This window comes from Eulemur rufifrons, chromosome 2, assembly GCF_041146395.1.
Source record: "Eulemur rufifrons isolate Redbay chromosome 2, OSU_ERuf_1, whole genome shotgun sequence".
Classification (NCBI taxonomy): domain Eukaryota; kingdom Metazoa; phylum Chordata; class Mammalia; order Primates; family Lemuridae; genus Eulemur; species Eulemur rufifrons.
Window position 1 is genome coordinate 611,106 of NC_090984.1, and position 72,089 is coordinate 683,194.

Here is a 72,089-nt window from a genome sequence, read left to right on the forward strand (position 1 = left end):
TTCACCATAATTGTGATAACGTGTGTTTGTGCCTCCTGAAACCCAAGAAGGCTGCGACGGACATAACTATGCTGAGGCGTAGCTGACTTGGTGTTGCCTATTTTTGTTAGTGGAGACTGACAAGAAGCCATTCTTCTAAGTATCATCCCACCACCATTTTTCCATTGTTTTATAATGCAGGGAAATTTTGCAAGTTAGCATTATAATTAGTAGCTGGAGGGTACGGTTTTTTTGTTTTTGCGGTCGTTGTGGATGGTGGGGATCAGGCCCTCTGTCAGTTCGCTGGTTAGTTTTAATTATCCCCAGAGAGGAGAAGTGGGCATGTGTTTGGCAGGTGAAAAGGGCGGATTCTGTTTCAGAGAATTAACGATGATCCCCGTGGTCATCCTGTTCCTTTAATAATCCTTTACTTCATCAGCTGGAAATCCAGCATGGTTCTATATACTCCTCTTTTCGTGGGAACAGGTAACTGGCTTGTTCCAAGAAGTATGCCGCAGAGCTTTTCAATTAACCAGTACGTTGAATATTATTTGCAGGTGTTCAGCATTTCACCATAATTGTGATAACGTTTGTTTGTGCCTCCTGAAACCCAAGAAGGCTGCGACGGACATAACTATGCTAAGGCGTAGCTGACTTGGTGTTGCCTATTTTTGTTACTGGAGACTGACAAGAATCCATTTTTCTAAGTATCATCTCACCATCATTTTTCCATTGTTTAAAAATGCAGGAAAGTTTTGCAAGTTAGCATTATAATTAGTAGCTGGAGGCTACGGTGTTTTTTTTTTTCTTTTCCTGTGGGATCGGTGTGGATGTGTTGATAAGGCCCTCTGTCAGTTCGCTGGTTTGTTTTTATTATCCCCAGAGAGGAGAAGTGGGTATTAGTATGGCAGGTGAAAACTGCGGATCTGTTTCAGAGAATTAAACAGGATCCGCATGGTAATCCCGTTCCTTTAAGAATCCTTTGCTTCATGAGCTGGGAATCCACCATGGTTCTATATACTTCTCTATGCGTGGGCACAGGAAACTGGCTTGTTCCAAGAAGTATGCCTCAGAGCTTTTCAATTAACCAGTATGTTGAAAATCCTTTGCAGGTTTTCAGCGGTTCAGAATAATTGTGATAACGTGTGTATGTGCCTACTGAAACCAAATATGGCTGCTACGGACATAACTATGCTGAGGCGCAGCTGACTTGGTGTTGTCTATTTTTGTCAGTGGAGACTGACAAGAAGCCATTCTTCTAAGTATCATCCCACCATCATTTCTCCATTGTTTAAAAATGCAGGGAAATTTTGCAAATTGGCATTATAATTAGTAGCTGGAGGGTACTTTTTTGTTTTGTGGGGTCGGTCAGGATGGGTGTTCAGGCCCTCTGTCAGATCGCTGGTTTGTTTTTATTATCCCCAGAGAAGAGTAGTGGGCATGTGTTTGGCAGGTGAAAAGTGCGGATTCTGTTTCAGAGAATTAAACAGGATCCGCATGGTCATCTCATTCCTTTAAGAATCCTTTGCTTCATCAGCTGGGATTCCACCATGTTTCTATATACTCCTCTATGCGTGGGCACAGGTACCTGGCTTGTTCCAAGAAGTATGCTGGAGAGATTACAAATTAACCAGTACGTTGAAAATTATTTGCAGGTGTTCAGCGTTTCACCATAATTTTGATAACGTTTGTATGTCCCTCCTGAAACCCAAGAAGGCTGCGACGGACATAACTATGCTGAGGCGTAGCTGACTTGGTGTTGCCTATTTTTGTTAGTGGAGACTGTCAAGAAGCCATTCTTCTAAGTATCATCCCACCACTATTTTTCCATTGTTTTAAAATTCAGGGAAATTTTGCAAGTTAGCATTATAATTAGTAGCTGGAGGGTACGGTTTTTTTTTGTGTGTGTGGTCGATGTGGATGGGGGGGGGGTCAGGCCCTCTGTCAGTTCGCTGGTTAGTTTTTATTATCTCCAGAGAGGAGAAGTGGGCATGTGTTTGGCAGGTGAAAAGGGCGGATTCTGTTTCAGAGAATTAACGATGATCCCCATGGTCATCCCGTTCCTTTAATAATCCTTTACTTCATCAGCTGGAAATCCACCATGGTTCTATATACTCCTCTTTGCGTGGGAACAGGTAACTGGCTTGTTCCAAGAAGTATTCCGCAGAGCTTTTCAATTAACCACTACGTTGAAAATTATTTGCAGGTGTTCAGCGTTTCACCATAATTGTGATAACGTGTGTTTGTGCCTCCTGAAACCCAAGAAGGCTGCGACGGACATAACTATGGGGAGGAGTAGCTGACTTGGTGTTGCATATTTTTGTTAGTGGAGACTGACAAGAAGCCATTCTTCTAAGTATCATCCCACCACCATTTTTCCATTGTTTTAAAATGCAGGAAAGTTTTGCAAGTTAGCATTATAATTAGTAGCTGGAGGGTACGGTTTTTTTTTTTTTTTGTGTGTGGTCGATGTGGATTGGGGGGGGTCAGGCCCTCTGTCAGTTCGCCGGTTAGTTTTTATTATCCCCAGAGAGGAGAAGTGGGCATGTGTTTGGCAGGTGAAAAGGGCGGATTCTGTTTCAGAGAATTAACGATGATCCCTATGGTCATCCCGTTCCTTTAATAATCCTTTACTTCATCAGCTGGAAATCCACCATGGTTCTCTATACTCCTCTTTGCGTGGGAACAGGTAACTGGCTTGTTCCAAGAAGTATGCCGCAGAGCTTTTCAATTAACCACCTCGTTGATAATTATTTGCAGGTGTTCAGCGTTTTACCATAATTGTGAGAACCTTTGTTTGTGCCTCCTGAAACCCTAGAAGGCTGCGACGGACATAACTATGCTGAGGAGTAGCTGACTTGGTGTTGCCTATTTTTGTTAGTGGAGACTGACAAGAAGCCATTCTTCTAAGTATCATCCCACCACCATTTTTCCATTGTTTTAAAATGCAGGGAAATTTTGCAAGTTAGCATTATAATTAGTAGCTGGAGGGTACGTTTTTTTTTTGTGTGTGGTCGATGTGGATGGTGGGGTTCAGGCCCTCCGTCAGTTGGCTGGTTAGTTTTTATTATCCCCAGAGAGGAGAAGTGGGCATGTGTTTGGCAGGTGAAAAGGGCGGATTCTGTTTCAGAGAATTAACGATGATCCCCATGGTCATCCCGTTCCTTTAATAATCCTTTACTTCATCAGCTGGAAATCCACCATGGTTCTATATACTCCTCTTTGCGTGGGAACAGGTAACTGCCTTGTTCCAAGAAGTATGCCACAGAGCTTTTCAATTAACCAGTACGTTGAAAATTATTTGCAGGTGTTCAGCGTTTCACCATAATTGTGATAATGTTTGTTTGTGCCTCCTGAAACCCAAGAAGGCTGCGATGGACATAACTATGCCGAGGCGTAGCTCACTTGGTGTTGCCTATTTTTGTTAGTGGAGACTGACAAGAATCCATTCTTCTAAGTATCATCTCACCATCATTTTTCCATTGTTTAAAAATGCAGGAAAGTTTTGCAAGTTAGCATTATAATTAGTAGCTGGAGGCTACGGTGTTTTTTTTTTTTTTTTTCCTGTGGGGTCGGTGTGGATGTGTTGGTCAGGCCCTCTGTCAGTTCGCTGGTTGGTTTTTATTATCCCCAGAGAGGAGAAGTGGGTCTTAGTATAGCAGGTGAAAACTGCGGATCTGTTTCAGAGAATTAAACAGGATCCGCATGGTAATCCCGTTCCTTTAAGAATCCTTTGCTTCATGACCTGGGAATCCACCATGGTTCTACATACTTGTCTATGCGTGGGCACAGGAAACTGGCTTGTTCCAAGAAGTATGCCTCAGAGGTTTTCAATGAACCAGTATGTTGACAATCCTTTGCAGGTTTTCAGCGTTTCACCATAATTGTGATAACGTGTGTATGTGCCTACTGAAACCAAATATGGCTGCTATGGACATAACTATGCTGAGGCGTAGCTGACTTGGTGTTGCCTATTTTTGTCAGTGGAGACTGACAAGAAGCCGTTCTTCAAAGTATCATCCCACCATCATTTCTCCATTGTTTAAAAATGCAGGGAAATTTTGCAAATTGGCATTATAATTAGTAGCTGGAGGGTAGTTTTTTGTTTTGTGGGGTCGGTCAGGATGGGTGTTCAGGCCCTCTGTCAGATCGCTGGTTTGTTTTTATTATCCCCAGAGAAGAGTAGTGGGCATGTGTTTGGCAGGTGAAAAGTGCGGATTCTGTTTCAGAGAATTAAACAGGATCCGCATGGTCATCTCATTCCTTTAAGAATCCTTTGCTTCATCAGCTGGGATTCCACCATGTTTCTATATACTCCTCTATGCGTGGGCACAGGTACCTGGCTTGTTCCAAGAATTATGCTGGAGAGTTTTCAAATTAACCAGTACGTTGAAAATTATTTGCAGGTGTTCAGCGTTTCACCATAATTTTGATAACGTTTGTATGTCCCTCCTGAAACCCAAAAAGGCTGCGACGAACATAACTATGCTGAGGAGTAGCTGACTTGGTGTTGCCTATTTTTCTCAGTGTAGACAGACAAGAAGCCATTCTTCTAAGTATCATCCCACCACCATTTTTCCATTGTTTTAAAATGCAGGAAAGTTTTGCAAGTTAGCATTATAATTAGTAGCTGGAGGGTACGGCTTTTTTTTGTGTGTGTGGTCGATGTGGATTGGGGGGGGTCAGGCCCTCTGTCAGTTCGCCGGTTAGTTTTTATTATCCCAAGAGAGGAGAAGTGGGCATGTGTTTGGCAGGTGAAAAGGGCGGATTCTGTTTCACAGAATTAACGGTGATCCCCATGGTCATCCCGTTCCTTTAATAATCCTTTACTTCATCAGCTGGAAATCCAGCATGGTTCTATATACTCCTCTTTTCGTGGGAACAGGTAACTGGCTTGTTCCAAGAAGTATGCCGCAGAGATTTTCAATTAACCACTACGTTGAAAATTATTTGCAGGTGTTCAGCGTTTCACCATATTTGTGATAACGTTTGTTTGTGCCTCCTGAAACCCAAGAAGGCTGCGACGGACATAACTATGCTGAGGAGTAGCTGACTTGGTGTTGCCTATTTTTGATAGTGGAGACTGACAAGAAGCCATTCTTCTAAGTATCATCCCACCACCATTTTTCCATTGTATTAAAATGCAGGGAAATTTTGCAAGTTAGCATTATAATTAGTAGCTGGAGGGTACGGTTTATTTTTTGTGTGGTCGATGTGGATGGTGGGGGTCAGGCCCTCTGTCAGTTCGCTGGTTAGTTTTTATTATCCCCAGAGAGGAGAAGTGGGCATGTGTTTGGCAGGTGAAAAGTGCGGATTCTGTTTCAGAGAATTAACGATGATCCCTATGGTCATCCCGTTCCTTTAATAATCCTTTACTTCATCAGCTGGAAATCCACCATGGATCTATATACTCCTCTTTGCGTGGGAACAGGTAACTGGCTTGTTCCAAGAAGTATGCCGCAGAGCTTTTCAATTAACCAGTATGTTGAAAATTATTTGCAGGTGTTCAGCGTTTCACCATAATTGTGATAACGTTTGTTTGTGCCTCCTGAAACCCAAGAAGGCTGCGACGGACATAACTATGCTGAGGCGTAGCTGACTTGGTTTTGCCTATTTTTGCTAGTGGAAACTGACAAGAATCCATTCTTCTAAGTATCATCTCACCATCATTTTTCCATTGTTTAAAAATGCAGGAAAGTTTTGCAACTTAGCATTATAATTAGTAGCTGGAGGCTACGGTGTTTTTTTTTTTTTTTTTTCCTGTGGGGTCGGTGTGGATGTGTTGGTCAGGCCCTCTGTCAGTTCCCCGGTTGGTTTTTATTATCCCCAGAGAGGAGACGTGGGTATTAGTATGGCAGGTGAAAGCTGCGGATCTGTTTCAGAGAATTAAACAGGATCCGCATGGTAATCCCGTTCCTTTAAGGATCCTTTGCTTCATGAGCTGGGAATCCACCATGGTTCTATATACTTGTCTATGCGTGGGCACAGGAAACTGGCTAGTTCCAAGAAGTATGCCTCAGAGCTTTTCAATTAACCAGTATGTTGACAATCCTTTGCAGGTTTTCAGCGTTTCACCATAATTGTGATAACGTGTGTAGGTGCCTACTGAAAGCAAATATGGCTGCTACGGACATAACTATGCTGAGGCGTAGCTGACTTGGTGTTGCCTATTTTTGTCAGTGGAGACTGACAAGAAGCCATTCTTCTAAGTATCATCCAACCATCATTTCTCCATTGTTTAAAAATGCAGGGAAATTTTGCAAATTGGCATTATAATTAGTAGCTGGAGGGTACTTTTTTGTTTTGTGGGGTCGGTCAGGATGGGTGTTCAGGCCCTCTGTCAGATCGCTGGTTAGTTTTTATTATCCCCAGAGAGGAGAAGTGGGCATGTGTTTGGCAGGTGAAAAGGGCGGATTCTGTTTCAGAGAATTAACGATGATCCCCATGGTCATCCCGTTCCTTTAATAATCCTTTACTTCATCAGCTGGAAATCCACCATGGTTCTCTATACTCCTCTTTGCGTGGGAACAGGTAACTGCCTTGTTCCAAGAAGTATGCCGCAGAGCTTTTCAATTAACCACTACGTTGAAAATTATTTGCAGGTGTTCAGCGTTTCACCATAATTGTGATAACGTTTGTTTGTGACTCCTGAAACCCAAGAAGGCTGCGATGGACATAGCTATGCTGAGGAGTAGCTGACTTGGTGTTGCCTATTTTTGTTAGTGGAGACTGACAAGAAGCCATTCTTCTAAGTCTCATCCCACCACCATTTTTCCATTGTTTTAAAATGCAGGGAAATTTTGCAAGTTAGCATTATAATTAGTAGCTGGAGGGTACGGTTTTTTTTTTTGTGTGTGGTCGCTGTTGATAGTGGGGGTAAGGCCCTCTGTCAGTTCGCTGGTTAGTTTTTATTATCCCCAGAGAGGAGAAGTGGGCATGTGTTTGGCAGGTGAAAAGGGCGGTTTCTGTTTCAGAGAATTAACGATGATCCCCATGGTCATCCCTTTCCTTTAATAATCCTTTACTTCATCAGCTGGAAATCCACCATGGTTCTCTATACTCCTCTTTGCGTGGGAACAGGTAAGTGGCTTGTTCCAAGAAGTATGCCGCAGAGCTTTGCAATTAACCAGTACGTTCAAAATTATTTGCAGGTGTTCAGCGTTTCACCATAATTGTGAGAAACTTTGTTTGTGCCTCCTGAAACCCAAGAAGGCTGCGACGGACATAACTATGCTGAGGAGTAGCTGACTTGGTGTTGCCTATTTTTGTTAGTGGAGACTGACAAGAAGCCATTCTTCTAAGTATCATCCCACCACCATTTTTCCATTGTTTAAAAATGCAGGGAAATTTTGCAAGATAGCATTATAATTAGTAGCTGGAGGGTACGGTTTTTTTTTTGTGTGTGGTCGATGTGCATGGGGGGGGGGGTCAGGCCCTCTGTCAGTTCGCTGGTTAGTTTTTATTATCCCCAGAGAGGAGAAGTGGGCATGTGTTTGGCAGGTGAAAAGGGCGGATTCTGTTTCAGAGAATTAATGATGATCCCCATGGTCATCCCGTTCCTTTAATAATCCTTTACTTCATCAGCTGGAAATCCACCATGGTTCTCTATACTCCTCTTTGCGTGGGAACAAGTAACTGCCTTGCTCCAAGAAGTATGCCGCAGAGCTTTTCAATTAACCACTACGTTGAAAATTATTTGCAGGTGTTCAGCGTTTCACCATAATTGTGAGAACCTTTGTTTGTGCCTCCTGAAACCCAAGAAGGCTGCGACGGACATAACTATGCTGAGGAGTAGCTGACTTGGTGTTGACTATTTTTGTTAGTGGAGACTGACAAGAAGCCATTCTTCTAAGTATCATCCCACCACCATTTTTCCATTGTTTTAAAATGCAGGGAAATTTTGCAAGTTAGCATTATAATTAGTAGCTGGAGGGTACGGTTTTTTTTTTGTGTGTGGTCGATGTGGATGGTGGGGGTCAGGCCCTCTGTCAGTTCGCTGATTAGTTTTTATTATCCCCAGAGAGGAGAAGTGGGTATTAGTATGGCAGGTGAAAACTGCGGATCTGTTTCAGAGAATTAAACAGGATCCGCACCGTAATCCCGTTCCTTTAAGAATCCTTTGCTTCATGAGCTGGGAATCCACCATGGTTCTATATACTTGTCTACGCGTGGGCACAGGAAACTGGCTAGTTCCAAGAAATATGCCTCAGAGCTTTTCAATTAACCAGTATGTTGACAATCCTTTGCAGGTTTTCAGCGTTTCACCATAATTGTGATAACGTGTGTATGTGCCTACTGAAACCAAATATGACTGCTACGGACATAACTATGCTGAGGCGTAGCTGACTTGGTGTTGCCTATTTTTGTCAGTGGAGACTGACAAGAAGCCATTCTTCTAAGTATCATCCCACCATCATTTCTCCATTGTTTAAAAATGCAGGTAAATTTTGCAAATTGGCATTATAATTAGTAGCTGGAGGGTACTTTTTTGTTTTGTGGGGTCGGTCAAGGATGGGTGTTCAGGCCCTCTGTCAGATCGCTGGTTTGTTTTTATTATCCCCAGAGAAGAGTAGTGGGCATGTGTTTGGCAGGTGAAAAGTGCGGATTCTGTTTCAGAGAATTAAACAGGATCCACATGGTCATCTCATTCCTTTAAGAATCCTTTGCTTCATCAGCTGGGATTCCACCATGTTCCTATATACTCCTCTATGCGTGGGCTCAGGTACCTGGCTTGTTCCAAGAATTATGCTGGAGAGTTTTCAAATTAACCAGTACGTTGAAAATTATTTGCAGGTTTTCAGCGTTTCACCATAATTTTGATAACGTTTGTATGTCCCTCCTGAAACCCAAGAAGGCTGCGACGGACATAACTATGCTGAGGAGAAGCTGACTTGGTGTTGCCTATTTTTGTTAGTGGAGACAGACAAGAAGCCACTCTTCTAAGTATGATCCCACCACCATTTTTCCATTGTTTTAAAATGCAGGGAAATTTTGCAAGTTAGCATTATAATTAGTAGCTGGAGGGTACGTTTTTATTTTTGTGTGTGTGTGGTCGAGGTGGATGGGGGGGTCAGGCCCTCTGTCAGTTCGCTGGTTAGTTTTTATTATCCCCAGAGAGGAGAAGTGGGCATGTGTTTGGCAGGTGAAAAGGGCGGATTCAGTTTCAGAGAATTAACGATGATCCCCATGGTCATCCCGTTCCTTTAATAATCCTTTACTTCATCAGCTGGAAATCCGCCATGGTTCTATATACTCCTCTTTGCGTGGGTACAGGTAACTGCCTTGTTTCAAGAAGTATGCCGCAGAGCTTTTCAATTAACCACTACGTTGAAAATTATTTGCAGGTGTTCAGCGTTTCACCGTAATTGTGATAACGTTTGTTTGTGCCTTCTGAAACCCAAGATGGCTGCGATGGACATAGCTATGCTGAGGAGTAGCTGACTTGGTGTTGCCTATTTTGGTTAGTGGAGACGGACAAGAAGCCATTCTTCTAAGTATCATCCCACCACCATTTTTCCATTGTTTTAAAATGCTGGGAAATTTTGCAAGTTAGCATTATAATTAGTAGCGGGAGGGTACGGTTTTTTTTTTTTTTTGTGTGTGTGGTCGATGTGGATGGGGGGGTCATGCCCTCTGTCAGTTCGCTGGTTAGTTTTTATTATCCTCAGAGAGGAGAAGTGGGCATGTGTTTGGCAGGTGAAAAGGGCGGATTCTGTTTCAGAGAATTAACGATGATCCCCATGGTCATCCCGTTCCTTTAATAATCCTTTACTTCATCAGCTGGAAATCCACCATGGTTCTCTATACTCCTCTTTGCTTGGGAACAGGTAACTGCCTTGTTCCAAGAAGTATGCCGCAGAGCTTTTCAATTAACCAGTACGTTGAAAATTATTTGCAGGTGTTCAGCGTTTCACCATAATTGTGAGAACCTTTGTTTGTGCTTCCTGAAACCCAAGAAGGCTGCGACGGACATAAGTATGCTAAGGCGTATCTGAATTGGTGTTGCCTATTTTTGTTAGTGGAGACTGACAAGAAGCCCTTCTTCTAAGTATCTTCCCACCACCATTTTTCCATTGTTTTAAAATGCAGGGAAATTTTGCAAGTTAGCATTATAATTAGTAGCTGGAGGGTACGGTGTTTTTTTTTTTTTTTTTTCCTGTGGGGTCGGTGTGGATGTGTTGGTCAGGCCCTCTGTCAGTTCCCCGGTTGGTTTTTATTATCCGCAGAGAGGAGAAGTGGGTATTAGTATGGCAGGTGAAAACTGCGGATCTGTTTCAGAGAATTAAACAGGATCCGCATGGTAATCCCGTTCCTTTAAGAATCCTTTGCTTCATGAGCTGGGAATCCACCATCGTTCTATATACTTCTCTATGCGTGGGCACAGGAAACTCGCTTGTTCCAAGAAGTATGCCTCAGACCTTTTCAATTAACCAGTATGTTGAAAATCCTTTGCAGGTTTTCAGCGTTTCAGAATAATTGTGATAACGTGTGTATGTGCCTACTGAAACCAAATATGGCTGCTACGGACATAACTATGCTGAGGCGTAGCTGACTTGGTGTTGCCTATTTTTGTCAGTGGAGACTGACAAGAAGCCATTCTTCTAAGTATCATCCCACCATCATTTCTCCATTGTTTAAAAATGCAGGGAAATTTTGCAAATTGGCATTATAATTAGTAGCTGGAGGGTACTTTTTTGTTTTGTGGGGTCGGACAGGATGGGTGTTCAGGCCCTCTGTCAGATCGCTGGTTTGTTTTTATTATCCCCAGAGAAGAGTAGTGGGCATGTGTTTGGCAGGTGAAAAGTGCGGATTCTGTTTCAGAGAATTAAACAGGATCCGCATGGTCATCTCATTCCTTTAAGAATCCTTTGCTTCATCAGCTGGGATTCCACCATGTTTCTATATACTCTTCTATGCGTGGGCACAGGTACCTGGCTTGTTCCAAGAAGTATGCTGGAGAGATTACAAATTAACCAGTACGTTGAAAATTATTTGCAGGTGTTCAGCGTTTCACCATAATTTTGATAACGTTTGTATGTCCCTCCTGAAACCCAAGAAGGCTGCGACGGACATAACTATGCTAAGGCGTAGCTGACTTGGTGTTGCCTATTTTTGTTAGTGGAGACTGTCAAGAAGCCATTCTTCTAAGTATCATCCCACCACCATTTTTCCATTGTTTTAAAATGCAGGAAAGTTTTGCAAGTTAGCATTATAATTAGTAGCTGGAGGCTACGGTGTTTTTTTTTTTTTTTTTCCTGTGGGGTCGGTGTGGATGTGTTGGTCAGGCCCTCTGTCAGTTCGCTGGTTGGTTTTTATTATCCCCAGAGAGGAGAAGTGGGTCTTAGTATAGCAGGTGAAAACTGCGGATCTGTTTCAGAGAATTAAACAGGATCCGCATGGTAATCCCGTTCCTTTAAGAATCCTTTGCTTCATGACCTGGGAATCCACCATGGTTCTACATACTTGTCTATGCGTGGGCACAGGAAACTGGCTAGTTCCAAGAAGTATGCCTCAGAGGTTTTCAATGAACCAGTATGTTGACAATCCTTTGCAGGTTTTCAGCGTTTCACCATAATTGTGATAACGTGTGTATGTGCCTACTGAAACCAAATATGGCTGCTATGGACATAACTATGCTGAGGCGTAGCTGACTTGGTGTTGCCTATTTTTGTCAGTGGAGACTGACAAGAAGCCGTTCTTCAAAGTATCATCCCACCATCATTTCTCCATTGTTTAAAAATGCAGGGAAATTTTGCAAATTGGCATTATAATTAGTAGCTGGAGGGTAGTTTTTTGTTTTGTGGGGTCGGTCAGGATGGGTGTTCAGGCCCTCTGTCAGATCGCTGGTTTGTTTTTATTATCCCCAGAGAAGAGTAGTGGGCATGTGTTTGGCAGGTGAAAAGTGCGGATTCTGTTTCAGAGAATTAAACAGGATCCGCATGGTCATCTCATTCCTTTAAGAATCCTTTGCTTCATCAGCTGGGATTCCACCATGTTTCTATATACTCCTCTATGCGTGGGCACAGGTACCTGGCTTGTTCCAAGAATTATGCTGGAGAGTTTTCAAATTAACCAGTACGTTGAAAATTATTTGCAGGTGTTCAGCGTTTCACCATAATTTTGATAACGTTTGTATGTCCCTCCTGAAACCCAAAAAGGCTGCGACGAACATAACTATGCTGAGGAGTAGCTGACTTGGTGTTGCCTATTTTTCTCAGTGTAGACAGACAAGAAGCCATTCTTCTAAGTATCATCCCACCACCATTTTTCCATTGTTTTAAAATGCAGGAAAGTTTTGCAAGTTAGCATTATAATTAGTAGCTGGAGGGTACGGCTTTTTTTTGTGTGTGTGGTCGATGTGGATTGGGGGGGGTCAGGCCCTCTGTCAGTTCGCCGGTTAGTTTTTATTATCCCAAGAGAGGAGAAGTGGGCATGTGTTTGGCAGGTGAAAAGGGCGGATTCTGTTTCACAGAATTAACGGTGATCCCCATGGTCATCCCGTTCCTTTAATAATCCTTTACTTCATCAGCTGGAAATCCAGCATGGTTCTATATACTCCTCTTTTCGTGGGAACAGGTAACTGGCTTGTTCCAAGAAGTATGCCGCAGAGATTTTCAATTAACCACTACGTTGAAAATTATTTGCAGGTGTTCAGCGTTTCACCATATTTGTGATAACGTTTGTTTGTGCCTCCTGAAACCCAAGAAGGCTGCGACGGACATAACTATGCTGAGGAGTAGCTGACTTGGTGTTGCCTATTTTTGATAGTGGAGACTGACAAGAAGCCATTCTTCTAAGTATCATCCCACCACCATTTTTCCATTGTATTAAAATGCAGGGAAATTTTGCAAGTTAGCATTATAATTAGTAGCTGGAGGGTACGGTTTATTTTTTGTGTGGTCGATGTGGATGGTGGGGGTCAGGCCCTCTGTCAGTTCGCTGGTTAGTTTTTATTATCCCCAGAGAGGAGAAGTGGGCATGTGTTTGGCAGGTGAAAAGTGCGGATTCTGTTTCAGAGAATTAACGATGATCCCTATGGTCATCCCGTTCCTTTAATAATCCTTTACTTCATCAGCTGGAAATCCACCATGGATCTATATACTCCTCTTTGCGTGGGAACAGGTAACTGGCTTGTTCCAAGAAGTATGCCGCAGAGCTTTTCAATTAACCAGTATGTTGAAAATTATTTGCAGGTGTTCAGCGTTTCACCATAATTGTGATAACGTTTGTTTGTGCCTCCTGAAACCCAAGAAGGCTGCGACGGACATAACTATGCTGAGGCGTAGCTGACTTGGTTTTGCCTATTTTTGCTAGTGGAAACTGACAAGAATCCATTCTTCTAAGTATCATCTCACCATCATTTTTCCATTGTTTAAAAATGCAGGAAAGTTTTGCAACTTAGCATTATAATTAGTAGCTGGAGGCTACGGTGTTTTTTTTTTTTTTTTTTCCTGTGGGGTCGGTGTGGATGTGTTGGTCAGGCCCTCTGTCAGTTCCCCGGTTGGTTTTTATTATCCCCAGAGAGGAGACGTGGGTATTAGTATGGCAGGTGAAAGCTGCGGATCTGTTTCAGAGAATTAAACAGGATCCGCATGGTAATCCCGTTCCTTTAAGGATCCTTTGCTTCATGAGCTGGGAATCCACCATGGTTCTATATACTTGTCTATGCGTGGGCACAGGAAACTGGCTAGTTCCAAGAAGTATGCCTCAGAGCTTTTCAATTAACCAGTATGTTGACAATCCTTTGCAGGTTTTCAGCGTTTCACCATAATTGTGATAACGTGTGTAGGTGCCTACTGAAAGCAAATATGGCTGCTACGGACATAACTATGCTGAGGCGTAGCTGACTTGGTGTTGCCTATTTTTGTCAGTGGAGACTGACAAGAAGCCATTCTTCTAAGTATCATCCAACCATCATTTCTCCATTGTTTAAAAATGCAGGGAAATTTTGCAAATTGGCATTATAATTAGTAGCTGGAGGGTACTTTTTTGTTTTGTGGGGTCGGTCAGGATGGGTGTTCAGGCCCTCTGTCAGATCGCTGGTTAGTTTTTATTATCCCCAGAGAGGAGAAGTGGGCATGTGTTTGGCAGGTGAAAAGGGCGGATTCTGTTTCAGAGAATTAACGATGATCCCCATGGTCATCCCGTTCCTTTAATAATCCTTTACTTCATCAGCTGGAAATCCACCATGGTTCTCTATACTCCTCTTTGCGTGGGAACAGGTAACTGCCTTGTTCCAAGAAGTATGCCGCAGAGCTTTTCAATTAACCACTACGTTGAAAATTATTTGCAGGTGTTCAGCGTTTCACCATAATTGTGATAACGTTTGTTTGTGACTCCTGAAACCCAAGAAGGCTGCGATGGACATAGCTATGCTGAGGAGTAGCTGACTTGGTGTTGCCTATTTTTGTTAGTGGAGACTGACAAGAAGCCATTCTTCTAAGTCTCATCCCACCACCATTTTTCCATTGTTTTAAAATGCAGGGAAATTTTGCAAGTTAGCATTATAATTAGTAGCTGGAGGGTACGGTTTTTTTTTTTGTGTGTGGTCGCTGTTGATAGTGGGGGTAAGGCCCTCTGTCAGTTCGCTGGTTAGTTTTTATTATCCCCAGAGAGGAGAAGTGGGCATGTGTTTGGCAGGTGAAAAGGGCGGTTTCTGTTTCAGAGAATTAACGATGATCCCCATGGTCATCCCTTTCCTTTAATAATCCTTTACTTCATCAGCTGGAAATCCACCATGGTTCTCTATACTCCTCTTTGCGTGGGAACAGGTAAGTGGCTTGTTCCAAGAAGTATGCCGCAGAGCTTTGCAATTAACCAGTACGTTCAAAATTATTTGCAGGTGTTCAGCGTTTCACCATAATTGTGAGAAACTTTGTTTGTGCCTCCTGAAACCCAAGAAGGCTGCGACGGACATAACTATGCTGAGGAGTAGCTGACTTGGTGTTGCCTATTTTTGTTAGTGGAGACTGACAAGAAGCCATTCTTCTAAGTATCATCCCACCACCATTTTTCCATTGTTTAAAAATGCAGGGAAATTTTGCAAGATAGCATTATAATTAGTAGCTGGAGGGTACGGTTTTTTTTTTGTGTGTGGTCGATGTGGATGGGGGGGGGGGTCAGGCCCTCTGTCAGTTCGCTGGTTAGTTTTTATTATCCCCAGAGAGGAGAAGTGGGCATGTGTTTGGCAGGTGAAAAGGGCGGATTCTGTTTCAGAGAATTAATGATGATCCCCATGGTCATCCCGTTCCTTTAATAATCCTTTACTTCATCAGCTGGAAATCCACCATGGTTCTCTATACTCCTCTTTGCGTGGGAACAAGTAACTGCCTTGCTCCAAGAAGTATGCCGCAGAGCTTTTCAATTAACCACTACGTTGAAAATTATTTGCAGGTGTTCAGCGTTTCACCATAATTGTGAGAACCTTTGTTTGTGCCTCCTGAAACCCAAGAAGGCTGCGACGGACATAACTATGCTGAGGAGTAGCTGACTTGGTGTTGACTATTTTTGTTAGTGGAGACTGACAAGAAGCCATTCTTCTAAGTATCATCCCACCACCATTTTTCCATTGTTTTAAAATGCAGGGAAATTTTGCAAGTTAGCATTATAATTAGTAGCTGGAGGGTACGGTTTTTTTTTTGTGTGTGGTCGATGTGGATGGTGGGGGTCAGGCCCTCTGTCAGTTCGCTGATTAGTTTTTATTATCCCCAGAGAGGAGAAGTGGGTATTAGTATGGCAGGTGAAAACTGCGGATCTGTTTCAGAGAATTAAACAGGATCCGCACCGTAATCCCGTTCCTTTAAGAATCCTTTGCTTCATGAGCTGGGAATCCACCATGGTTCTATATACTTGTCTACGCGTGGGCACAGGAAACTGGCTAGTTCCAAGAAGTATGCCTCAGAGCTTTTCAATTAACCAGTATGTTGACAATCCTTTGCAGGTTTTCAGCGTTTCACCATAATTGTGATAACGTGTGTATGTGCCTACTGAAACCAAATATGACTGCTACGGACATAACTATGCTGAGGCGTAGCTGACTTGGTGTTGCCTATTTTTGTCAGTGGAGACTGACAAGAAGCCATTCTTCTAAGTATCATCCCACCATCATTTCTCCATTGTTTAAAAATGCAGGTAAATTTTGCAAATTGGCATTATAATTAGTAGCTGGAGGGTACTTTTTTGTTTTGTGGGGTCGGTCAAGGATGGGTGTTCAGGCCCTCTGTCAGATCGCTGGTTTGTTTTTATTATCCCCAGAGAAGAGTAGTGGGCATGTGTTTGGCAGGTGAAAAGTGCGGATTCTGTTTCAGAGAATTAAACAGGATCCACATGGTCATCTCATTCCTTTAAGAATCCTTTGCTTCATCAGCTGGGATTCCACCATGTTCCTATATACTCCTCTATGCGTGGGCTCAGGTACCTGGCTTGTTCCAAGAATTATGCTGGAGAGTTTTCAAATTAACCAGTACGTTGAAAATTATTTGCAGGTTTTCAGCGTTTCACCATAATTTTGATAACGTTTGTATGTCCCTCCTGAAACCCAAGAAGGCTGCGACGGACATAACTATGCTGAGGAGAAGCTGACTTGGTGTTGCCTATTTTTGTTAGTGGAGACAGACAAGAAGCCACTCTTCTAAGTATGATCCCACCACCATTTTTCCATTGTTTTAAAATGCAGGGAAATTTTGCAAGTTAGCATTATAATTAGTAGCTGGAGGGTACGTTTTTATTTTTGTGTGTGTGTGGTCGAGGTGGATGGGGGGGTCATGCCCTCTGTCAGTTCGCTGGTTAGTTTTTATTATCCTCAGAGAGGAGAAGTGGGCATGTGTTTGGCAGGTGAAAAGGGCGGATTCTGTTTCAGAGAATTAACGATGATCCCCATGGTCATCCCGTTCCTTTAATAATCCTTTACTTCATCAGCTGGAAATCCACCATGGTTCTCTATACTCCTCTTTGCTTGGGAACAGGTAACTGCCTTGTTCCAAGAAGTATGCCGCAGAGCTTTCAATTAACCAGTACGTTGAAAATTATTTGCAGGTGTTCAGCGTTTCACCATAATTGTGAGAACCTTTGTTTGTGCTTCCTGAAACCCAAGAAGGCTGCGACGGACATAAGTATGCTAAGGCGTATCTGAATTGGTGTTGCCTATTTTTGTTAGTGGAGACTGACAAGAAGCCCTTCTTCTAAGTATCTTCCCACCACCATTTTTCCATTGTTTTAAAATGCAGGGAAATTTTGCAAGTTAGCATTATAATTAGTAGCTGGAGGGTACGGTGTTTTTTTTTTTTTTTTTTCCTGTGGGGTCGGTGTGGATGTGTTGGTCAGGCCCTCTGTCAGTTCCCCGGTTGGTTTTTATTATCCGCAGAGAGGAGAAGTGGGTATTAGTATGGCAGGTGAAAACTGCGGATCTGTTTCAGAGAATTAAACAGGATCCGCATGGTAATCCCGTTCCTTTAAGAATCCTTTGCTTCATGAGCTGGGAATCCACCATCGTTCTATATACTTCTCTATGCGTGGGCACAGGAAACTCGCTTGTTCCAAGAAGTATGCCTCAGACCTTTTCAATTAACCAGTATGTTGAAAATCCTTTGCAGGTTTTCAGCGTTTCAGAATAATTGTGATAACGTGTGTATGTGCCTACTGAAACCAAATATGGCTGCTACGGACATAACTATGCTGAGGCGTAGCTGACTTGGTGTTGCCTATTTTTGTCAGTGGAGACTGACAAGAAGCCATTCTTCTAAGTATCATCCCACCATCATTTCTCCATTGTTTAAAAATGCAGGGAAATTTTGCAAATTGGCATTATAATTAGTAGCTGGAGGGTACTTTTTTGTTTTGTGGGGTCGGACAGGATGGGTGTTCAGGCCCTCTGTCAGATCGCTGGTTTGTTTTTATTATCCCCAGAGAAGAGTAGTGGGCATGTGTTTGGCAGGTGAAAAGTGCGGATTCTGTTTCAGAGAATTAAACAGGATCCGCATGGTCATCTCATTCCTTTAAGAATCCTTTGCTTCATCAGCTGGGATTCCACCATGTTTCTATATACTCTTCTATGCGTGGGCACAGGTACCTGGCTTGTTCCAAGAAGTATGCTGGAGAGATTACAAATTAACCAGTACGTTGAAAATTATTTGCAGGTGTTCAGCGTTTCACCATAATTTTGATAACGTTTGTATGTCCCTCCTGAAACCCAAGAAGGCTGCGACGGACATAACTATGCTAAGGCGTAGCTGACTTGGTGTTGCCTATTTTTGTTAGTGGAGACTGTCAAGAAGCCATTCTTCTAAGTATCATCCCACCACCATTTTTCCATTGTTTTAAAATGCAGGGAAATTTTGCAAGTTAGCATTATAATTAGTAGCTGGAGGGTACGGTTTTTTTTTGTGTGTGTGGTCGATGTGGATGGGGGGGGGTCAGGCCCTCTGTCAGTTCGCTGGATAGTTTTTATTATCCCCAGAGAGGAGAAGTGGGCATGTGTTTGGCAGGTGAAAAGGGCGGATTCTGTTTCAGAGAATTAACGATGATGCCCATGGTCATCCCGTTCCTTTAATAATCCTTTACTTCATCAGCTGGAAATCCACCATGGTTCTATATACTCCTCTTTGCGTGGGAACAGGTAACTGGCTTGTTCCAAGAAGTATGCCGCAGAGCTTTTCAGTTAACCACTACGTTGAAAATTATTTCAGGTGTTCAGCGTTTTACCATAATTGTGAGAACCTTTGTTTGTGCCTCCTGAAACCCTAGCAGGCTGCGACGGACATAACTACGCTGAGGAGCAGCTGACTTGGTGTGCCTATTTTTGTTAGTGGAGACTGACAAGAAGCCATTCTTCTAAGTATCATCCCACCACCATTTTTCCATTGTTTTAAAATGCAGGGAAATTTTGCAAGTTAGCATTATAATTAGTAGCTGGAGACTACGATGTTTTTTTTTTTTTTTTTCCTGTGGCGTCGGTGTGGATGTGTTGGTCAGGCCCTCTGTCAGTTCCCCGGTTGGCTTTTATTATCACCAGAGAGGAGAAGTGGGTATTAGTATGGCAGGTGAAAACTGCGGATCTGTTTCAGAGAATTAGACAGGATCCGCATGGTAATCCCGTTCCTTTAAGAATCCTTTGCTTCATGACCTGGGAATCCACCATGGTTCTATATACTTGTCTATGCGTGGGCACAGGAAACTGGCTAGTTCCAAGAAGTATGCCTCAGAGGTTTTCAATGAACCAGTATGTTGACAATCCTTTGCAGGTTTTCAGCGTTTCACCATAATTGTGATAAAGTGTGTATGTGCCTACTGAAACCAAATATGGCTGCTACGGACATAACTATGCTGAGGCGTAGCTGACTTGGTGTTGCCTATTTTTGTCAGTGGAGACTGACAAGAAGCCATTCTTCTAAGTATCATCCCACCATCATTTCTCCATTGTTTAAAAATGCAGGGAAATTTTGCAAATTGGCATTATAATTAGTAGCTGGAGGGTACTTTTTTGTTTTGTGGGGTCGGTCAGGATGGGTGTTCAGGCTCTCTGTCAGATCGCTGGTTTGTTTTTATTATCCCCAGAGAAGAGTAGTGGGCATGTGTTTGGCAGGTGAAAAGTGCGGATACTGTTTCAGAGAATTAAACAGGATCCGCATGGTCATCTCATTCCTTTAAGAATCCTTTGCTTCATCAGCTGGGATTCCACCATGTTTCTATATACTCCTCTATGCGTGGGCACAGGTACCTGGCTTGTTCCAAGAATTATGCTGGAGAGTTTTCAAATTAACCAGTACGTTGAAAACTATTTGCAGGTGTTCAGCGTTTCACCATAATTTTGATAACGTTTGTATGTCCCTCCTGAAACCCAAGACGGCTGCGACGGACATAACTATGCTGAGGAGTAGCTGACTTGGTGTTGCCTATTTTTGTTAGTGGAGACAGACAAGAAGCCATTCTTCTAAGTACGATCCCACCACCATTTTTCCATTGTTTTAAAATGCAGGGAAATTTTGCAAGTTAGCATTATAATTAGTAGCTGGAGGGTACGGTTTTTTTTTTGTGTGTGTGGTCGATGTGGATGGGGGGGTCAGGCCCTCTGTCAGTTCCCCGGTTGGTTTTTATTATCCCCAGAGAGGAGAAGTGGGCATGTGTTTGGCAGGTGAAAAGGGCGGATTGTGTTTCAGAGAATTAACGATGATCCCCATGGTCATCCCGTTCCTTTAATAATCCTTTACTTCATCAGCTGGAAATCCACCATGGTTCTATATACTCCTCTTTGCGTGGGAACAGGTAACTGGCTTGATCCAAGAAGTATGCCGCAGAGCTTTCCAATTAACCACTACGTTGAAAATTATTTTCAGGTGTTCAGCGTTTCACCATAATTGTGAGAACCTTTGTTTGTGCCTCCTGAAACCCTAGGATGCTGCGACGGACATAACTATGCTGAGGAGTAGCTGACTTGGTGTTGCCTATTTTTGTTAGTGGAGACTGACAAGAATCCATTCTTGTAAGTATCATCTCACCATCATTTTTCCATTATTTAAAAATGCAGGAAAATTTTGCAAGTTAGCATTATAATTAGTAGCTGGAGGCTATGGTGTTTTTTTTTTTTTTCCTGTGGGGTCGGTGTGGATGTGTTGGTCAGGCCCTCTGTCAGTTCCCCGGTTGGTTTTTATTATCCCCAGAGAGGAGAAGTGGGTATTAGTATGGCAGGTGAAAACTGCGGATCTGTTTCAGAGAATTAAACAGGATCCGCATGGTAATCCCGTTCCTTTAAGAATCCTTTGCTTCATGAGCTGGGAATCCACCATGGTTCTATATACTTCTCTATGCGTGGGCACAGGAAACTCGCTTGTTCCAAGAAGTATGCCTCAGAGCTTTTCAATTAACCAGTATGTTGAAAATCCTTTGCAGGTTTTCAGCGTTTCAGAATAATTGTGATAACGTGTGTATGTGCCTACTGAAACCAAATATGGCTGCTAAGGACATAACTATGCTGAGGCGTAGCTGACTTGGTGTTGCCTATTTTTGTCAGTGGAGACTGACAAGAAGCCATTCTTCTAAGTATCATCCCACCATCATTTCTCCATTGTTTAAAAATGCAGGGAAATTTTGCAAATTGGCATTATAATTAGTAGCTGGAGGGTACTTTTTTGTTTTGTGGGGTCGGTCAGGATGGGTGTTCAGGCCCTCCGTCAGATCGCTGGTTTGTTTTTATTATCCCCAGAGAAGAGTAGTGGGCATGTGTTTGGCAGGTCAAAAGTGCGGATTCTGTTTCAGAGAATTAAACAGGATCCGCATGGTCATCTCATTCCTTTAAGAATCCTTTGCTTCATCAGCTGGGATTCCACCATGGTTCTATATACTCCTCTTTGCGTGGGAACAGGTAACTGCCTTGTTCCAAGAAGTATGCCGCAGAGCTTTTCAATGAACCACTACGTTGAAAATTATTTGCAGGTGTTCAGCGTTTCACCATAATTGTGAGAACCTTTGTTTGTGCCTCCTGAAACCCAAGAAGGCTGCGACGGACATAACTAGGCTGAGGAGTAGCTGACTTGGTGTAGCCTATTTTTGTTAGTGGAGATTGACAAGAAGCCATTCTTTAAGTATCATCCCACCACCATTTTTCCATTGTTTTAAAATGCAGGGAAATTTTGCAAGTTAGCTTTATCATTAGTAGCTGGAGGGTACGGTTTTTTTTGTGTGTGTGGTCGATGTGGATGGGGGGGTCAGGCCCTCTGTCAGTTCGCTGGTTAGTTTTTATTATCCCCAGAAAGGAGAAGTGGGCATGTGTTTGGCAGGTGAAAAGGGCAGATTCTGTTTCAGAGAATTAACGATGATCCCCATGGTCATCCCGTTCCTTTAATAATCCTTTACTTCATCAGCTGGAAATCCACCATGGTTCTCTATACTCCTCTTTGCGTGGGAACAGGTAACTGCCTTGTTCCAAGAAGTATGCCGCAGAGCTTTTCAATTAACTGCTACGTTGAAAATTATTTGCAGGTGTTCAGCGTTTCACCATAATTGTGAGAACCTTTGTTTGTGCCTCCTGAAACCCAAGAAGGCTGCGACGGACATAACTATGCTGAGGCGTAGCTGACTTGGTTTTGCCTATTTTTGCTAGTGGAAACTGACAAGAATCCATTCTTCCAAGTATCACCTCACCATCATTTTTCCATTGTTTAAAAATGCAGGAAAGTTTTGCAACTTAGCATTATAATTAGTAGCTGGAGGCTACGGTGTTTTGTTTTTTTTTTTTTCCTGTTGGGTCGGTGTGGATGTGTTGGTCAGGCCCTCTGTAAGTTCCCCGGTTGGTTTTTATTATCCCCAGAGAGGAGACGTGGGTATTAGTATGGCAGGTGAAAGCTGCGGATCTGTTTCAGAGAATTAAACAGGATCCGCATGGTAATCCCGTTCCTTTAAGGATCCTTTGCTTCATGAGCTGGGAATCCACCATGGTTCTATATACTTGTCTATGCGTGGGCACAGGAAACTGGCTAGTTCCAAGAAGTATGCCTCAGAGCTTTTCAATTAACCAGTATGTTGACAATCCTTTGCAGGTTTTCAGCGTTTCACCATAATTGTGATAACGTGTGTAGGTGCCTACTGAAAGCAAATATGGCTGCTACGGACATAACTATGTGAGGCGCAGCTGACTTGGTGTTGCCTATTTTTGTCAGTGGAGACTGACAAGAAGCCATTCTTCTAAGTATCATCCCACCATCATTTCTCCATTGTTTAAAAATGCAGGGAAATTTTGCAAATTGGCATTATAATTAGTAGCTGGAGGGTACTTTTTTGTTTTGTGGGGTCGGTCAGGATGGGTGTTCAGGCCCTCTGTCAGATCGCTGGTTAGTTTTTATTATCCCCAGAGAGGAGAAGTGGGCATGTGTTTGGCAGGTGAAAAGGGCGGATTCTGTTTCAGAGAATTAACGATGATCCCCATGGTCATCCCGTTCCTTTAATAATCCTTTACTTCATCAGCTGGAAATCCACCATGGTTCTCTATACTCCTCTTTGCGTGGGAACAGGTAACTGCCTTGTTCCAAGAAGTATGCCGCAGAGCTTTTCAATTAACCACTACGTTGAAAATTATTTGCAGGTGTTCAGCGTTTCACCATAATTGTGATAACCTTTGTTTGTGCCTCCTGAAACCCAAGAAGGCTGCGACGGACATAAGTATGCTGAGGAGTAGCTGACTTGGTGTTGCCTATTTTTGTTAGTGGAGACAGACAAGAAGCCATTCTTCTAAGTATCATCCCACCACCATTTTTCCATTGTTTTAAAATGCAGGGAAATTTTGCAAGTTAGCATTATAATTAGTAGCTGGAGGGTACGGTTTTTTTTTTTTGTGTAGTCGATGTGGATGGGGGGTGTTCAGGCCCTCTGTCAGTTCGCTGGTTAGTTTTTATTATCCCCAGAGAGGGGAAGTGGGCATGTGTTTGGCAGGTCAAAAGGGGGGATTCTGTTTCAGAGAATTAAGGATGATCCCCATGGTGATCCCGTTCCTTTAATAATCCTTTACTTCATCAGCTGGAAATCCACCATGGTTCTATATACTCCTCTTTGCGTGGGAACAGGTAACTGGCTTGTTCCAAGAAGTATGCCTCAGAGCTTTTCAATTAACCAGTATGTTGAAAATCCTTTGCAGGTTTTCAGCGTTTCACCATAATTGTGATAACGTGTGTATGTGCCTACTGAAACCAAATATGGCTGCTACGGACATAACTATGCTGAGGCGTAGCTGACTTGGTGTTGCCTATTTTTGTCAGTGGAGACTGACAAGATGCCATTCTTCTAAGTATCATCCCACCATCATTTCTCCATTGTTTCAAAATGCAGGGAAATTTTGCAAATTGGCATTATAATTAGTAGCTGGAGGGTACTTTTTTGTTTTGTGGGGTCGGTCAGGATGGGTGTTCAGGCCCTCTGTCAGATCGCTGGTTTGTTTTTATTATCCCCAGAGAAGAGTAGTGGGCATGTGTTTGGCAGGTGTAAAGTGCGGATTCTGTTTCAGAGAATTAAACAGGATGTGTATGGTCATCTCATTCCTTTAAGAATCTTTGCTTCATCAGCTGCGATTCCACCATGTTTCTATATACTCCTCTATGCGTGGGCACAGGTACCTGGCTTCTTCCAAGAAGTATGCTGGAGAGTTTTCAAATTAACCAGTACGTTCAAAATTATTTGCAGGTGTTCAGCGTTTCACCATAATTTTGATAACGTTTGTATGTCCCTCCTGAAACCCAAGAAGGCTGCGACGGACATAGCTATGCTGAGGAGTAGCTGACTTGGTGTTGCCTATTTTTGTTAGTGGAGACAGACAAGAAGCCATTCTTCTAAGTATGATACCACCACCATTTTTCCATTGTTTTAAAATGCAGGGAAATTTTGCAAGTTAGCATTATAATTAGTAGCTGGATGGTACGGTTTTTTTTTTTGTGTAGTCAATGTGCATGGGCGGGGGTCAGGCCCTCTGTCAGTTCGCTGGTTAGTTTTTATTATCCCCAGAGAGGAGAAGTGGGCATGTGTTTGGCAGGTGAAAAGGGCGGATTCTGTTTCAGAGAATTAACGATGATCCCCATGGTCATCCCGTTCCTTTAATAATCCTTTACTTCATCAGCTGGAAATCCACCATGGTTCTATATACTCCTCTTTGCGTGGGAACAGGTAACTGGCTTGTTCCAAGAAGTATGCCGCAGAGCTTTTCAATTAACCAGTACGTTCAAAATTATTTGCAGGTGTTCAGCGTTTCACCATAATTGTGATAACGTTTGTTTGTGCCTCCTGAAACCCAAGAAGGCTGCGACGGACATAACTATGCTGAGGCGTAGCTGACCTGGTTTTGCCGATTTTTGTTAGTGGAGACTGACAAGAATCCATTCTTCTAAGTATCACCTCACCATCATTTTTCCATTGTTTAAAAATGCAGGAAGTTTTGCAAGTTAGCATTATAATTAGTAGCTGGAGGCTACGGTGTTTTTTTTTTTTTTTCCTATGGGGTCGGTGTGGATGTGTTGGTCAGTCCCTCTGTCAGTTCGCTGGTTTGTTTTTATTATCCCCAGAGAGGAGAAGTGGGCATGTGTTTGGCAGGTGAAAAGGGCGGATTCTGTTTCAGAGAATTAACGATGATCCCCATGTACATCCCGTTCCTTTAATAATCCTTTACTTCATCAGCTGGAAATCCACCATGGTTCTATATACTCCTCTTTGCGTGGGAACAGGTAACTGGCTTGTTCCAAGAAGTATGCCTCAGAGCTTTTCAATTAACCAGTATGTTGAAAATCCTTTGCAGGTTTTCAGCGTTTCACCATAATTGTGATAACGTGTGTATGTGCCTACTGAAACCAAATATGGCTGCTACGGACATAACTATGCTGAGGCGTAGCTGACTTGGTGTTGCCTATTTTTGTCAGTGGAGACTGACAAGAACCCATTCTTCTAAGTATCATCCCACCATCATTTCTCCATTGTTTCAAAATGCAGGGAAATTTTGCAAATTGGCATTATAATTAGTAGCTGGAGGGTACTTTTTTGTTTTGTGGGGTCAGTCAGGATGGGTGTTCAGGCCCTCTGTCACATCGCTGGTTTGTTTTTATTATCCCCAGAGAAGAGTAGTGGGCATGTGTTTGGCAGGTGAAAAGTGCGGATTCTGTTTCAGAGAATTAAACAGGATCTGTATGGTCATCTCATTCCTTTAAGAATCTTTGCTTCATCAGCTGGGATTCCACCATGTTTCTATATACTCCTCTATGCGTGGGCACAGGTACCTGGCTTCTTCCAAGAAGTATGCTGGAGAGTTTTCAAATTAACCAGTACGTTCAAAATTATTTGCAGGTGTTCAGCGTTTCACCATAATTGTGATAACCTTTGTTTGTGCCTCCTGAAACCCAAGAAGGCTGCGATGGACATAAGTATGCTGAGGAGTAGCTGACTTGGTGTTGACTATTTTTGTTAGTGGAGACAGACAAGAAGCCATTCTTCTAAGTATCATCCCACCACCATTTTTCCATTGTTTTAAAATGCAGGGTAATTTTGCAAGTTAGCATTATAATTAGTAGCTGGAGGGTACGGTTTTTTTTGTGTGTGTGGTCGATGTAGATTGGGGGGTCAGGCCCTCTGTCAGTTCGCTGGTTAGTTTTTGTTATCCCCAGAGAGGAGAAGTGGGCATGTGTTTGGCAGGTGAAAAGGGCGGATTCTGTTTCAGAGAATTAACGATGATCCCCATGTACATCCCGTTCCTTTAATAATCCTTTACTTCATCAGCTGGAAATCCACCATGGTTCTATATACTCCTCTTTGCGTGGGAACAGGTAACTGGCTTGTTCCAAGAAGTATGCCTCAGAGCTTTTCAATTAACCACTATGTTGAAAATCCTTTGCAGGTTTTCAGCGTTTCACCATAATTGTGATAACGTGTGTATGTGCCTACTGAAACCAAATATGGCTGCTACGGACATAACTATGCTGAGGCGTAGCTGACTTGGTGTTGCCTATTTTTGTCAGTGGAGACTGACAAGAACCCATTCTTCTAAGTATCATCCCACCATCATTTCTCCATTGTTTCAAAATGCAGGGAAATTTTGCAAATTGGCATTATAATTAGTAGCTGGAGGGTACTTTTTTGTTTTGTGGGGTCAGTCAGGATGGGTGTTCAGGCCCTCTGTCAGATCGCTGGTTTGTTTTTATTATCCCCAGAGAAGAGTAGTGGGCATGTGTTTGGCAGGTGAAAAGTGCGGATTCTGTTTCAGAGAATTAAACAGGATCTGTATGGTCATCTCATTCCTTTAAGAATCTTTGCTTCATCAGCTGGGATTCCACCATGTTTCTTTATACTCCTCTATGCGTGGGCACAGGTACCTGGCTTCTTCCAAGAAGTATGCTGGAGAGTTTTCAAATTAACCAGTACGTTCAAAATTATTTGCAGGTGTTCAGCGTTTCACCATAATTGTGATAACCTTTGTTTGTGCCTCCTGAAACCCAAGAAGGCTGCGATGGACATAAGTATGCTGAGGAGTAGCTGACTTGGTGTTGACTATTTTTGTTAGTGGAGACAGACAAGAAGCCATTCTTCTAAGTATCATCCCACCACCATTTTTCCATTGTTTTAAAATGCAGGGTAATTTTGCAAGTTAGCATTATAATTAGTAGCTGGAGGGTACGGTTTTTTTTGTGTGTGTGGTCGATGTAGATTGGGGGGTCAGGCCCTCTGTCAGTTCGCTGGTTAGTTTTTATTATCCCCAGAGAGGAGAAGTGGGCATGTGTTTGGCAGGTGAAAAGGGCGGATTCTGTTTCAGAGAATTAACGATGATCCCTATGGTCATTACGTTCTTTAAGAATCCTTTACTTCATCAGCTGGAAATCCACCATGGTTCTATATACTCCTCTTTGCGTGGGAACAGGTAACTGGCTTGTTCCAAGAAGTATGCCGCAGAGCTTTTCAATTAACCAGTACGTTGAAAATTATTTGCAGGTGTTCAGCGTTTCACCATAATTGTGATAACGTTTGTTTGTGCCTCCTGAAACCCAAGAAGGCTGCGACGGACATAACTATGCTGAGGCGTAGCTGACTTGGTTTTGCCTATTTTTGTTAGTGGAGACTGACAAGAATGCATTCTTCTAAGTATCATCTCACCATCATTTTTCCATTGTTTAAAAATGCAGGAAAGTTTTGCCAGTTAGCATTATAATTAGTAGCTGGAGGCTACGGTGTTTTTTTTTTTTTTTTTTCCTGTGGGGTCGGTGTGGATGTGTTGGTCAGGCCCTCTGTCAGTTCCCCGGTTGGTTTTTATGATCCCCAGAGAGGAGAAGTCGGTATTAGTATGGCAGGTGAAAACTGCGGATCTGTTTCAGAGAATTAAACAGGATCCGCATGGTAATCCCGTTCCTTTAAGAATCCTTTGCTTCATGACCTGGGAATCCACCATGGTTCTATATACTTCTCTATGCGTGGGCACAGGAAACTGGCTAGTTCCAAGAAGTATGCCTCAGAGCTTTTCAATTAACCAGTATGTTGAAAATCCTTTGCAGGTTTTCAGCGTTTCAGAATAATTGTGATAATGTGTGTATGTGCCTACTGAAACCAAATATGGCTGCTACGGACATAACTATGCTGAGGCGTAGCTGACTTGGTGTTGCCTATTTTTGTCAGTGGAGACTGACAAGAAGCCATTCTTCTAAGTATCATCCCACCATCATTTCTCCATTGTTTAAAAATGCAGGGAAATTTTGCAAATTGGCATTATAATTAGTACCTGGAGGGTACCTTTTTGTTTTGTGGGGTCGGTCAGGATGGGTGTTCAGGCCCTCTGTCAGATCGCTGGTTTGTTTTTATTATCCCCATAGAAGAGTAGTGGGCATGTGTTTGGCAGGTGAAAAGTGCGGATTCTGTTTCAGAGAATTAAACAGGATCCGCATGGTCATCTCATTCCTTTAAGAATCCTTTGCTTCATCAGCTGGGATTCCACCATGATTCTATATACTCCTCTATGCGTGGGCACAGGTACCTGGCTTGTTCCAAGAAGTATGCTGGAGAGTTTTCAAATTAACCAGTACGTTGAAAATTATTTGCAGGTGTTCAGCGTTTCACCATAATTTTGATAACGTTTGTATGTGCCTGCTGAAACCCAAGAAGGCTGCGACGGACATAACTATGCTGAGGAGTAGCTGACTTGGTGTTGCCTATTTTTGTTAGTGGAGACAGACAAGAAGCCTTTCTTCTAAGTATGATCCCACCACCATTTTTCCATTGTTTTAAAATGCAGGGAAATTTTGCAAGTTAGCATTATAATTAGTAGCTGGAGGGTACGGTTTTTTTTTTGTGTGTTGTCGATGTCGATGGGGGGGGGGGGTCAGGCCTTCTGTCAGTTCGCTGGTTAGTTTTTATTATCCCCAGAGAGGAGAAGTGGGCATGTGTTTGGCAGGTGAAAAGGGCGGATTCTGTTTCAGAGAATTAACGATGATCCCCATGGTCATCCCGTTCCTTTAATAATCCTTTACTTCATCAGCTGGAAATCCACCATGGTTCTATATACTCCTCTTTGCGTGGGAACAGGTAACTGCCTTGTTCCAAGAAGTATGCCGCAGAGCTTTTCAATTAACCACTACGTTGAAAATTATTTGCAGGTGTTCAGCGTTTCACCATAATTGTGATAACCTGTGTTTGTGCCTCCTGAAACCCAAGAAGGCTGCGACGGACATACTTATGCTGAGGCGTAGCTGACTTGGTGTTGCCTATTTTTGTTAGTGGAGACTGTCCACAAGCAATTCTTCTAAGTATCATCCCACCACCATTTTTCCATTGTTCTAAAATGCAGGGAAATTTTTCAAGTTAGCATTATAATTAGTAGCTGGAGGGTACGGTTTTTTTTGTGTGTGTGGTCGATGTGGATGGGGGGGTCAGGCCCTCTGTCAGTTCGCTGGTTAGTTTTTATTATCCCCAGAGAGGAGAAGTGGACATGTGTTTGGCAGGTGAAAAGGGCGATTCTGTTTCAGAGAATTAACGATGATCCCCATGGTCATCCCGTTCCTTTAATAATCCTTTACTTCATCAGCTGGAAATCCACCATGGTTCTATATACTCCTCTTTGCGTGGGAACAGGTAACTGGCTTGTTCCAAGAAGTATGCCGCAGAGCTTTTCAATTAACCACTACATTGAAAATTATTTGCAGGTGTTCAGCGTTTCACCATAATTGTGATAACGTGTGTTTGTGCCTCCTGAAACCCAAGAAGGCTGCGACGGACATAACTATGCTGAGGCGTAGCTGACATGGTGTTGCCTATTTTTGTTAGTGGAGACTGACAAGAAGCCATTCTTCTAAGTATCATCCCACCACCATTTTTCCATTGTTTTAAAATGCAGGGAAATTTTGCAAGTTAGCATTATAATTAGTAGCCGGAGGGTACGTTTTTTTTTTTTTTTTGTGTTGTCGATGTGGATGGTGGGGGTCAGGCCCTCTGTCTGTTCGCTGGTTAGTTTTTATTATCCCCAGAGAGGAGAAGTGGGCATGTGTTTGGCAGGTGAAAAGGGCGGATTCTGTTTCAGAGAATTAACGATGATCCCCATGGTCATCCCGTTCCTTTAATAATCCTTTACTTCATCAGCTGGAAATCCACCATGGTTCTATATACTCCTCTTTGCGTGGGAACAGGTAACTGGCTTGTTCCAAGAAGTATGCCGCAGAGCTTTTCCATTAACCAGTACGTTGATAATTATTTGCAGCTGTTCAGCGTTTCACCATAATTGTGATAACGTTTGTTTGTGCCTCCTGCAACCCAAGAAGGCTGCGACGGTCATAACTATGCTGAGGCGTAGCTGACTTGGTATTGCCTATTTTTGTTAGTGGAGACTGACAAGAATCCATTCTTCTAAGTATCATCTCACCATCATTTTTCCATTGTTTAAAAATGTAGGAAAGTTTTGCAAGTTAGCATTATAATTAGTAGCTGGAGGCTACGGTGTTTTTTTTTTTTTTTTTTTTTTTTTTTTCCTGTGGGGTCAGTGTGGATGTGTTGGTCAGGCCCTCTGTCAGTTCCCCGGTTGGTTTTTATTATCCCCAGAGAGGAGAAGTTGGTATTAGTATGGCAGGTGAAAACTGCGGATCTGTTTCAGAGAATTAAACAGGATCCGCATGGTAATCCCGTTCCTTTAAGAATCCTTTGCTTCATGACCTGGGAATCCACCATGGTTCTATATACTTCTCTATGCGTGGGCACAGGAAACTGGCTAGTTCAAAGTGGTATGCCTCAGAGCTTTTCAATTAACCAGTATGTTGAAAATCCTTTGCAGGTTTTCAGCGTTTCAGAATAATTGTCATAATGTGTGTATGTGCCTACTGAAACCAAATATGGCTGCTACGGACATAACTATGCTGAGGCGTAGCTGACTTGGTGTTGCCTATTTTTGTCAGTGGAGACTGACAAGAAGCCATTCTTCTAAGTATCATCCCACCATCATTTCTCCATTGTTTAAAAATGCAGGGAAATTTTGCAAATTGGCATTATAATTAGTAGCTGGAGGGTACTTTTTTGTTTTGTGGGGTCGGTCAGGATGGGTGTTCAGGCCCTCTGTCAGATCGCTGGTTTGTTTTTATTATCCCCAGAGAAGAGTAGTGGGCATGTGTTTGGCAGGTGAAAAGTGCGGATTCTGTTTCAGAGAATTAAACAGGATCCGCATGGTCATCTCATTCCTTTAAGAATCCTTTGCTTCATCAGCTGGGATTCCACCATGATTCTATATACTCCTCTATGCGTGGGCACAGGTACCTGGCTTGTTCCAAGAAGTATGCTGGAGAGTTTTCAAATTAACCAGTACGTTGAAAATTATTTGCAGGTGTTCAGCGTTTCACCATAATTTTGATAACGTTTGTATGTGCCTGCTGAAACCCAAGAAGGCTGCGACGGACATAACTATGCTGAGGAGTAGCTGACTTGGTGTTGCCTATTTTTGTTAGTGGAGACAGACAAGAAGCCTTTCTTCTAAGTATGATCCCACCACCATTTTTCCATTGTTTTAAAATGCAGGGAAATTTTGCAAGTTAGCATTATAATTAGTAGCTGGAGGGTACGGTTTTTTTTTTGTGTGTTGTCGATGTGGATGGGGGGGGGGTCAGGCCCGCTGTCAGTTCGCTGGTTAGTTTTTATTATCCCCAGAGAGGAGAAGTGGGCATGTGTTTGGCAGGTGAAAAAGGCAGATTCTGTTTCAGAGAATTAACGATGATCCCCATGGTCATCCCGTTCCTTTAATAATCCTTTACTTCATCAGCTGGAAATCCACCATGGTTCTATATACTCCTCTTTGCGTGGGAACAGGTAACCGGCTTGTTCCAAGAAGTATGCCTCAGATCTTTTCAATTACCCAGTATGTTGAAAATCCTTTGCAGGTTTTCAGCGTTTCACCATAATTGTGATAACGTGTGTATGTGCCTACTGAAACCAAATATGGCTGCTACGGACATAACTATGCTGAGGCGTAGCTGACTTGGTGTTGCCTATTTTTGTCAGTGGAGACTGACAAGAAGCCATTCTTCTAAGTATCATCCCACCACCATTTTTCCATTGTTTTAAAATGCAGGGAAATTTTGCAAGTTAGCATTATAATTAGTAGCTGGAGGGTACGGTTTTTTTTTTTTTGTGTAGTCGATGTGGATGGGGGGTGTTCAGGCCCTCTGTCAGTTCGCTGGTTAATTTTTATTATCCCCAGAAAGGGGAAGTGGGCATGTGTTTGGCAGGTGAAAATGGGGGATTCTGTTTCAGAGAATTAAGGATGATCCCCATGGTCATCCCGTTCCTTTAATAATCCTTTACTTCATCAGCTGGAAACCCACCATGGTTCTATATACTCCTCTGTGCGTGGGAACAGGTAACTGGCTTGTTCCAAGAAGTATGCCGCAGAGCTTTTCAATTAACCACTACGTTGAAAATTATTTGCAGGTGTTCAGCGTTTCACCATAATTGTGATAACCTTTGTTTGTGCCTCCTGAAACCCAAGAAGGCTGCGACGGACATAAGTATGCTGAGGAGTAGCTGACTTGGTGTTGCCTATTTTTGTTAGTGGAGACAGACAAGAAGCCATTCTTCTAAGTATCATCCCACCACCATTTTTCCATTGTTTTAAAATGCAGGGAAATTTTGCAAGTTAGCATTATAATTAGTAGCTGGAGGGTACGGTTTTTTTTTTTTGTGTAGTCGATGTGGATGGGGGGTGTTCAGGCCCTCTGTTAGTTCGCTGGTTAGTTTTTATTATCCACAGAGAGGGGAAGTGGGCATGTGTTTGGCAGGTGAAAAGGGGGGATTCTGTTTCGGAGAATTAAGGATGATCCCCATGGTCATCCCGTTCCTTTAATAATCCTTTACTTCATCAGCTGGAAATCCACCATGGTTCTATATACTCCTCTTTGCGTGGGAACAGGTAACTGGCTTGTTCCAAGAAGTATGCCTCAGAACTTTTCAATTAACCAGTATGTTGAAAATCCTTTGCAGGTTTTCAGCGTTTCACCATAATTGTGATAACGTGTGTATGTGCCTACTGAAACCAAATATGGCTGCTACGGACATAACTATGCTGAGGCGTAGCTGACTTGGTGTTGCCTATTTTTGTCAGTGGAGACTGACAAGAAGCCATTCTTCTAAGTATCATCCCACCATCATTTCTCCATTGTTTAAAAATGCAGGGAAATTTTGCAAATTGGCATTATAATTAGTAGCTGGAGGGTACTTTTTTGTTTTGTGGGGTCAGTCAGGATGGGTGTTCAGGCCCTCTGTCAGATCGCTGGTTTGTTTTTATTATCCCCAGAGAAGAGTAGTGGGCATGTGTTTGGCAGGTGTAAAGTGCGGATTCTGTTTCAGAGAATTAAACAGGATCTGTATGGTCATCTCATTCCTTTAAGAATCTTTGCTTCATCAGCTGGGATTCCACCATGTTTCAATATACTCCTCTATGCGTGGGCACAGGTACCTGGCTTCTTCCAAGAAGTATGCTGGAGAGTTTTCAAATTAACCAGTACGTTCAAAATTATTTGCAGGTGTTCAGCATTTCACCATAATTTTGATAACGTTTGTATGTCCCTCCTGAAACCCAAGAAGGCTGCGACGGACATAGCTATGCTGAGGAGTAGCTGACTTGGTGTTGCCTATTTTTGTTAGTGGAGACAGTCAAGAAGCCATTCTTCTAAGTATGATCCCACCACCATTTTTCCATTGTTTTGAAATGCAGGGAAATTTTGCAAGTTAGCATTATAATCAGTAGCTGGAGGGTACGGTTTTTTTTTTTGTGTGTGTAGTCGATGTGGATGGGAGGGGGTCAGGCCCTCTGTCAGTTCCCTGGTTAGTTTTTATTATCCCCAGAGAGGAGAAGTGGGCATGTGTTTGGCAGGTGAAAAGGGCGGATTCTGTTTCAGAGAATTAACGATGATCCCCATGGTCATCCCGTTCCTTTAATAATCCTTTACTTCATCAGCTGGAAATCCACCATGGTTCTATATACTCCTCTTTGCGTGGGAACAGGTAACTGGCTTGTTCCAAGAAGTATGCTGCAGAGCTTTTCAATTAACCAGTACATTGAAAATTATTTGCAGGTGTTCAGCGTTTCACCATAATTGTGATAACGTGTGTTTGTGTCTCCTGAAACCCAAGAAGGCTGCGACGGACATAACTATGCTGAGGAGTAGCTGACTTATTGTTGCCTATTTTTGTTAGTGGAGACTGACAAGAAGCCATTCTTCTAAGTATCATCCCACCACCATTTTTCCATTGTTTTAAAATGCAGGGAAATTTTGCAAGTTAGCATTATAATTAGTAGCTGGAGGGTACGGTTTTTTTTTTTTGTGTGTGGTCGATGTGGATGGGGGGGTCAGGCCCTCTGTCAGTTCGCTGGTTAGTTTTTATTATCCCCAGAGAGGAGAAGTGGGCATGTGTTTGGCAGGTGAAAAGGGCGGATTCTGTTTCAGAGAATTAACGATGATCCCCATGTACATCCCGTTCCTTTAATAATCCTTTACTTCATCAGCTGGAAATCCACCATGGTTCTATATACTCCTCTTTGCGTGGGAACAGGTAACTGGCTTGTTCCAAGAAGTATGCCTCAGAGCTTTTCAATTAACCAGTATGTTGAAAATCCTTTGCAGGTTTTCAGCGTTTCACCATAATTGTGATAACGTGTGTATGTGCCTACTGAAACCAAATATGGCTGCTACGGACATAACTATGCTGAGGCGTAGCTGACTTGGTGTTGCCTATTTTTGTCAGTGGAGACTGACAAGAAGCCATTCTTCTAAGTATCATCCCACCATCATTTCTCCATTGTTTCAAAATGCAGGGAAATTTTGCAAATTGGCATTATAATTAGTAGCTGGAGGGTACTTTTTTGTTTTGTGGGGTCAGTCAGGATGGGTGTTCAGGCCCTCTGTCAGATCGCTGGTTTGTTTTTATTATCCCCAGAGAAGAGTAGTGGGCATGTGTTTGGCAGGTGAAAAGTGCGGATTCTGTTTCAGAGAATTAAACAGGATCTGTATGGTCATCTCATTCCTTTAAGAATCTTTGCTTCATCAGCTGGGATTCCACCATGTTTCTATATACTCCTCTATGCGTGGGCACAGGTACCTGGCTTCTTCCAAGAAGTATGCTGGAGAGTTTTCAAATTAACCAGTACGTTCAAAATTATTTGCAGGTGTTCAGCGTTTCACCATAATTGTGATAACCTTTGTTTGTGCCTCCTGAAACCCAAGAAGGCTGCGATGGACATAAGTATGCTGAGGAGTAGCTGACTTGGTGTTGACTATTTTTGTTAGTGGAGACAGACAAGAAGCCATTCTTCTAAGTATCATCCCACCACCATTTTTCCATTGTTTTAAAATGCAGGGAAATTTTGCAAGTTAGCATTATAATTAGTAGCCGGAGGGTACGTTTTTTTTTTTTTTTTTGTGTGTTGTCGATGTGGATGGTGGGGGTCAGGCCCTCTGTCAGTTCGCTGGTTAGTTTTTATTATCCCCAGAGAGGAGAAGTGGGCATGTGTTTGGCAGGTGAAAAGGGCGGATTCTGTTTCAGAGAATTAACGATGATCCCCATGGTCACCCCGTTCCTTTAATAATCCTTTACTTCATCAGCTGGAAATCCACCATGGTTCTATATACTCCTCTTTGCGTGGGAACAGGTAACTGGCTTGTTCCAAGAAGTATGCCGCAGAGCTTTTCCATTAACCAGTACGTTCAAAATTATTTGCAGCTCTTCAGCGTTTCACCATAATTGTGATAACGTTTGTTTGTGCCTTCTGCAACCCAAGAAGGCTGCGACGGTCATAACTATGCTGAGGCGTAGCTGACTTGGTATTGCCTATTTTTGTTAGTGGAGACTGACAAGAATCCATTCTTCTAAGTATCATCTCACCATCATTTTTCCATTGTTTAAAAATGCAGGAAAGTTTTGCAAGTTAGCATTATAATTAATAGCTGGAGGCTACGGTGTTTTTTTTTTTTTTTTTCCTGTGGGGTCGGTGTGGATGTGTTGGTCAGGCCCTCTGTCAGTTCCCCGGTTGGTTTTTATTATCCCCAGAGAGGAGAAATGGGTATTAGTATTGCAGGTGAAAACTGCGGATCTGTTTCAGAGAATTAAACAGGATCCGCATGGTAATCCCGTTCCTTTAAGAATCCTTTGCTTCATGAGCTGGGAATCCACCATGGTTCTATGTACTTCTCTATGCGTGGGCACAGGAAACTGGCTTGTTCCAAGAAGTATGCCTCAGAGCTTTTCAATTAACCAGTATGTTGAAAATCCTTTGCAGGTTTTCAGCGTTTCAGAATAATTGTGATAACGTGTGTATGTGCCTACTGAAACCAAATATGGCTGCTACGGACATAACTATGCTGAGGCGTAGCTGACTTGGTGTTGCCTATTTTTGTCAGTGGAGACTGACAAGAAGCCATTCTTCTAAGTATCATCCCACCATCATTTCTCCATTGTTTAAAAATGCAGGGAAATTTTGCAAATTGGCATTATAATTAGTAGCTGGAGGGTAGTTTTTTGTTTTGTGGGGTCGGTCAGGATGGGTGTTCAGGCCCTCTGTCAGATCGCTGGTTTGTTTTTATTATCCCCAGAGAAGAGTAGTGGGCATGTGTTTGGCAGGTGAAAAGTGCGGATTCTGTTTCAGAGAATTAAACAGGATCCGCATGGTCATCTCATTCCTTTAAGAATCCTTTGCTTCATCAGCTGGGATTCCACCATGATTCTATATACTCCTCTATGCGTGGGCACAGGTACCTGGCTTGTTCCAAGAAGTATGCTGGAGAGTTTTCAAATTAACCAGTACGTTGAAAATTATTTGCAGGTGTTCAGCGTTTCACCATAATCGTGATAACCTTTGTTTGTGCCTCCTGAAACCCAAGAAGGCTGCGACGGACATAAGTGTGCTGAGGAGTAGCTGACTTGGTGTTGCCTATTTTTGTTAGTGGAGACAGACAAGAAGCCATTCTTCTAAGTATGATCCCACCACCATTTTTCCATTGTTTTAAAATGCAGGGAAATTTTGCAAGTTAGCATTATAATTAGTAGCTGGAGGGTACGGTTTTTTTTTTTTTTTTGTGTAGTCGATGTGGATGGGGGGTGTTCAGGAACTCTGTCAGTTCACTGGTTAGTTTTTATTATCCCCAGAGAGGGGAAGTGGGCATGTGTTTGGCAGGTGAAAAGGGGGGATTCTGTTTCAGAGAATTAAGGATGATCCCCATGGTCATCCCGTTCCTTTAATAATCCTTTACTTCATCAGCTGGAAATCCATGATGGTTCTATATACTCCTCTTTGCGTGGGAACAGGTAACTGGCTTGTTCCAAGAAGTATGCCTCAGAGCTTTTCAATTAACCAGTATGTTGAAAATCCTTTGCAGGTTTTCAGCGTTTCACCATAATTGTGATAACGTGTGTATGTGCCTACTGAAACCAAATATGGCTGCTACGGACATAACTATGCTGAGGCGTAGCTGACTTGGTGTTGCCTATTTTTGTCAGTGGAGACTGACAAGAAGCCATTCTTCTAAGTATCATCCCACCATCATTTCTCCATTGTTTAAAAATGCAGGGAAATTTTGCAAATTGGCATTATAATTAGTAGCTGGAGGGTACTTTTTTGTTTTGTGGGGTCAGTCAGGATGGGTGTTCAGGCCCTCTGTCAGATCGCTGGTTTGTTTTTATTATCCCCAGAGAAGAGTAGTGGGCATGTGTTTGGCAGGTGTAAAGTGCGGATTCTGATTCAGAGAATTAAACAGGATCTGTATGGTCATCTCATTCCTTTAAGAATCTTTGCTTCATCAGCTGGGATTCCACCATGTTTCTATATACTCCTCTATGCGTGGGCACAGGTACCTGGCTTCTTCCAAGAAGTATGCTGGAGAGTTTTCAAATTAACCAGTATGTTCAAAATTATTTGCAGGTGTTCAGCGTTTCACCATAATTTTGATAACGTTTGTATGTCCCTCCTGAAACCCAAGAAGGCTGCGACGGACATAGCTATGCTGAGGAGTAGCTGACTTGGTGTTGCCTATTTTTGTTACTGGAGACAGACAAGAAGCCATTCTTCTAAGTATGATCCCACCACCATTTTTCCATTGCTTTAAAATGCAGGGAAATTTTGCAAGTTAGCATTATAATTAGTAGCTGGAGGGTACGGTTTTTTTTTTTTGTGTAGTCGATGTGGATGGGCGGGGGTCAGGCCCTCTGTCAGTTCGCTGGTTAGTTTTTATTATCCCCAGAGAGGAGAAGTGGGCATGTGTTTGGCAGGTGAAAAGGGCGGATTCTGTTTCAGAGAATTAACGATGATCCCCATGGTCATCCCGTTCCTTTAATAATCCTTTACTTCATCAGCTGGAAATCCACCATGGTTCTATGTACTCCTCTTTACGTGGGAACAGGTAACTGGCTTGTTCCAAGAAGTATGCCGCAGAGCTTTTCAATTAACCACTACGTTGAAAATTATTTGCAGGTGTTCAGCGTTTCACCATAATTGTGATAACGTGTGTTTGTGCCTCCTGAAACCCAAGAAGGGTGCGACGGACATAAGTATGCTGAGGAGTAGCTGACTTGGTGTTGCCTATTTTTGTTAGTGGAGACAGACAAGAAGCCATTCTTCTAAGTATGATCCCACCACCATTTTTCCATTGTTTTAAAATGCAGGGAAATTTTGCAAGTTAGCATTATAATTAGTAGCTGGAGGGTATGGTTTTTTTTGTGTGTGTGGTCGATGTAGATTGGGGGGTCAGGCCCTCTGTCAGTTCGCTGGTTAGTTTTTATTATCCCCAGAGAGGAGAAGTGGGCATGTGTTTGGCAGGTGAAAAGGGCAGATTCTGTTTCAGAGAATTAACGATGATCCCTATGGTCATCCCGTTCCTTTAATAATCCTTTACTTCATCAGCTGGAAATCCACCATGGTTCTATATACTCCTCTTTGCGTGGGAACAGGTAACTGGCTTGTTCCAAGAAGTATGCCGCAGAGCTTTTCAATTAACCAGTACGTTGAAAATTATTTGCAGGTGTTCAGCGTTTCACCATAACTGTGATAACGTTTGTTTGTGCCTCCTGAAACCCAAGAAGGCTGCGACGGACATAACTATGCTGAGGCGTAGCTGACTTGGTTTTGCCTATTTCTGTTAGTGGAGACTGACAAGAATCCATTCTTCTAAGTATCATCTCACCATCATTTTTCCATTGTTTAAAAAGGCAGGAAAGTTTTGCAAGTTAGCATTATAATTAGTAGCTGGAGGCTACGGTGTTTTTTTTTTTTTTTTTTTTTTTTTTTTTCCTGTGGGGTCGGTGTGGATGTGTTGGTCAGGCCCTCTGTCAGTTCCCCGGTTGGTTTTTATTATCCCCAGAGAGGAGAAATGGGTATTAGTATTGCAGGTGAAAACTGCGGATCTGTTTCAGAGAATTAAACAGGATCCGCATGGTAATCCCGTTCCTTTAAGAATCCTTTGCTTCATGACCTGGGAATCCACCATGGTTCTATATACTTCTCTATGCGTGGGCACAGGAAACTGGCTAGTTCCAAGAAGTATGCCTCAGAGCTTTTCAATGAACCAGTATGTTGAAAATCCTTTGCAGGTTTTCAGCGTTTCAGAATAATTGTGATAATGTGTGTATGGGCCTACTGAAACCAAATATGGCTGCTACGGACATAACTATGCTGAGGCGTAGCTGACTTGGTGTTGCCTATTTTTGTCAGTGGAGACTGACAAGAAGCCATTCTTCTAAGTATCATACCACCATCATTTCTCCATTGTTTAAAAATGCAGGGAAATTTTGCAAATTGGCATTATAATTAGTACCTGGAGGGTACTTTTTTGTTTTGTGGGGTCGGTCAGGATGGGTGTTCAGGCCCTCTGTCAGATCGCTGGTTTGTTTTTATTATCCCCAGAGAAGAGTAGTGGGCATGTGTTTGGCAGGTGAAAAGTGCGGATTCTGTTTCAGAGAATTAAACAGGATCCGCATGGTCATCTCATTCCTTTAAGAATCCTTTGCTTCATCAGCTGGGATTCCACCATGATTCTATATACTCCTCTATGCGTGGGCACAGGTACCTGGCTTCTTCCAAGAAGTATGCTGGAGAGTTTTCAAATTAACCAGTACGTTGAAAATTATTTGCAGGTGTTCAGCGTTTCACCATAATTTTGATAACGTTTGTATGTGCCTGCTGAAACCCAAGAAGGCTGCGACGGACATAACTATGCTGAGGAGTAGCTGACTTGGTGTTGCCTATTTTTGTTAGTGGAGACAGACAAGAAGCCTTTCTTCTAAGTATGATCCCACCACCATTTTTCCATTGTTTTAAAATGCAGGGAAATTTTGCAAGTTAGCATTATAATTAGTAGCTGGAGGGTACGGTTTTTTTTTTGTGTGTTGTCGATGTGGATGGGAGGGGGAGTCAGGCCCTCTGTCAGTTCGCTGGTTAGTTTTTATTATCCCCAGAGAGGAGAAGTGGGCATGTGTTTGGCAGGTGAAAAGGGCGGATTCTGTTTCAGAGAATTAACGATGATCCCCATGGTCATCCCGTTCCTTTAATAATCCTTTACTTCATCAGCTGGAAATCCACCATGGTTCTATATACTCCTCTTTGCGTGGGAACAGGTAACTGGCTTGTTCCAAGAAGTATGCCGCAGAGCTTTTCAATTAACCACTACGTTGAAAATTATTTGCAGGTGTTCAGCGTTTCACCATAATTGTGATAACGTGTGTTTGTGCCTCCTGAAACCCAAGAAGGCTGCGACGGACATAACTATGCTGAGGCGTAGCTGACTTGGTGTTGCCTATTTTTGTTAGTGGAGACTGTCCACAAGCAATTCTTCTAAGTATCATCCCACCACCATTTTTCCATTGTTTTAAAATGCAGGGAAATTTTTCAAGTTAGCATTATAATTAGTAGCTGGAGGGTACGGTTTTTTTTGTGTGTGTGGTCGATGTGGATGGGGGGGTTAGGCCCTCTGTCAGTTCGCTGGTTAGTTTTTATTATCCCCAGAGAGGAGAAGTGGGCATGTGTTTGGCAGGTGAAAAGGGCGGATTCTGTTTCAGAGAATTAACGATGATCCCCATGGTCATCCCGTTCCTTTAATAATCCTTTACTTCATCAGCTGGAAATCCACCATGGTTCTATATACTCCTCTTTGCGTGGGAACAGGTAACTGGCTTGTTCCAAGAAGTATGCCGCAGAGCTTTTCAATTAACCACTACGTTGAAAATTATTTGCAGGTGTTCAGCGTTTCACCATAATTGTGATAACGTGTGTTTGTTCTTCCTGAAACCCAAGAAGGCTGCGACGGACATAACTATGCTGAGGAGTAGCTGACTTGGTGTTGCCTATTTTTGTTAGTGGAGACTGACAAGAAGCCATTCTTCTAAGTATCATCCCACCACCATTTTTCCATTGTTTTAAAATGCAGGGAAATTTTGCAAGTTAGCATTATAATTTGTAGCTGGAGGGTACGGTTTTTTTTTGTGTGTGTGGTCGATGTGGATGGTGGGGTCAGGCCCTCTGTCAGTTCGCTGGTTAATTTTTATTATCCCCAGAGAGAAGAAGTGGGCATGTGTTTCGCAGGTGAAAAGGTCGGATTCTGTTTCAGAGAATTAACGATGATCCCCATGGTCATCCCGTTCCTTTAATAATCCTTTACTTCATCAGCTGGAAATCCACCATGGTTCTATATACTCCTCTTTGCGTGGGAACAGGTAAGTGGCTTGTTCCAAGAAGTATGCCGCAGAGCTTTTCAATTAACCAGTACGTTGAAAATTATTTGCAGGTGTTCAGCGTTTCACCATAATTGTGATAACCTTTGTTTGTGCCTCCTGAAACCCAGGAAGGCTGCGACGGACATAACTATGCTGAGGAGTAGCTGATTTGGTGTTGCCTATTTTTGTTAGTGGAGACTGACAAGAAGCCATTCTTCTAAGTATCATCCCACCACCATTTTTCCATTGTTTTAAAATACAGGGAAATTTTGCAAGTTAGCATTATAATTAGTAGCTGGAGGGTACGGTTTTTTTTGTGTGTGTGGTCGATGTAGATTGGGGGGTCAGGCCCTCTGTCAGTTCGCTGGTTAGTTTTTATTATCCCCAGAGAGGAGAAGTGGGCATGTGTTTGGCAGGTGAAAAGGGCGGATTCTGTTTCAGAGAATTAAGGATGATCCCCATGGTCATCCTGTTCCTTTAATAATCCTTTACTTCATCAGCTGGAAATCCACGATGGTTCTATATACTCCTCTTTGCGTGGGAACAGGTAACTGGCTTGTTCCAAGAAGTATGCCTCAGAGCTTTTCAATTAACCAGTATGTTGAAAATCCTTTGCAGGTTTTCAGCGTTTCACCATAATTGTGATAACGTGTGTATGTGCCTACTGAAACCAAATATGGCTGCTACGGACATAACTATGCTGAGGCGTAGCTGACTTGGTGTTGCCTATTTTTGTCAGTGGAGACTGACAAGAAGCCATTCTTCTAAGTATCATCCCACCATCATTTCTCCATTGTTTCAAAATGCAGGGAAATTTTGCAAATTGGCATTATAATTAGTAGCTGGAGGGTACTTTTTTGTTTTGTGGGGTCAGTCAGGATGGGTGTTCAGGCCCTCTGTCAGATCGCTGGTTTGTTTTTATTATCCCCAGAGAAGAGTAGTGGGCATGTGTTTGGCAGGTGTAAAGTGCGGATTCTGTTTCAGAGAATTAAACAGGATCTGTATGGTCATCTCATTCCTTTAAGAATCTTTGCTTCATCAGCTGGGATTCCACCATGTTTCTATATACTCCTCTATGCGTGGGCACAGGTACCTGGCTTCTTCCAAGAAGTATGCTGGAGAGTTTTCAAATTAACCAGTACGTTCAAAATTATTTGCAGGTGTTCAGCGTTTCACCATAATTTTGATAACGTTTGTATGTCCCTCCTGAAACCCAAGAAGGCTGCGACGGACATAGCTATGCTGAGGAGTAGCTGACTTGGTGTTGCCTATTTTTGTTAGTGGAGACAGACAAGAAGCCATTCTTCTAAGTATGATCCCACCACCATTTTTCCATTGTTTTAAAATGCAGGGAAATTTTGCAAGTTAGCATTATAATTAGTAGCTGGAGGGTACGGTTTTTTTTTTTTTTGTGTAGTCGATGTGGATGGGCGGGGGTCAGGCCCTCTGTCAGTTCGCTGGTTAGTTTTTATTATCCCCAGAGAGGAGAAGTGGGCATGTGTTTGGCAGGTGAAAAGGGCGGATTCTGTTTCAGAGAATTAACGATGATCCCCATGGTCATCCCGTTCCTTTAATAATCCTTTACTTCATCAGCTGGAAATCCACCATGGTTCTATGTACTCCTCTTTACGTGGGAACAGGTAACTGGCTTGTTCCAAGAAGTATGCCGCAGAGCTTTTCAATTAACCAGTACGTTGAAAATTATTTGCAGGTGTTCAGCGTTTCACCATAATTGTGATAACGTGTGTTTGTGCCTCCTGAAACCCAAGAAGGCTGCGACGGACATAACTATGCTGAGGAGTAGCTGACTTGGTGTTGCCTATTTTTGTTACTGGAGACAGACAAGAAGCCATTCTTCTAAGTATGATCCCACCACCATTTTTCCATTGTTTTAAAATGCAGGGAAATTTTGCAAGTTAGCATTATAATTAGTAGCTGGAGGGTACTGTTTTTTTTTTTTGTGTGTGATCGATGTGGATGGGGGGTGGTCAGGCCCTCTGTCAGTTCGCTGGTTAGTTTTTATTATCCCCAGAGAGGAGAAGTGGGCATGTGTTTGGCAGGTGAAAAGGGCGGATTCTCTTTCAGAGAATTAAGGATGATCCCCATGGTCATCCCGTTCCTTTAATAATCCTTTACTTCATCAGCTGGAAATCCACCATGGTTCTATATACTCCTCTTTGCGTGGGAACAGGTAACTGGCTTGTTCCAAGAAGTATGCCGCAGAGCTTTTCAATTAACCACTACGTTGAAAATTATTTGCAGGTGTTCAGCGTTTCACCATAATTTTGATAACGTTTGTATGTCCCTCCTGAAACCCAAGAAGGCTGCGACGGACAGAACTATGCTGAGGCGTAGCTGAATTGGTTTTGCCTATTTTTGTTAGTGGAGACTGACAAGAATCCATTCTTCTAAGTATCATCTCACCATCATTTTTCCATTGTTTAAAAATGCAGGAACGTTTTGCAAGTTAGCATTATAATAAGTAGCTGGAGGCTACGGTGTTTTTTTTTTTTTTTTCCTGTGAGGTCGGTGTGCATGTGTTGGTCAGGCCCTCTGTCAGTTCGCTGGTTTGTTTTTATTATCCCCAGAGAGGAGAAGTGGGTATTAGTATGGCAGGTGAAAACTGCGGATCTGTTTCAGAGAATTAAACAGGATCCGCATGGTAATCCCGTTCCTTTAAGAATCCTTTGCTTCATGAGCTGGGAATCCACCATGGTTCTATATACTTCTCTATGCGTGGGCACAGGAAACTGGCTAGTTCCAAGAAGTATGCCTCAGAGCTTTTCAGTTAACCAGTATGTTGAAAATCCTTTGCAGGTTTTCAGCGTTTCACCATAATTGTGATAACGTGTGTATGTGCCTACTGAAACCAAATATGGCTGCTACGGACATAACTATGCTGAGGCATAGCTGACTTGGTGTTGCCTATTTTTGCCAGTGGAGACTGACAAGAAGCCATTCTTCTAAGTATCATCCCACCATCATTTCTCCATTGTTTAAAAATGCAGGGAAATTTTGCAAATTGGCATTATAATTAGTAGCTGGAGGGTACTTTTTTGTTTTGTGGGGTCGGTCAGGATGGGTGTTCAGGCCCTCTGTCAGATCGCTGGTTTGTTTTTATTATCCCCAGAGAAGAGTAGTGGGCATGTGTTTGGCAGGTGAAAAGTGCGGATTCTGTTTCAGAGAATTAAACAGGATCCGCATGGTCATCTCATTCCTTTAAGCATCCTTTGCTTCATCAGCTGGGATTCCACCATGTTTCTATATACTCCTCTATGCGTGGGCACAGGTACCTGGCTTGGTCCAAGAAGTATGCTGGAGAGTTTTCAAATGAACCAGTACGTTGAAAATTATTTGCAGGTTTTCAGCGTTTCACCGTAATTATGATAACGTTTGTATGTGCCTCCTGAAACCCAAGAAGGCTGCGACTGGCATAACTATGCTGAGAAGTAGCTGACTTGGTGTTGCCTATTTTTGTTAGTTGAGACAGACAAGAAGCCATTCTTCTAAGTATGATCCCACCACCATTTTTCCATTGTTTTAAAATGCAGGGAAATTTTAGAATTTAGCATTATAATTAGTAGCTTGAGGGTACGGTTTTTTTTTTTGTGTGTGGTCGATGTGGATGGGGGGGGTAAGGCCCTCTGTCAGTTCGCTGGTTAGTTTTTATCATCCCCAGAGAGGAGAAGTGGGCATGTGTTTGGCAGGTGAAAAGGGCGGATTCTGTTTCAGAGAATTAACGATGATCCCCATGGTCATCCCGTTCCTTTAATAATCCTTTACTTCATCAGCTGGAAATCCACCGTGGTTCTATATACTCCTCTTTGCGTGGGAACAGGTAACTGGCTTGTTCCAAGAAGTATGCCGCAGAGCTTTTCAATTAAGCAGTACGTTGAAAATCTATTGCAGGTTTTCAGCGTTTCACCATAATTCTTATAACGTTTGTATGTGTCTCCTGAAACCCAATATGACTGCCACGGATATAAGTATGCTGAGGCGTAGCTGAATTCGTGTTGCCTATTTTTTTAGTGGAGCCTGACAAGAAGCCATTCTTCTAAGTATCTTCCCACCGTCATTTCTCCATTGTTTAAAAATGCAGGGAAATTTTGCAAATTGGCATTATAATTAGTAGCTGAGGGTACTTTTTTTTTTTGGTGGGGTCGGTCAGGATGGGTGTTCAGGCCCTCTGTCAGATCGCTGGTTTGTTTTTATTATCCCCAGAGAAGAGTAGTGGGCATGAGTTTGGCAGGTGAAAAGTGCGGATTCTGTTTCAGAGAATTAAACAGGATCCGCATGGTCATCTTATTCCTTTAAGAATCCTTTGCTTCATCAGCTGGGATTCCACCATTTTTCTATATACTCCTCTATGCGTGAGCACAGTTACCTGGCTTGTTCCAAGAAGTATGCTGGAGAGTTTTCAAATTAGCCAGTACGTTGAAAATTATTTGCAGGTGTTCAGCGATTCACCATAATTTTGCTAACGTTTGTATGTGCCTCCTGAAACCCAAGAAGGCTGCGACGGACATAACTATGCTGAGGAGTAGCTGACTTGGTGTTGCCTATTTTTGTTAGTGGAGACTGACAAGAAGCCATTCTTCTAAGTATCATCCCACCACCATTTTTCCATTGTTTTAAAATGCAGGGAAATTTTGCAAGTTAGCATTATAATTAGTAGCTGGAGGGTACGGTTTTTTTTTGTGTGTGGTCGATGTGGATGGGGGGGTCAGGCCCTCTGTCAGTTCGCTGGTTAGTTTTTATTATCCCCAGAGAGGAGAAGTGGGCATGTGTTTGGCAGGTGAAAAGGGCGGATTCTGTTTCAGAGAATTGACGATGATCCCCATGGTCATCCCGTTCCTTTAATAATCCTTTACTTCATCAGCTGGAAATCCACCATGGTTCTCTATACTCCTCTTTGCGTGGGAACAGGTAACTGGCTTGTTCCAAGAAGTATATCGCAGAGCTTTTCAATTAACCACTACGTTGAAAATTATTTGCAGGTGTTCAGCGTTTAACCCTAACCAGAACCCCTAAAGATAACCCTGAACCCTATCCCTAACCCCAGCAGTAAACTTTAACCCTAAACCTAAGCCCAACCCGTAACCCTAATCCTATCCTTTTACCCTAAAACTAACCCCTAAACCTAACCCCTATACCTCACCCTAACTCTAACCCCAATCCTAATTCTAACCATACCCCTTCATAAAACACTAACTCCTAACCGCTAACCCTAACACTAACCAAAAACCCTAATCACTAATCCCTAACCCTAACGCTTATCCTTTACCCTAACCGTTAACCCTCACCCTAAATCTTAACACTGACCCTAACCTTAACCTTTAACTCTAAGCCTAACCCGTAAGCCTACAGTAAGGAAAACCCTTAATGCTAATGGGATCCCTTATCCCTAACCCTAACACTACAGCTAAAAATAACCCTAACCTTGGATCCTTAAACCTAACCCCTAACACTTACTTTAACCCCAAACCCTAACCCTAATCCTAAGCATTCAACCTAACCCTATCTCTTAACCCTAACGCTAGCCCTTACCCTAACGCCTAGATCTAACCCTAAATTTAACCTACCGCCTAATCCTAACCTTAAGCCCTAATGCTAACACTAACCCTGAACCCTAAATCTACCCGTAACTCTTAACACTAACCCTATCCGTGAACCTTAACCCTGACCCTAACCATTACCTGCACCCAAGCATTTAACCCTGACCCTAACCCTAATCCTTAATGCTAACCCTAACACTAAACCCTAACCCTAAGTCCAACAGTTAACCCTAATCCTATCCCTTAACCCTAACCCTAACCCTAACCCTAATGCTAACCCCTAAACGTAACCCTAACCGTGACCAGTAAACCTAACCCTAACCTCTAACACAAACCATAGCACATAACTCTAACCCTAAAACTAACCCTAACCTTAACCGTAAACCCTAACTCTTAACCTTAACCCTAAGCGTTAACTCTCACGCTAACCTTTAATCCTAACCCTAATCCTAATCTTCAACCCTAAACCTAACACTTAACCCTAACCCTGTACCAAACCCTAACCCCTCATCTTAACCCTAACCGTAAACCTCAACCCTAAAGCAAAGTGTAACCGTTAAACCTAAGAGTAACCTTTAACCCTAACCCTATTCCCAAACCCTAAGCCCTCACCCTAACACTAAACTTCATCCTTAACCCTAACCAGAATCCTAACCCTAAATCTAATTCTCAGACTTCTTGCTTTCTTAGAGTTTGGAAAGCCTGCAATCCTCCCATGCCATGCGTGAAAGGAGGCTCTACCACTGTGTCCTGCATGAAACCCACGAGCCCATACCCAGAGTATGATAGAGTGGGTTCCCGGGTATAATCCCTGCCCCCTAAACTCCCCCCGACCGCCTAATGCAGACAGGGCTCGTGCGCTAAGCATAAACAATACCTTTAACAGATAACCCTAACCCTGAACATAACACCCAACCCTGTTCCTATTTCTCCCCTTAACACGTAAACCTCACCGTGCGCCTAACTTTAACCTCTTATCCTAACGTTAATGCATAACCCATTTCCTGAGAACAACCCCTATCCCATAATTCTAACCCTATCTCCTAGTCATCACTGTGACACCTAATCCCTAACCCTAATTCTAAACCGCTAACCCTAACCGTAACCCTACCTACAACCCTAACACTGACAGTAACCCTTACTTCTAACCCCAACGCTATGCCTAACAAAAACCCTAACCCTTGACCCTAACCCTTCAACCTAACCCCTAAGCCTTACCCTAACCCTTAACCCTAATCCTAATCCTAACCATTAAACCTAACCCTAGCTCTTAAAGCTAACCCTAAACCTTACCCTCACGACTAGACCTAACCCTGACACTAACCTAACACCTAACGCTAACCAGAACCCCTAAAGCTAACCCTGAACCCTATCCCTAACCCTAGCAGTAACCTTTAACCCTAAACCTAAGCCCAACCTGTAAACCTAATCCTATCCTTTTACCCTAAAACTAACCCCTAAACCTAACCCCTATACCTCACCCTAACTCTAACCCCAATCCTAATTCTAACCATACCCCTTCATAAAACACTAACTCCTAACCGCTAACCCTAACACTAACCAAAAACCCTAATCTCTAATCCCTAACCCTAATGCTTAACCTTTACCCTAACCGTTAACCCTCACCCTAAATCTTAACACTGACACTAACCTTAACTTTTAACTCTAAGCCTAACCCTTAACCCTACAGTAAGGATGACCCTTAATGCTAATGGGATCCCTTATCCCTAACCCTAACACTACAGCTAAAAATAACCCTAACCTTGGATCCTTAAACCTAACCCCTAACACTTACTTTAACCCCAAACCATAACCCTAATCCTAAGCATTAAACCTAACCCTATCTCTTAACCCTAACGCTAGCCCTTACCCTAACGCCTAGATCTAACCCTAAATCTAACCTACCGCCTAATCCTAACCTTAAGCCCTAATGCTAACACTAACCCAGAACCCTAAACCTACCCGTAAACCTTAACACTAACCCAATTCGTGAACCTAAACCCTGACCCTAACCATTACCCGCACCCAAGCATTTAACCCTGACTCTAACCCTAATCCTTAATGATAAACTTAACACTAAACCCTAACCCTAAGCCCAACACTTAACCCTAATCATATGCCTTAACCCTAACCCTAACCCTAATGCTACCACCTAAACGTAACCCTAACCGTGACCAGTAAACCTAACCCTAACCTCTAACACAAACCATAGCACATAACTCTAACCCTAAAACTAAACCTAACCCTAACCCTAAACCCTAACTCTTAACCTTAACCCTAAGCGTTAACTCTCACGCTTACCTTTAATCCTAACCCTAATCCTAATCTTCAACCCTAAACCTAACACTTAACCCTAACCCTGTACCAAACCCTAACCCCTCATCTTAACCCTAACCGTAAACCTCAACCCTAGACCAAAGTGTAGCCGTTAAACCTAAGAGTAACCTTTAACCCTAACCCTAATGCCTCACCCTAACACTAAACTTCATCCTTAACCCTAACCATAATCCTAACCCTAAATCTAATTCTCAGACTTCTTGCTTTCTTAGAGTTTAGAAAGCCTGCAATCCTCCCATGCCATGTGTGAAAGGAGGCTCTACCACTGTGTCCTGCATGAAACCCACGGGCCCATACCCAGAGTATGATAGAGTGGGTTCCCGGGTACAATCCCAGCCCCCTAAACTCCCCCCGCCCACCTAATGCAGACAGGGCCCGTGCGCTAAGCATAAACAGTACCTTTAACAGATAACCCTAACCCTGAACATAACACCCAACCCTGTTCCTATTTCTCCCCTTAACACGTAAACCTCACCGTGCGCCTAACTTTAACCTCTTATCCTAACGTTAATGCATAACCCATTTCCTGAGAACAACCCCTATCCCATAATTCTAACCCTATCTCCTAGTCATCACTGTGACACCTAATCCCTAACCCTAATTCTAAACCGCTAACCCTAACCGTAACCCTACCTACAACCCTAACACTGACAGTAAACCTTACTTCTAACCCCAACGCTATGCCTAACAAAAACCCTAACCCTTGACCCTAACCCTTCACCCTAACCCCTAAGCCTTACCCTAACCCTTAACCCTAATCCTAATCCTAACCATTAAACCTAACCCTAGCTCTTAACGCTAAACCTAAACCTTACCCTCACGACTAGACCTAACCCTGACACTAACCTGACACCTAATCCTAACCAGAACCCCTAAAGCTAACCCTGAACCCTATCCCTAACCCTAACAGTAAATTTTAACCCTAAACTTAAGCCCAACCCGTAACCCTAATCCTATCCTTTTACCCTAAAACTAACCCCTAAACCTAACACCTATACCTCACCCTAACTCTAACCCCAATCCTAATTCTAACCATACCCCTTCATAAAACACGAACTCCTAACCACTAACCCTAACACTAACCAAAAACCCTAATCACTAATCCCTAACCCTAACGCTTAACCTTTACCCTGACCGTAAACCCTCACCCTAAATCTTAACACTGACCCTAACCTTAAGCTTTAACTCTAAGCCTAACCCTTATCCCTACAGTAAGTAAGACCCTTAATGCTAATGGGATCCCTTATCCCTAACCCTAACACTACAGCTAAAAATAACCCTAACCTTTGATCCTTAAACCTAACCCCTAACACTTACTTTAACCCCAAACCCTAACCCTAATCCTAAGCATTAAACCTAAACCTATCTCTTAACCCTAACGCTAGCCCTTACCCTAACGCCTAGATCTATCCCTAAATCTAACCTACCGCCTAATCCTAAACTTAAGCCCTAATGCTAACACTAACCCTGAAACCTAAACCTACCCGTAACCCTTAACACTAACCCTATCCGTGAACCTTAACCCTGACCCTAACCATTACCCGCACCCAAGCATTTAACCCTGACCCTAACCCTAATCCTTAATGATAACACTAACACTAAACCCTAACCCTAAGCCCAACACTTAACCCTAATCCTATCCCTTAACCCTAACCCTAAACCTAATGCTAACCCCTAAACGTAACCCGAACCGTGACCAGTAAACCTAACCCTAACCTCTAACACAAACCCTAGCACATAACTCTAACCCTAAAACTAACCCTAACCCTAACCCTAACACCTAACTATTAACCTTAACCCTAAGCGTTAACTCTCACGCTAACCTTTAATCCTAACCCTAATCCTAATCTTCAACCCTAAACCTAACACTTAACCCTAACACTGTACAAAACCCTAACCCCTCATCTTAACCCTAACCTTAAACCTCAACCCTAAACCAAAGTGTAACCGTTAAATCTAAGAGTAACCTTTAACCCTAACCCTAATCACTAACCCTAAGCCCTCACCCTAACACTAAACTTCATCCTTAACCCTAACCATAACCCTAACCCTAAATCTAATTCTCAGACTTCTTGCTTTCTTAGAGTTTAGAAAGCCTGCAATCCTCCCATGCCATGCGTGAAAGGAGGCTCTGCCACAGTGTCCTGCATGAAACCCAGAGGCGCATACACTGCGTGCGGTAGAGTGGGTTCCCAGCGACCATCACAGACACCTAACTTTGCCTCCTAGGGCATACAGGGCCCGTGCCCTAAGCATAAACCCTACCCCTCACCCATAAGCCTAACCCACAACATAACACCTAACCCTCATCCTACTGCTCACCTTAACAGGTAAACCTCACCATAACCCTAACTTTAACCCCATATCTTAACGTTAATGCATGACACCCTGAGAACAAGCCCTATACCGTCATTATAACCCTACCTCCTAGCTATAACCGTAACACCTAATCCCTATTTCTGAAACGCCAACCCTAACCTTAACCCGACCAACAACACTAACACTAACCCTAACCCCTTACCCTAACCCTACGCCTAAAAGTAACCCTAACCGTTGATCCTTCGTCATAACCCCTAACCTTAACCCTAACCCTTAACCCTATTCCCAATCCTAACCATTAAACAGAACCCTAACTCTTAACCCTAACCCTAACCTTTACCCTAATGCCTAGAGATCTAACCCCAACACTGACCTACAGTTAACACTAACCCCAACCCCTAATGCTAACCTTAAACCTGAACCAAGCTCCTAACCCTTAACCCTAACACTATCCCTAACCCCTAAGCCTAACCCCAACTGTTAACCCTCTAACCCTCACCCTGAATCCTAACCCTATCCCTTAACCCTAACCGCTAACCCTAACGCTAACTCCAACCCTAAACCTTACCCTGGCCCCCTAACCCAGACTTAACACCTTACCCCTAATACTAACTCTAACCCTAACCACTAATCCCTAGCACCTAACCCTGACTCGAAACCTAACCCCTAACACGAAAAACCCTAACCCCAACCCCAACCCTAATTCTCACACTACTTCCATTCCCAGAGTGAAGCAAGCCTACAATACAGCCATGCCATGTGTGAGATGAGGCTCCGCCTGAGTCCTGCATGGAGGTCCTCTCCCAAGGCCCAGGGAATGATGTTGTGCTTTCGTGGTGACCCCGACCGCACCCCTCTCACCGTAGATTAACCAGGTCCTGTGCCCTTAAACTGACCGCTAAAGCTAAGCCCTACCACCAACGCTAACCCCTGACCCTGAACCTAAGCCCCGAGCCTAAAGCCCAACATTAACTCTAGACCCTTACCCTAAACCTAATCCCTAACCCTAATGCTAACCCCTAAACCCAACCCTAACTGTGAACAGTAAACCTAACCCTAACCCCTAACACAAACCATAGCACATAACTCTAACCCTAAATCTAACCCTAAGCCTAACCGTAAACCCTAACTCTTAACCTTAACCCTAAGCGTTAACTCTCACGCTAACCTTTAATCCTAACCCTAATCCTAATCTTCAACCCTAAACCTAACACTTAACCCTAAACGTCTACCAAACCCTAACCCCTCATCTTAACCCTAACCGTAAACCTAAACCCTTAACCAAAGTGTAACCGTTAAACCTAAGAGTAACCTTTAACCCTAACCCTAATACCTAACCCTAAGGCCTCACCCTAACACTAAACTTCATCCTTAACCCTAACCATAATCCTAACCCTAAATCTAATTCTCAGACTTCTTGCTTTCTTAGAGTTTAGAAAGCCTGCAATCCTCCCATGCCATGCGTGAAAGGAGGCTCTACCACTGTGTCCTGCATGAAACCCACGGGCCCATACCCAGAGTATGATAGAGTGGGTTCCCGGGTACAATCCCAGCCCCCTAAACTCCCCCCGCCCGCCTAATGCAGACAGGGCCCGTGCGCTAAGCATAAACAATACCTTTAACAGATAACCCTAACCCTGAACATAACACCCAACCCTGTTCCTATTTCTCCCCTTAACACGTAAACTTCACCGTGCGCCTAACTTTAACCTCTTATCCTAACGTTAATGCATAACCCATTTCCTGAGAACAACCCCTATCCCATAATTCTAACCCTATCTCCTAGTCATCACTGTGACACCTAATCCCTAACCCTAATTCTAAACCGCTAACCCTAACCGTAACCCTACCTACAACCCTAACACTGACAGTAACCCTTACTTCTAACCCCAACGCTATGTCTAACAAAAACCCTAACCCTTGACCCTAACCCTTCACCCTAACCCCTAAGCCTTACCCTAACCCTTAACCTTAATCCTAATCCTAACCATTAAACCTAACCCTAGCTCTTAAAGTTAACCCTAAACCTTACCCTCACGACTAGACCTAATCCTGACACTAACCTAACACCTAACCCTAACCAGAACCCCTAAAGCTAACCCTGAACCCTATCCCTAACCCTAGCCGTAAACTTTAACCCTAAACCTAAGCCCAACCCGTAACCCTAATCCTATCCTTTTACCCTAAACCTAACCCCTAAACCTAACACCTATACCTCACCCTAACTCTAACCCCAATCCTAATTCTAACCATACCCCTTCATAAAACACTAACTCCTAACCGCTAAACCTAACACTAACCAAAAACCCTAATCACTAATCCCTAACCCTAACGCTTAACCTTTACCCTAACCGTTAACCCTCACCCTAAATCTTAACACTCACCCTAACCTTAACCTTTAACTCTAAGCCTAAATATTAACCCTACAGTATGGCAGACCATTAAGGCTAATGGGATCCCTTATCCCTAACCCTAACACTACAGCTAAATATAACCCTAACCTTGGATCCTTAAACCTAACCCCTAACACTTACTTTAACCCCAAACCCTAACCCTACTCCTAAGGAATAAACCTAACCCTATCTCTTAACCATAATGCTAGCCCTTACCCTAACGCCTAGATCTAACCCTAAATCTAACCTACCGCCTAATCCTAACCTTAAGCCCTAATGCTAACACTAACCCTGAACCCTAAACCTAACCGTAAACCTTAACGCTAACCCTATCCGTCAACCTTAACCCTGACCCTAATCATTACCCGCACCCAAGCATTTAACCCTGACCCTAACCCTAATCCTTAATGCTCACCCTAACACTAAACCCTAACCCTAATCCCAACACTTAACCCTAATCCTATCCCTTAACCCTAACCCTAACCCTAATGCTACTCCCTAAACGTAACCCTAACCGTGAGCAGTAAACCTAACCCTAACCTCTAACACAAACCATAGCACATAACTCTAACCCTAAAACTAACCCTAAGCCTAACCCTAACCCTCAACCCTAACTCTTAACCTTAACCCTAAGCGTTAACTCTCACGCTAACCTTTAATCCTAACCCTAATCCTAATCTTCAACCCTAAACCTAACACTTAACCCTAACCCTGTACCAAACCCTAACCCCTCATCTTAACCCTAACCGTAAACCTCAACCCTAAACCAAAGTGTAGCCGTTAAACCTAAGAGTAACCTTTAACCATAACCCTAATCCCTAACCCTAAGCCCTCACCCTAACACTAAACTTCATCCTTAACCCTAACCATAATCCTAAACCTAAATCTAATTCTCAGACTTCTTGCTTTCCTAGAGTTTAGAAAGCCTGCAATCCTCCATGCCATGCGTGAGAGGAGGCTCTACCACTGTGTCCTGCATGAAACCCACGGGCCCATACCCAGAGTATGATAGAGTGGGTTCCCGGGTACAATCCCAGCCCCCTAAACTCCCCCCGCCCGCCTAATGCAGACAGGGCCCGTGCGCTAAGCATAAACAATACCTTTAACAGATAACCCTAACCCTGAACATAACACCCAACCCTGTTCCTATTTCTCCCCTTACCACGTAAACCTCACCGTGCGCCTAACTTTAACCTCTTATCCTAACGTTAATGCATAACCCATTTCCTGAGAACAACCCCTATCCCATAATTCTAACCCTATCTCCTAGTCATCACTGTGACACCTAATCCCTAACCCTAATTCTAAACCGCTAACCCTAACCGTAACCCTACCTACAACCCTAACACTGACAGTAAACCTTACTTCTAACCCCAACGCTATGCCTAACAAAAACCCTAACCCTTGACCCGAACCCTTCATCCTAACCCCTAAGCCTTACCCTAACCCTTAACCCTAATCCTAATCCTAACCATTAAACCTAACCCTAGCTCTTAAAGCTAACCCTAAACCTTACCCTCACGACTAGACCTAACCCTGACACTAACCTAACGAATAACCCTAACCAGAACCCCTAAAGCTAACCCTGAACCCTATCCCTAACCCAAGCAGTAAACTTTAACCCTAAACCTAAGCCCAACCCGTAACCCTAATCCTATCCTTTTACCCTAAAACTATCCCCTAAACCTAACCCGTATACCTCACCCTAACTCTAACCCCAATCCTAATTCTAACCATACCCCTTCATAAAACACTAACTCTTAACCGCTAACACTAACACTAACAAAAAACCTTAATCACTAATCCCTAACCGTAACGCTTAACCTTTTCCATGACCGTTAACCCTCACCCTAAATCTTAACACTGACCCTAACCTTAACCTTTAACTCTAAGCCTAACCCTTAACCCTACAGTAAGGAAGACCCTTAATGCTAATGGGATACCTTATCCCTAACCCTAACACTACAGCTAAAAATAACCCTAACCTTGGATCCTTAAACCTAACCCCTAACACTAACTTTAACCCCAAACCCTAACCCTAATCCTAAGCATTAAACCTAACCCTATCTCTTAACCCTAACGCTAGCCCTTACCCTAACGCCTAGATCTATCCCTAAATCTAACCTACCGCCTAATCCTAACCTTAAGCCCTAATGCTAACGCTAACCCTGAACCCTAAACCTACCCGTAACCCTTAACACTAACCCTATCCGTGAACCTTAACCCTGACCCTAACCATTACCCGCACCCAAGCATTTAACCCTGACCCTAACCCTAATCCTTAGTGATAACCTTAACACTAAACCCTAACCCTAAGCCCATCACTTAACCCTAATCCTATCCCTTAACCCTAACCCTAACCCTAACCCTAATGCTAACCCCTAAACGTAACCCTAACCGTCACCAGTAAACCTAACCCTAACCTCTAACACAAACCATAGCACATAACTCTAACCCTAAAACTAACCCTAACCCTAACCCTAAACCCTAACCCTTAACCTTAACCCTAAGCGTTAACTCTAACGCTAACCTTTAATCCTAACCCTAATCCTAATCTTCAACCCTAAACCTAACACTTAAACCTAACCCTGTACCAAACCCTAACCCCTCATCTTAACCCTAACCTTAAACCTCAACCCTAAACCAAAGTGTAACCGTTAAATCTAAGAGTAACCTTTAACCCTAATCCTAATCCCTAACCCTAAGCCCTCACCCTAACACTAAACTTCATCCTTAACCCTAACCCTAACCCTAACCCTAACCCCTTACCCTAACCCTACGCCTAAAAGTAACCCTAACCGTTGATCCTTCGTCATAACCCCTAACCTTAACCCTAACCGTTAACCCTATTCCCAATCCTAACCATTAAACAGAACCCTAACTCTTAACCCTAACCCTAACCTTTACCCTAATGCCTAGAGATCTAACCCCAACACTGACCTACAGTTAACACTAACCCCAACCCCTAATGCTAACCTTAAACCTGAACCAAGCTCCTAACCCTTAACCCTAACACTATCCCTAACCCCTAAGCCTAACCCCAACTGTTAACCCTCTACCCCTCACCCTGAATCCTAACCCTATCCCTTAACCCTAACCCCTAACCCTAACGCTAACTCCAACCCTAAACCTTACCCTGGCCCCCTAACCCAGACTTAACACCTTACCCCTAACACTAACTCTAACCCTAACCACTAATCCCTAGCACCTAACCCTGACTCGAAACCTAACCCCTAACACGAAAAACCCTAACCCCAACCCCAACCCTAATTCTCACACTACTTCCATTCCCAGAGTGAAGCAAGCCTACAATACAGCCATGCCATGTGTGAGATGAGGCTCCGCCTGAGTCCTGCATGGAGGTCCTGTCCGAAGGCCCAGGGAATGATGTTGTGCTTTCATGGTGACTCCGACCGCACCCCTCTCACCGTAGATTAACCAGGTCCTGTGCCCTTAAACTGACCGCTAAAGCTAAGCCCTACCACCAACGCTAACCCTTGACCTTGAACCGAAGACCCGAGCCTAAAGCCCAACATTAACTCTAGACCCTTACCCTAAACCTAATCCCTAACCCTAATGCTAACCCCTAAACCCAACCCTAACCGTGAACAGTAAACCTAACCCTAACCCCTAACACAAACCATAGCACATAACTCTAACCCTAAATCTAACCCTAAGCCTAACCGTAAACCCTAACTCTTAACCTTAACCCTAAGCGTTAAATCTCACGCTAACCTTTAATCCTAACCCTAATCCTAATCTTCAACCCAAACCTAACACTTAACCCTAAACGTCTACCAAACCCTAACCCCTCATCTTAACCCTAACCGTAAACCTCAACCCTAAACCGAACTGTAACCGTTAAACCTAAGAGTAACCTTTAACCCTAACCCTAATCCCTAACCTTAAGCCCTCACCCTAACACTAAACTTCATCCTTAACCCTAACCAGAATCCTAACCCTAAATCTAATTCTCAGACTTCTTGTTTTCTTAGAGTTTAGAAAGCCTGCAATCCTCCCATGCCATGCGTGAAAGGAGGCTCTACCACTGTGTCCTGCATGAAACCCACGGGCCCATACTCAGAGTATGATAGAGTGGGTTCCCGGGTACAATCCCAGCCCCCTAAAATCCCCCCGCCCGCCCAATGCAGACACAGCCCGTGCGCTAAGCATAAACAATACCTTTAACAGATAACCCTAACCCTGAACATAACACCAAACCCTGTTCCTATTTCTCCCCTTAACACGTAAACCTCACCGTGAGCCTAACTTTAGCCTCTTATCCTAACGTTAATGCATAACCCATTCCCTGAGAACAACCCCTATCCCATAATTCTAACCCTATCTCCTAGTCATCACTGGAACACCTAATCCCTAACCCTAATTCTAAACCGCTAACCCTAACTGGAACCCTACCTACAACCCTAACACTGACAGTAACCCTTACTTCTAACACCAACGCTATGCCTAACAAAAACCCTAACCCTTCACCCAAACCCCTAAGCCTTACGCTAACCCTTAACCCTAATCCTAATCCTAACCATTAAACCTAACCCTAGCTCTTAAAGCTAACCCTAAACCTTACCCTCACGACTAGACCTAACCCTGACACTAACCTAACACCTAACCCTAACCAGAACCCCTAAAGCTAACCCTGAACCCTATCCCTAACCCTAGCAGTAAACTTTAACCCTAAACCTAAGCCCAACCCATAACCCTAATCCTATCCTTTTACCCTAAAACTAACCCCTAAACATAACCCCTATACCTAACCCTAACTCTAACCCCAATCCTAATTCTAACCATACCCCTTCATAAAACACGAACTCCTAACCTCTAACCCTAACACTAACCAAAAACCCTAATCGCTAATCCCTAACCCTAATGCTTAACCTTTACCCTAACCGTTAACCCTCACCCTAATTCTTAACACTGACCCTAACCTTAACCTTTAACTCTAAGCCTAACCCTTAACCCTACAGTAAGGAAGACCCTTAATGCTAATGGGATCCCTTATCCCTAACCCTAACACTACAGCTAAAAATAACCCTAACCTTTGATCCTTAAACCTAACCCCTAACACTTACTTTAACCCCAAACCCTAACCCTAATCCTAAGCATTAAACCTAACCCTATCTCTTAACCCTAACCCTAGCCCTTACCCTAACGCCTAGTTCTAACCCTAAATCTAACCTCCCACCTAATCCTAACCTTAAGCCCTAATGCTAACGCTAACCCTGAACCCTAAACCTACCCGTAACCCTTAACACTAACCCTATCCGTAAACCTTAACCCTGACCCTAACCATTACCCGCACCCAAGCATTTAACCCTGACCCTAACCCTAATCCTTAATGATAACCCTAACACTAAACCCTAACCCTAAGCCCAACACTTAACCCTAATCCTATCCCTTAACCCTAACCCTAACCCTAACCCTAATGCTAACCCCTAAACGTAACCCTAACCGTGACCAGTAAACCTAACCCTAACCTCTAACACAAACCATAGCACATAACTCTAAAGCTAAAACTAACTCTAACCCTAACCCTAAACCTAAACCCTAACACTTAACCTTAACCCTAAGCGTTAACTCTCACGCTAACCTTTAATCCTAACCCTAATCCTAATCTTCAACCCTACACCTAACACTTAACCCTAAACGTCTACCAAACCCTAACCCCTCATCTTAACCCTAACCTTAAACCTCAACCCTAAACCAAAGTGTAACCATTAAATCTAAGAGTAACCTTTAACCCTAACCATAATCCCTAAGCCTAAGCCCTCACCCTAACACTAAACTTCATCGTTAACCCTAACCATAACCCTAACCCTAAATCTAATTCTCAGACTTCTTGCTTTCTTAGAGTTTAGAAAGCCTGCAATCCTCCCACGCCATGTGTGAAAGGAGGCTCTGCCACAGTGTCCTGCATGAAACCCAGAGGCCCATACACTGCGTGCGGTAGAGTGGGTTCCCAGCGACCATCACAGACACCTAACTTTGCCTCCTAGGGCATACAGGGCCCTTGCCCTAAGCATAAACCCTACCCCTCACCCATAAGCCTAACCCACAATCTAACACCTAACCCTGACCCTACTGCTCACCTTAACAGGTAAACCTCACCATAACCCTAACTTTAACCCCATATCTTAACGTTAATGCATGACACCCTGAGAACAAGCCCTATACCGTCATTATAACCCTACCTCCTAGCTATAACCGTAACACCTAATCCCTAATTCTGAAGCGCCAACCCTAACCTTAACCCGACCAACAACACTAACACTAACCCTAACCCCTTACCCTAACCCTACGCCTAAAAGTAACCCTAACCGTTGATCCTTCGTCATAACCCCTAACCTTAACCCTAACCCTTAACCTATTCCCAATCCTAACCATTAAACAGAACCCTAACTCTTAACCCTAACCCTAACCTTTACCCTAATGCCTAGAGATCTAACCCCAACACTGACCTACAGTTAACACTAACCCCAACCCCTAATGCTAACCTTAAACCTGAACCAAGCTCCTAACCCTTAACCCTAACACTATCCCTAACCCCTAAGCCTAACCCCAACTGTTAACCCTCTACCCCTCACCCTGAATCCTAACCCTATCCCTTAACCCTAACCCCTAACCCTAACGCTAACTCCAACCCTAAACCTTACCCTGGCCCCCTAACCCAGACTTAACACCTTACCCCTAACACTAACTCTAACCCTAACCACTAATCCCTAGCACCTAACCCTGACTCGAAACCTAACCCCTAACACGAAAAACCCTAACCCCAACCCCAACCCTAATTCTCACACTACTTCCATTCCCAGAGTGAAGCAAGCCTACAATACAGCCATGCCATGTGTGAGATGAGGCTCCGCCTGAGTCCTGCATGGAGGTCCTCTCCCAAGGCCCAGGGAATGATGTTGTGCTTTCGTGGTGACTCCGACCGCACCCCTCTCACCGTAGATTAACCAGGTCCTGTGCCCTTAAACTGACCGCTAAAGCTAAGCCCTACCACCAATGCTAACCCCTGACCCTGAACGTAAGCCCCGAGCCTAAAGCCCAACATTAATTCTAGACCCTTACCCTAAACCTAATCCCTAACCCTAATGCTAACCCCTAAACCCAACCCTAACCGTGAACAGTAAACCTAACCCTAACCCCTAACACAAACCATAGCACATAACTCTAACCCTAAATCTAACCCTAAGCGTAACCGTAAACCCTAACTCTTAACCTTAACCCTAAGCGTTAACTCTCACGCTAACCTTTAATCCTAACCCTAATCCTAATCTTCAACCCTAAACCTAACACTTAACCCTAAACGTCTACCAAACCCTAACCCCTCATCTTAACCCTAACCATAAACCTCAACCCTAAACCGAACTGTAACCGTTAAACCTAAGAGTAACCTTTAACCCTAACCCTAATCCCTAACCTTAAGCCCTCACCCTAACACTAAACTTCATCCTTAACCCTAACCAGAATCCTAACCCTAAATCTAATTCTCAGACTTCTTGCTTTCTTAGAGTTTAGAAAGCCTGCAATCCTCCCATGCCATGCGTGAAAGGAGGCTCTACCACTGTGTCCTGCATGAAACCCACGGGCCCATACCCAGAGTAAGATAGAGTGGGTTCCCGGGTACAATCCCAGCCCCCTAAACTCCCCCCGCCCGCCCAATGCAGACAGGGCCCGTGCGCTAAGCATAAACAATACCTCTAACAGATAATCCTAACCCTGAACATAACACCCAACCCTGTTCCTATTTCTCCCCTTAACACGTAAACCTCACCGTGCGCCTAACTTTAACCTCTTATCCTAACGTTAATGCATAACCCATTCCCTGAGAACAACCCCTATCCCATAATTCTAACCCTATCTCCTAGTCATCACTGGAACACCTAATCCCTAACCCTAATTCTAAACCGCTAACCCTAACCGGAACCCTACCTACAACCCTAACACTGACAGTAACCCTTACTTCTAACCCCAACGCTATGCCTAACAAAAACCCTAACCCTTCACCCAAAGCCCTAAGCCTTACGCTAACCCTTAACCCTAATCCTAATCCTAACCATTAAACCTAACCCTAGCTCTTAAAGCTATCCCTAAACCTTACCCTCACGACTAGACCTAATCCTGACACTAACCTAACACCTAACCCTAACCAGAACCCCTAAAGCTAACCCTGAACCCTATCCCTAACCCTAGCAGTAAACTTTAACCCTAAACCTAAGCCCAACCCATAACCCTAATCCTATCCTTTTACCCTAAAACTAACCCCTATACCTAACCCTAACTCTAACCCCAATCCTAATTCTAACCATACCCCTTCATAAAACACGAACTCCTAACCTCTAACCCTAACACTAACCAAAAATCCTAATCGCTAATCCCTAACCCTAACGCTTAACCTTTACCCTAACCGTTAACCCTCACCCTAATTCTTAACACTGACCCTAACCTTAACCTTTAACTCTAAGCCTAACCCTTAACCGTACAGTAAGGAAGACCCTTAATGCTAATGGGATCCCTTTTCCCTAACCCTAACACTACAGCTAAAAATAACCCTAACCTTTGATCCTTAAACCTAACCCCTAACACTTACTTTAACCCCAAACCCTAACCCTAATCCTAAGCATTAAACCTAACCCTATCTCTTAACCCTAACCCTAGCCCTTACCCTAACGTCTAGTTCTAACCCTAAATCTAACCTCCCGCTAATCCTAACCTTAAGCCCTAATGCTAACGCTAACCCTGAACCCTAAACCTACCCGTAACCCTTAACACTAACCCTATCCGTGAACTTTAACCCCGACCCTAACCATTACCCGCACCCAAGCATTTAACCCTGACCCTAACCCTAATCCTTAATGATAACCCTAACACTAAACCCTAACCCTAAGCCCAACACTTAACCCTAATCCTATCCCTTAACCCTAAACCTAACCCTAACCCTAATGCTAACCCCTAAACGTAACCCTAACCGTGAACAGTAAACCTAACCCTAACCTCTAACACAAACCATAGCACATAACTCTAACCCTAAAACTAACCCTAACCCTAACCCTAACCCTAAACCCTAACTCTTAACCTTAACCCTAAGCGTTAACTCTCACGCTAACCTTTAATCCTAACCCTAATCCTAATCTTCAACCCTAAACCTAACACTTAACCCTAAACGTCTACCAAAGCCTAACCCCTCATCTTAACCCTAACCTTAAACCTCAGCCCTAAACCAAAGTGTAACCGTTAAATCTAAGAGTAACCTTTAACCCTAACCGTAATCCCTAAGCCTAAGCCCTCACCCTAACACTAAACTTCATCCTTAACCCTAACCATAACCCTAACCCTAAATCTAATTCTCAGACTTCTTGCTTTCTTAGAGTTTAGAAAGCCTGCAATCCTCCCACGCCATGTGTGAAAGGAGGCTCTGCCACAGTGTCCTGCATGAAACCCAGAGGCCCATACACTGCGTGCGGTAGAGTGGGTTCCCAGCGACCATCACAGACACCTAACTTTGCCTCCTAGGGCATACAGGGCCCGTGCCCTAAGCATAAACCCTACCCCTCACCCATAAGCCTAACCCACAACATAACACCTAACCCTCATCCTACTGCTCACCTTAACAGGTAAACCTCACCATAACCCTAACTTTAACCCCATATCTTAACGTTAATGCATGACACCCTGAGAACAAGCCCTATACCGTCATTATAACCCTACCTCCTAGCTATAACCGTAACACCTAATCCCTAATTCTGAAGCGCCAACCCTAACCTTAACCCGACCAACAACACTAACACTAACCCTAACCCCTTACCCTAACCCTACGCCTAAAAGTAACCCTAACCGTTGATCCTTCGTCATAACCCCTAACCTTAACCCTAACCCTTAACCTATTCCCAATCCTAACCATTAAACAGAACCCTAACTCTTAACCCTAACCCTAACCTTTACCCTAATGCCTAGAGATCTAACCCCAACACTGACCTACAGTTAACACTAACCCCAACCCCTAATGCTAACTTTAAACCTGAACCAAGCTCCTAACCCTTAACCCTAACACTATCCCTAACCCCTAAGCCTAACCCCAACTGTTAACCCTCTAACCCTCACCCTGAATCCTAACCCTATCCCTTAACCCTAACCGCTAACACTAACGCTAACTCCAACCCTAAACCTTACCCTGGCCCCCTAACCCAGACTTAACACCTTACCCCTAACACTAACTCTAACCCTAACCACTAATCCCTAGCACCTAACCCTGACTCGAAACCTAACCCCTAACACGAAAAACCCTAACCCCAACCCCAACCCTAATTCTCACACTACTTCCATTCCCAGAGTGAAGCAAGCCTACAATACAGCCATGCCATGTGTGAGATGAGGCTCCGCCTGAGTCCTGCATGGAGGTCCTGTCCGAAGGCCCAGGGAATGATGTTGTGCTTTCGTGGTGACTCCGACCGCACCCCTCTCACCGTAGATTAACCAGGTCCTGTGGCCTTAAACTGACCGCTAAAGCTAAGCCCTACCACAAACGCTAACCCCTGACCCTGAACCTAAGCCCCGAGCCTAAAGCCCAACATTAACTCTAGACCCTTACCCTAAACCTAATCCCTAACCATAATGCTAACCCCTAAACCCAACCCTAACCGTGAACAGTAAACCTAACCCTAACCCCTAACACAAACCATAGCACATAACTCTAACCCTAAATCTAACCCTAAGCCTAACCGTAAACCCTAACTCTTAACCATAACCCTAAGCGTTAACTCTCACGCTAACCTTTAATCCTAATCCTAATCCTAATCTTCAACCCTAAACCTAACACTTAACCCTAAACGTCTACCAAACCCTAACCCCTCATCTTAACCCTAACCGTAAACCTCAACCCTAAACCGAACTGTAACCGTTAAACCTAAGAGTAACCTTTAACCCTAACCCTAATCCCTAACCCTAAGCCCTCACCCTAACACTAAACTTCATCCTTAACCCTAACCCTAAATCTAATTCTCAGACTTCTTGCTTTCTTAGAGTTTAGAAAGCTTGCAATCCTCCCATGCCATGCGTGAAAGGAGGCTCTACCACTGTGTCCTGCATGAAACCCACGGGCCCATACCCAGATTATGATAGAGTGGGTTCCCGGGTACAATCCCAGCCCCCTAAACTCCCCCCGCCCGCCCAATGCAGACAGGGCCCGTGCGCTAAGCATAAACAATACCTCTAACAGATAACCCTAACCCTGAACATAACACCCAACCCTGTTCCTATTTCTCCCCTTAACACGTAAACCTCACCGTGAGCCTAACTTTAACCTCTTATCCTAACATTAATGCATAACCCATTCCCTGAGAACAACCCCTATCCCATAATTCTAACCCTATCTCCTAGTCATCACTGTGACACCTAATCCCTAACCCTAATTCTAAACCGCTAACCCTAACCGGAACCCTACCTACAACCCTAACACTGACAGTAACCCTTACTTCTAACCCCAACGCTATGCCTAACAAAAACCCTAACCCTTCACCCAAACCCCTAAGCCTTACCCTAACCCTTAACCCTAATCCTAATCCTAACCATTAAACCTAACCCTAGCTCTTAAAGCTAACCCTAAACCTTACCCTCACGACTAGACCTAACCCTGACACTAACCTAACACCTAACCCTAACCAGAACCCCTAAAGCTAACCCTGAACCCTATCCCTAACCCTAGCAGTAAACTCTAACCCTAAACCTAAGCCCAACCCATAACCCTAATCCTATCCTTTTACCCTAAAACTAACCCCATACCTAACCCTAACTCTAACCCCAATCCTAATTCTAACCATACCCCTTCATAAAACACGAACTCCTAACCTCTAACCCTAACACTAACCAAAAATCCTAATCGCTAATCCCTAACCCTAACGCTTAACCTTTACCCTAACCGTTAACCCTCACCCTAATTCTTAACACTGACCCTAACCTTAACCTTTAACTCTAAGCCTAACCCTTAACCCTACAGTAAGGAAGACCCTTAATGCTAATGGGATCCCTTTTCCCTAACCCTAACACTACAGCTAAAAATAACCCTAACCTTTGATCCTTAAACCTAACCCCTAACACTTACTTTAACCCCAAACCCTAACCCTAATCCTAAGCATTAAACCTAACCCTATCTCTTAACCCTAACCCTAGCCCTTACCCTAACGTCTAGTTCTAACCCTAAATCTAACCTCCCGCTAATCCTAACCTTAAGCCCTAATGCTAACGCTAACCCTGAACCCTAAACCTACCCGTAACCCTTAACACTAACCCTATCCGTGAACCTTAACCCTGACCCTAACCATTACCCGCACCCAAGCATTTAACCCTGACCCTAACCCTAATCCTTAATGATAACCCTAACACTAAACCCTAACCCTAAGCCCAACACTTAACCCTAATCCTATCCCTTAACCCTAAACCTAACCCTAACCCTAATGCTAACCCCTAAACATAACCCTAACCGTGAACAGTAAACCTAACCCTAACCTCTAACACAAACCATAGCACATAACTCTAACCCTAAAACTAACTCTAACCCTAACCCTAACCTTAACCCTAACTCTTAACCTTAACCCTAAGCGTTAACTCTCACGCTAACCTTTAATCCTAACCCTAATCCTAATCTTCAACCCTAAACCTAACACTTAACCCTAACCCTGTACCAAACCCTAACCCCTCATCTTAACCCTAACCTTAAACCTCAACCCTAAACCAAAGTGTAACCGTTAAATCTAAGAGTAACCTTTAACCCTAACCGTAATCCCTAAGCCTAAGCCCTGACCCTAACACTAAACTTCATCCTTAACCCTAACCATAACCCTAACCCTAAATCTAATTCTCAGACTTCTTGCTTTCTTAGAGTTTAGAAAGCCTGCAATCCTCCCACGCCATGTGTGAAAGGAGGCTCTGCCACAGTGTCCTGCATGAAACCCAGAGGCCCATACAGTGCGTGCGGTAGAGTGGGTTCCCAGCGACCATCACAGACACCTAACTTTGCCTCCTAGGGCATACAGGGCCCGTGCCCTAAGCATAAACCCTACCCCTCACCCATAAGCCTAACCCACAACATAACACCTAACCCTCATCCTACTGCTCACCTTAACAGGTAAACCTCACCATAACCCTAACTTTAACCCCATATCTTAACGTTAATGCATGACACCCTGAGAACAAGCCCTATACCGTCATTATAACCCTACCTCCTAGCTATAACCGTAACACCTAATCCCTAATTCTGAAGCGCCAACCCTAACCTTAACCCGACCAACAACACTAACACTAACCCTAACCCCTTACCCTAACCCTACGCCTAAAAGTAACCCTAACCGTTGATCCTTCGTCATAACCCCTAACCTTAACCCTAACCCTTAACCTATTCCCAATCCTAACCATTAAACAGAACCCTAACTCTTAACCCTAACCCTAACCTTTACCCTAATGCCTAGAGATCTAACCCCAACACTGACCTACAGTTAACACTAACCCCAACCCCTAATGCTAACCTTAAACCTGAACCAAGCTCCTAACCCTTAACTCTAACACTATCCCTAACCCCTAAGCCTAACCCCAACTGTTAACCCTCTAACCCTCACCCTGAATCCTAACCCTATCCCTTAACCCTAACCGCTAACACTAACGCTAACTCCAACCCTAAACCTTACCCTGGCCCCCTAACCCAGACTTAACACCTTACCCCTAACACTAACTCTAACCCTAACCACTAATCCCTAGCACCTAACCCTGACTCGAAACCTAACCCCTAACACGAAAAACCCTAACCCCAACCCCAACCCTAATTCTCACACTACTTCCATTCCCAGAGTGAAGCAAGCCTACAATACAGCCATGCCATGTGTGAGATGAGGCTCCGCCTGAGTCCTGCATGGAGGTCCTGTCCGAAGGCCCAGGGAATGATGTTGTGCTTTCGTGGTGACTCCGACCGCACCCCTCTCACCGTAGATTAACCAGGTCCTGTGCCCTTAAACTGACCGCTAAAGCTAAGCCCTACCACCAACGCTAACCCCTGACCCTGAACCTAAGCCCCGAGCCTAAAGCCCAACATTAACTCTAGACCCTTACCCTAAACCTAATCCCTAACCCTAATGCTAACCCCTAAACCCAACCCTAACCGTGAACAGTAAACCTAACCCTAACCCCTAACACAAACCATAGCACATAACTCTAACCCTAAATCTAACCCTAAGCCTAACCGTAAACCCTAACTCTTAACCTTAACCCTAAGCGTTAACTCTCACGCTAACCTTTAATCCTAACCCTAATCCTAATCTTCAACCCTAAACCTAACACTTAACCCTAAACGTCTACCAAACCCTAACCCCTCATCTTAACCCTAACCGTAAACCTCAACCCTAAACCGAACTGTAACCGTTAAACCTAAGAGTAACCTTTAACCCTAACCCTAATCCCTAACCTTAAGCCCTCACCCTAACACTAAACTTCATCCTTAACCCTAACCAGAATCCTAACCCTAAATCTAATTCTCAGACTTCTTGCTTTCTTAGAGTTTAGAAAGCCTGCAATCCTCCCATGCCATGCGTGAAAGGAGGCTCTACCACTGTGTCCTGCATGAAACCCACGGGCCCATACCCAGAGTATGATAGAGTGGGTTCCCGGGTACAATCCCAGCCCCCTAAACTCCCCCCGCCCGCCCAATGCAGACAGGGCCCGTGCGCTAAGCATAAACAATACCTCTAACAGATAACCCTAACCCTGAACATAACACCCAACCCTGTTCCTATTTCTCCCCTTAACACTTAAACCTCACCGTGCGCCTAACTTTAACCTCTTATCCTAACGTTAATGCATAACCCATTTCCTGAGAACAACCCCTATCCCATAATTCTAACCCTATCTCCTAGTCATCACTGGAACACCTAATCCCTAACCCTAATTCTAAACCGCTAACCCTAACCGTAACCCTACCTACAACCCTAACACTGACAGTAAACCTTACTTCTAACCCCAACGCTATGCCTAACAAAAACCCTAACCCTTGGACCCTAACCCTTCACCCTAACCCCTAAGCCTTACCCTAACCCTTAACCTGAATCCTAATCCTAACCATTAAACCTAACCCTAGCTCTTAAAGCTAACCCTAAACATTACCCTCACGGCTAGACCTAACCCTGACCCTAACCTAACACCTAACCCTAACCAGAACCCCTAAAGCTAACCCTGAACACTATCCCTAACCCTAGCAGTAAACTTTAACCCTAAACCTAAGCCCAACCCGTAACCCTAATCCTATCCTTTTACCCTAAAACTAACCCCTAAACCTAACCCCTATACCTCACCCTAACTCTAACCCCAGTCCTAATTCAACCCATACCCCTTCATAAAGCACTAACTCTTAACCGCTAACCCTAACACTAACCAAAAACCCTAATCACTAATCCCTAACCCTAACGCTTAACCTTTACCCTAACCGTTAACCCTCACCCTAAATCTTAACACTCACCCTAACCTTAACCTTTAACTCTAAGCCTAACCCTTAACCCTACAGTAAGGAAGACCCTTAATGCTAATGGGATCCCTTATCCCTAAGCCTAACACTACAGCTAAAAATAATCGTAACCTTTGATCCTTAAACCTAACCCCTAACACTTACTTTAACCCCAAAGCCTAACCTTAATACTAATCATTAAATCTAACCCTATCTCTTAACCCTAACGCTAGCCCTTACCCTAACGCCTAGATCTAACCCTAAAACTAAGCTACCGCCTAATCTTAACCTTAAGCCCTAAAGGTAACTCTAACATTGAACCCTAAACCTACCCGTAACCCTTAACACTAACCCTATCCGTGAACCTTAACCCTGACCCTAACCATTACCCGCACCCAAGCATTTAACCCTGACCCTACCCCTAATCCTTAATGATAACCCTAACACTAAACCCTAACCCTAGGCCCAACACTTAACCCTAATCCTATCCCTTAACCCTAACCCTAACCCTAATGCTACCCCCTAAACGTAACCCTAACCCTCACCAGTAAACCTAAGCCTAGCCTCTAACACAAACCTTAGCACATAACTCTAACCCTAAAACTAACCCTAACCCTAACCCTAACCCTAAACCCTAACTCTTAACCTTAACCCTAAGCGTTAACTCTCACGCTAACCTTTAATCCTAACCCTAATCCTAATCTTCAACCCTAAACCTAACACTTAACCCTAACCCTGTGCCAAACCCTAACCCCTCATCTTAACCCTAACGGTAAACCTCAACCCGAAACCAAAGTGTAACCGTTAAACCTAAGAGTAACCTTTAACCCTAACCCTAAGCCCTAACCCTAAGCCCTCACCCTAACACTAAACTTCATCCTTCACCCTAACCAGAATCCTAACCCTAAATCTAATTCTCAGACTTCTTGCTTTCTTAGAGTTTAGAAAGCCTGCAACCCTCCCATGCCATGCGTGAAAGGAGGCTCTACCACTGTGTCCTGCATGAAACCCACAGGCCCATACCCAGAGTATGATAGAGTGGGTTCCCGGGTACAATCCCATCCCCCTAAACTCCCCCGCCCGCCTAATGCAGAAACAGCCCGTGCGCTAAGCATAAACAATACCTTTAACAGATAACCCTAACCCTGAACATAACACCCAACCCTGTTCCTATTTCTCCCCTTAACACGTAAACCTCACTGTGCGCCTAACTTTAACCTCTTATCCTAACGTTAATGCATAACCCATTTCCTGAGAACAACCCCTATCCCATAATTCTAACCCTATCTCCTAGTCATCAGTGTGACACCTAATCCCTAACCCTAATTCTAAACCGCTAACCCTAACCGTAACCCTACCTACAACCCTAACACTGACAGTAACCCTTACTTCTAACCCCAACGCTATGCCTAACAAAAACCCTAACCCTTCACCCAAACCCCTAAGCCTTACGCTAACCCTTAACCCTAATCCTAATCCTAACCATTAAACCTAACCCTAGCTCTTAAAGCTAACCCTAAACCTTACCCTCACGACTAGACCTAACCCTGACACTAACCTAACACCTAACCCTAACCAGAACCCCTAAAGCTAACCCTGAACCCTATCCCTAACCCTAGCAGTAAACTTTAACCCTAAACCTAAGCCCAACCCATAACCCTAATCCTATCCTTTTACCCTAAAACTAACCCCTAAACATAACCCCTATACCTAACCCTAACTCTAACCCCAATCCTAATTCTAACCATACCCCTTCATAAAACACGAACTCCTAACCTCTTACCCTAACACTAACCAAAAACCCTAATCGCTAATCCCTAACCCTAACGCTTAACCTTTACCCTAACCGTTAACCCTCACCCTAATTCTTAACACTGACCCTAACCTTAACCTTTAACTCTAAGCCTAACCCTTAACCCTACAGTAAGGAAGACCCTTAATGCTAATGGGATCCCTTATCCCTAAACCTAACACTACAGCTAAAAATAACCCTAACCTTTGATCCTTAAACCTAACCCCTAACACTTACTTTAACCCCAAACCCTAACCCTATTCCTAAGCATTAAACCTAACCCTATCTCTTAACCCTAACCCTAGCCCTTACCCTAACGCCTAGTTCTAACCCTAAATCTAACCTCCCACCTAATCCTAACCTTAAGCCCTAATGCTAACGCTAACCCTGAACCCTAAACCTACCCGTAACCCTTAACACTAACCCTATCCGTAAACCTTAACCCTGACCCTAACCATTACCCGCACCCAAGCATTTAACCCTGACCCTAACCCTAATCCTTAATGATAACACTAACACTAAACCCTAACCCTAAGCCCAACACTTAACCCTAA